At 40.1% G+C, this 72,089-nt stretch overlaps 2 protein-coding genes across 2 annotated transcripts; one reads left to right on the forward strand and one right to left on the reverse strand.

Annotated features, from left to right (window-relative positions):
* Positions 1-2,005: 2,005 nt before the first annotated feature.
* Positions 2,006-4,649, forward strand: LOC142168208 (uncharacterized). The gene is made up of 5 exons (XM_075228865.1): positions 2,006-2,583; positions 2,699-3,067; positions 3,118-3,314; positions 3,787-3,849; positions 3,955-4,649. Exons 1-5 carry the CDS (start codon positions 2,006-2,008, stop codon positions 4,647-4,649), a joined length of 1,902 nt encoding a protein of 633 aa, XP_075084966.1.
* A 27,025-nt stretch (positions 4,650-31,674) lies between these two features.
* LOC107765542 (glutamate dehydrogenase A) lies at positions 31,675-35,814 on the reverse strand. The gene is made up of 9 exons (XM_075228102.1): positions 35,455-35,814; positions 35,189-35,302; positions 33,811-34,032; positions 33,642-33,716; positions 33,404-33,520; positions 33,042-33,292; positions 32,619-32,694; positions 32,456-32,542; positions 31,675-31,997 (listed from the first exon to the last, which is right to left on the reverse strand). The coding sequence occupies exons 1-9, from the start codon at positions 35,560-35,562 to the stop codon at positions 31,812-31,814; spliced, it is 1,236 nt and encodes a 411-aa protein (XP_075084203.1). The 5' UTR covers positions 35,563-35,814; the 3' UTR covers positions 31,675-31,811.
* Between the last annotated feature and the right edge of the window lie 36,275 nt (positions 35,815-72,089).

The following is a 72,089-nucleotide window of genomic DNA, read 5'->3' on the forward strand; positions in this document are numbered from 1 at the left end:
TAATCTACCTGGGCATCCTTCTTCGTGAATGCAGCATGTGCATCGTGTTCACGACGAACAACTCAGCTCCAACTACAAAATCTTCTTTGCGATCGTGAGACTAGCCCCGCGAACGCGATGCTTTACCAGGATGCCCCTTAGCGAACACGACCATGCCTCCATGAACACGAAAGTTGAGTCCTCAGGCCCAACTTATCTTTCGCGAACACGACCGGACTATCGTGAACGTGGAGCACCGCTACCAAACCTTTGCGAATGCGACTAGCCAATCGCGAACGCAAAGAACAAATGACTTCCAGCTCAAATTCTTCTTCACAAACGCGTGCTTCTGATGGTAGGATAGAAACCCGTATTTTTGCCATAGTATTGCACTCTAATTACTGCATTTTACGTGTCTTTGAGCTTAAATGATAGTGAATTACACTTATTACGTGTTTTATGCCTTGCAGGAAGTGATTCGAGCTAAAAAGTTAATTTTTAATCGATCAATTTGGAGCTTTGAAGTCTGAGTAAAAGCCCAATAAAGTAAGCCGTGGTCGTATTCGGGGGTCGTGTACCAAGTTTGGATGTCAAAAGAGGATGACGCTATTTCACTCTGAGAAAATAACACTACAACACTGCATGGGGCGCCGCAAGGGGCGACACGACAGTGAAAATCTTGCCTGACAGGAAAAATACATGCCCGCTAATAATCTCCACAGACAAGCACCTGCGGCAGTTGAGAAGGGATAAAGGATCGAGTGGATTGTTTTTGGGTCAGCCTTCAACTCAAAATACAATGGTGAACAACGAAAAGATTATGGACCTAGCTGTGAGAGAGGCGGCTCAGCAACAGGAAGCACGGTTAGCAGTTGAAGCAGCCCGTAGAATTGTAGATAAAACAGTCGACGGGGAGCAAAAGTTCAATCCCAATCGAAACATTATCGAAGATGAATTTGAAAATGCAGCCCCTAGGCCTGGGAGGTCTCTAGGAGATTATGCCAGACCAATGTACAATCAGCAACAATCTAGTGTGAGGCCTCCACCCAATGATGCCAATAATTTTGAACTCAAACAGGGAGTCATCTAGACCATTCAGAACAATTGCATATTCAGAGGCAAACCCAATGAAGATCCCAACAACCATCTGATGGACTTCGACGAAATTATGAACACATTCTGCTACAATGGAGCATCACATGATGCTATCTACCTCAGAGCATTCCCTTTCTCACTTAAGGATAATACAAAGCAGTGGTTGAGAAGTCTATCCATAGGGTCAATCCGTACGTGGGAGGAAATGACTACCAAGTTCTTAGAAAACTATTTCTATGCTGCTAAGACTGGACGGATGAGGAAAGAGATTCACAATTTCAGCCAAGGTGAAGGGAATATAGTGTTCAAGGCATGGGAAAGATTTAAGAAGCTATTGCGGAGGTACCCTCATAACAGAATAGAGCAATGGATGCAACTCCAGGACTTCTGGGACGGGTTAAACCCGTCTTCAAGGAGATTGCTGAATAGTGCGATTGCAGGTCCTATGATGAAGAAAACTCCTGAAGAGATTGTCACACTTCTGAATGAACTATCTGAAGATGTAGAACAATGGTCCACTGACCAAGGGGATCGAAGAAAATCAACGGGAGTGCACCAAGTAGAATCGCTAGTAGCAATGCAGGCCCAAATTGCAGCTATGGCTAAGGACATCAAACAACTGACGATAGCTCAGGTGCAAAACCAACCACATGTGGGATGTGACATCTGTGGATTGGGACTTCCTATACATGAGTGTCAAGATACAGCTGAGGAAGTCAACATTGTGGGGAACTTTAATAGAGGAAACTACTAATGTGGGAATAACTATAATGCTATGGTTCAAAGAGATCCAGTTCTTTCGTAGAGTTCACCTAGTGGGAGTCTGAACTCATGGCAGCAAAATAATCCTAGACCCCAGGGTCAGGGACCACCAGGTTTTCAGAACCAGCAGAGGCAGCAATACCAGCCACAACAACCAAATCAGTCTAGTATGGAAGATCTCATGAAGGCATTCATCAACAAAACAGATGAAACATTCGAGACTCAGGGCACAACTATCCGAAATTTAGAAAGACAAATGGGACAAATTACAAATCTGTTATCTGAGAGGCCTCCTGGGACTCTTCCCTCTGACACTGAAAAGAACCCAAAGGAAATAATCAAAGTTGTATCTCTGAGAAGTGGCAAAACATTGGCTGACCCAGTGGTGAAAGCTAGACCCGAGGTGGTGAGCAAACAGACTGAGACACCAGTAGAGAAAAAGAGTGAAGAGAAAAAAGGCCAGAGTAGTGGGGTGCAAAAAGAGATTAAAGAAAGTAGACATATGGCAGCTCTACCATTCCCTCAAAATATGAGGCGGGAGAAACTTGACAAATATTTTACGCGATTCTTGGAGATGCTTAAGCAACTTTATGTGAACATTCCCTTCACAGAGGTACTCACTCAAATGCCTGCTTATGCAAAGTTCTTGAAGGAAATCTTGTCTAGCAAGAGAAAATTAGAGGAAACAACATTGGTCAAGCTAAATGCCCACTGCAGTGCCATATTACAAAATAAAATTCCCCCAAAGTGTGGGGGGGCCCAGGAAGCTTCACCATACTATGCTCGTTGGGAGTGAAAACTTCGACAAGGCCCTCTATGATTCTGGGGCGTCTATAAATCTAATGCCTTTGTCTGTATTCAGGAAACTGGAAGATGAGCTTGGAGTCATCAAATTAATACCAGTATCCCTACAACTGGCTGACCAAACCACCATTCTACCTGAGGGAATTATTGAATATATTCTAGTACGGGTGGACACGTATTTGTTCCCCGTAGACTTTATTGTGGTGGATATGGAGGTGAACAAAGAGGTGCCTTTAGTTCTAGGGAGGCCATTTTTATGTACAGGTAGAGCTATCCTTGATATTTGTGAGGGGCAGCTAATGCTCAGAGTGGGCAATAAAAAAGTGGTGTTCCAGATGAAGAGGATGATGAAATACCCCAGTGATAAGGTGTCCGCCTACTCGTGTTTCAAGCTTGATGTTGTTGGGGAATTGGCTGAAAAATACAAGTTTGACAAGATTGTGGGGATACTCTAGAGAGGTGTATTACTTAGTCTAGAACAGTGGAGGATGAAGATCCAGAAATAAAGAAAGAGGCTGAAGCTCTTGAAACTGAGGATCAAGTGCTTGATGAGGAGGAACTAAAAGAGGAGGCTTCTAAGCCTAATGTGAAATTAAAAGTCCTCCCCACTCACTTAAAATATGCTTTTCTTGAAACTAATAATTTTCCTATGATTATTTCTGCTGACTTGACAGGTACATAGGAGAAAAAACTGGTGGAGCTACTGAAAAAGCATAAGAAGGCCATTGGCTGGGGGCATAATTGATATTCAAGGAATCAGTCCAACCATCTGCATGCACAAAATTCTGTTGGAAGAAAATAGCAAGCCAGTGGTGCAGCCCCAACGCAAGTTGAACAAAACTTTGGAAGAGGTAGTGCAGAAGGAGATCATCAAATTGCTAGATGCGGGAGTGATTTTCCCCATCTCTGATAGCCAGTGGGTAAGTCCAGTGCAAGTTGTACCTAAGAAGGGAAGCATGACAGTGGTGAAAAATGAAGACAATGAGTTGATCACCACAAGAACAGTCACCGGGTGGAGAATGTGCATTGATTATAGACGGCTGAGTGATGCAACAAGGAAAGACCACTTCCCACTCACTTTTATTGATCAAATGCTCGAGAAAGTGTCTGGACATGGATGCAACTGCTTCTTGGATGGGTAATCAGGCTACAATCAGATACCCATTGCCCCTGAAGATGTTGAGAAGACCACATTCACTTGCCCGTCAGGTATTTTTTCTTACATGAGGATGTCATTTGGGTTGTGTAATGCACCTATCTTTTTTCAGAGGTGCATGCTGTCTATATTCTCTGATTTAAATGGGAAGTGTCTAGAGATGTTCATGTATGATTTCACCCTCTTTGGTGATGAATTTGAGGATTTCTTGATGAATTTGAAGCTCGTGCTTAAACATTGTAAAGCCGCTCACTTGGTTCTTAACTGGGAGAAGTGTCACTTCATGGTGAAGGAGGGAATTTTCCTATGCCACAAATTAACTACACATGGACTTAAAGTTGACAGAGCTAAGGTTGATGTAAAATCTAGGCTCCCTCCACCAACTTTTGTGAAGAGCATAAGAAGTTTCTTGGGACATGCTGGGTTCTATAGGAGGTTCATCAAAACATTTTCCAGCATTACCAAGCCGTTGACCGCATTGCTAGCAAAAGATATCAAGTTTGTTTTCAATATGGAGTGCTTAAGAGCATTCGAATTGATAAAGGAAAAGCTTGTGAGTGCTCCTATTATGGTGACACCAGATTGGAGCCAACCATTTGAGATAATTTGTGATGCTAGTGATGTAGTTGTGGGAGCAGTTCTGGGGCAAAGAAAAGATAAAATGTTTAGGCCCATCTACTATGCAAGCAGGACGCTGAATGATGATCAAGTGAGCTATGCCACTACTGAGAAAGAGTTCTTTGCTGTGGTCTTTACTTTTGACAAGTTTAGATCATACCTTGTGGGGAGTAAAGTGATTGTACACACTGATCACTCAGCCTTGAAATACCTGTTAAGTAAGAAAAAGTCCTAGCCGTGTCTGATGTGGTGGGTATTATTGCTCCAAGAGTTTTACTTGGAGATTAAAGATAAGAAGGGCACAGAAAATCAAGTCGTAGATCATCTATCTCAACTTGAGAAACCTCCGATTGAAACAGTTGAAATAAGGGAAGAGTTCCCTGATGAGAAAATTTTCTCCATAGCTGCAGTCTCCGAAAGGCCGCCTTGGTATGCTGATGTAGCCAACTATTTGGCTAGTGGATGGTTGCCTCGTGACCTCACTTGTGATCAAAGACGAAAGCTTCAAGGTGAGGTAAAAAGTTATTTTTGGAATGACCCTTTCTTGTTTAAACTGTGTGCAGATGGTGTGATTGAAAGATGTGTGCCTGAAGGAGAGATGGCAAGCGTTATGTCTCATTGCCATGATGAAGCAGCTAGAGGACACTATGGTGGAAATTGCACTACAACAAAGGTCATGGAAGCAAGTTTCTTTTGGCCTACTTTATACAAAGATGCAAGAGCGTATGTAGCTGCATGTGACAAGTGTCAGAGGGCAAGTAATATTAGCAAGAGAGACGAAATGCATCTCAACTCTATTCTGGTATGTGAAATTTTTGACGTTTGGGGTGACTTCATGGGTCTATTCCCAACGTCGCATTCTCATGAGTATATCCTAGTAGCCGTTGACTACGTCTCTAAATGGGTCGAAGCAATCCCTACTAGGACCAATGATGCTCGGGTGGTGTGTGAGTTCTTACGGAAGAACATCTTTACCCGCTTTGGGACACCTCGAGTGATTATCAGTGACAATGGGTCACACTTTGTGAACAAGCAGTTTGTTGCATTGATGTCCAAGTATGGGGTCACACACAAAATAGGAACCCCACACCATGCCCAAACTAGTGTGTAAGTTGAAGTGGCTAACCAGGAACTTAAACGAATTCTTGAAACGATGGTTAGTGCTTCTCATAAGGATTGGTCTGTAAAGTTGGATGAATCTCTATGGGCGTACAGAACTGCGTTCAACACAACTATAAGGACTTCACCATTCAAATTAGTGTATGTAAAATCATGTCATCTACTTGTTGAGATAGAACATAAAGCTTATTGGTCAATTAAGATGCTTAATCTTGATCTTAGTCTTGTAGGTGAACATAGGTTGGCGCAGATAAATAAATTGGACGAGTTTAGACTGGACGCGTATGAAAATGCACGAATTTTCAAGGAAAAGACAAAAAGGTGGCACGATCGTATGATTACGCCAAAGGAGTTTCATGACAATAGCAGACTTAAGTTGTTCCCAGGAAAATTCCAATCAAAATGGACAAGTCCGTATGTGGTAAAACATGTCTCACCGTACGTCGCCGTTGAAATTCTGGATGAAGAAGGGAATGAAATCTTTAATGTGAATGGGCACAGGTTGAAATCGTACCTTGTTGGAGGATTTGACAAGCAATCCACTAGAATCGTGATAAAATGAGCCTAAGTGATGGAGTCAAGCTGACGACTATAACTCAGAACTACTTCTAACCCTTTTTCTTGCTTTTTAGAATAGTTTAGATAATTGTAGTTTAGGATTATTAGAGTTTAGGAGTTGTGGTGCTTGTTTGGGTAGGTATAAGCATGAGTTGGACATAAAATAAGTACATAATAGAATCGGGGTGCAACCCGTGAGCTAAATATCAAAAACGAGGCAAACTCTGTGAAAATTGGCCTAGCGCACCACGTAAGGCACCCTGCCGTGCACCGCGCCATGCCAAATGGCTCTCTAACAAAAACAATCCTGCCTCTGATAAGATCCACTACTGCGCGGCGTGGGGCGCCGCACGCCGCGACGCGGTAGTTCAATTTTGTAGTTTTAATTTATATAAAAAAAATTGAAATTAAAAATAAAACGCCGAGACCCCCCTTTTTTCTCCTTCCACAGACCCCCCCCCCCCCAATTCTCTCTCACATATCTCTCCTCTCTAACTCTCCTCCAATTCCCCCATTGTTCTTCTTCTCAAATTACTTCCACACACACCTCCAATCCCTCCTATCCATCTTCAAGGTAAGTCTTCCTCTCATCTCATCTCTTTTCTTCTAGTAGTTGCTTGTAGTATTTAAGTAGTTTTATTTTATTTTAAACCAAACCCTAGGTAGATGTAGTTGTGTTAATGTTCTTTGCCTATTATGGCCGAAAATGATGCTTAACTTGTGGGGCTTTCATTGTTCTTATGATTGTGGAAGATTTTTGGTATGTCTTGGTGCTTATTGAATAAATATATGGTAAAGTATGGCGGATGTGCCTTTATGTCTGAAAATAGGAGGAAAGTTTGTGCAAATTTAGAGTACTTTGTGCCATTGTTGCATTGTGGTGGTGTTGTGCTTATTGTAGGGTGGTTGATTGGTATGTTGGGTAGTAATCTTAGATTAATGGAAGTTTAAATTATGAGGTAAATTTGGTGACTACCATATGCTTGATGAAATGCCTAAGTGACATAGAAGATGACATTGTAGCTTAACTGGATGCTAATTGTTATGAGATAATGTGATGTTATATGATAAGTGTGGGGTGGGAGGTCATGTTTTTATGTTGTGAAATCTTAACGTTTTAGCCCGAGTGCTAATCGATTGGCCACCCCATGTTAATGTATTGCTAGGTGCTAATTCGAATGTCCGATTTATGCGATATGCTTGTGTAGTGTTGTATTTTAACTTCTGCATTTTGTTTGTACTGAATTAGTATAACTTCTTATTTTTCTTTTCTTAGTTACTAGTTAGCTTCTTGATTTTGTATTTTACATTAGTATAGTCCGTGGTTATGTTGTTATAATATTATGTTGATGGTTAGGTGGGCTGTTGATTGCTTGTGGCATGCTTCCAATGGGGTAGTCTGAGTCCCCGATATATATTGTACTTGTGAACATTCCAATAACATAAGTGTGGGGTGGTTACCCCGTTTGGCCTTGTTTTGTTTTACGTGTTGTGGCTAATATTGTTCGTCTTGTGCAGGTACAATGTCTCACTTCCCTAACAAACGCTCTAGGAGGTAGGTGGGCGCCTCCCCCGCCCTAATGGAGGAGGAAGAGGAGCGCATTAATCCAGATGCGGATGTAGTACCATAGTGCAAATTTGGTATTCGGGTTATCCCAGCCCATGCTAGACATTGGTTCCAGATGTTTGTCCCTGCGGTGAACCCAGAGCCTGAGGTTGCTATTGGCGATAGGAAGTTGGCCCGAAAATATAATGAGATATACAACAACATTCGGGCTTTGGGTTTTGACTGTCTGTTCCGTCCAGGTGATGCGGTGAACGTGAACCTGGTAAAGGAATTTTATTCCAACTGGCAACCTGAGGCCAGCCTGGATGCTGTGTATGAAGTATGGGTATGAGGTAAAGTGATTCCATTCTCCTCCCAAGTGATCAATCGGACTATGGGTTTCACAGAGCATTCCCACAAGTTCTTTCAAAGGTTTCTCCGTCGGCCAGACTATCCGGATATCCGCCGATAGCTATGTGGCGGTGACTCTTCTGCTGCATGGACACAGGATATGAATGAATTCCACAAGGACATGAAGAAGGGAACATTCCATTGTCTGGCTAAGGTTATTTTGCGATTAATCAATGCCAAAATCATGCCCACCCAAAGTGAATCTGATGTCTTACGGCTGAAAGTGTATTTGATCTATGCCTGGTGAGAGTGCGAACACTAGGGGCCTGCCGCCTATTCTACCCGAGTATGATCAGTCAGTTGTTGCAGGCGCACCATATAGAGGAGGAGTTTCACTATGACCGGACCATCCCCGTGACATATCCTATCAAGGCCTTTGATATCACGGTAGTAATAGATCCTCCTGCTGCTGCTGCTAATGTCACTTCGGACCAGAGACTGGTCCGTGTTGGGGAAACACTGCAGCTGCTGTTTGCTAATTTGAGCCTTCGCTTTGCTCGGGGGGAGACTGATTTGGCGGAGCTGCAGCAGGACCACCCCCTTTCTGCTGTCACTCAGTAGTGGTTGGGATCTGTGGGGGGAGGACAGCTGCCACCAGATAAGGATATGAACTCCGTTCCCTCCTATTATGAGGAGTATTTGCGCACCTTTGAGGGTGCTGATGATTAGGCCAAGGGCCTCAGGGAGTCACCTTTTCACTCTTGTTTTACTATTTTTCATTGGGGACAATAAAATTTCATGAGTGTGGGCTGGGGTGCTCCTATTTGATTGTATTTGTTTTTGTATTTGTTTTCTATTTGCCAGTTGGTTTTGTTTGATTTGTTTCTTGCTTTAGTAGACAATATGGTGTGTAAATTATAATTCTGAATTCTATCGGCCTGTAATAGTTAGTAATTAATTATTTAGTTTCGACTCTTCCCGACGATGGATTTTGTCGACTGACTTCTTGAGGGATTTGAAGTCGAACGAGAAAAATACAAACAAAAAAAAAAATTGAAAATCCAAAAATATGTCTTTTATTTTATTCTATTCTATTTTACTTTCTTAGGTAGTGTAGTAATTCCCCCTTGGTTTTTCTTTGTGTCGCGGTTCTTTTTCAAGGGTTTTACTTAAACCGGGTGTAGTTAGTTTTTTTATTTTTGTTTTATAGGAATAAAGAATCTTGAGTCACACTGCTAATTTGAAGCAATTTTCCTTGACTGCATATGCCTTGAGAGTGGTAAGTTCCTTAGTCGTGACGCCTAGGCACAGTTCTTGACTCTTAGATAAGTGCCTTAAATTGCTTGATTGTAACTCTGCTTAACTGCTTTGACTAGAGAGTCGGGAAAGATCCGATCCTAAGTGAGTTATGTGCCAATGTATGGGTGAGGTTTTTGTTGATAATCTGTGCATGTCAGTTGATGTCTAGAACTTGCCTTGTGTGTTTGCAAAGAGAAATAACAGTTTTGTTCAGTTTAGGAAGTGATATAGGCATTTCTTTGTTGAGCCAGATATATGCTTTTGCCCACCTAATTAATGGTTATCTTAGTTAGCTCTTTTGAGCCTGTAATCCTATTTCTTTGGCAATCACACTATAAGCTTGACCCCTTTGTTTGAATTGTCTAGCTGTTTGAACCTTTTACCTCTTTTGAGTACTTGAATTTGGTATGAGCTTGTTAAAAACTACAAGGAGGTATAATTAGGTTTTGAGTGGAACTATAGAAAAGGCGAAAGGTGCACTGTTGTGAGAGCTACTTGTAGAGAATTGAGAAAACAAGAAGAGAAAATCAGAATCTAGAAAAAGAAAAATTGTTGATGTTTGTATATATTATAAAGAAAAATTATTCCTTACTAGTGGTAAATTTTGCTTTGTCTGTGCTTAAAGAAATTGTGAGCTTGATGTCAATATGATGTGAAGGTTGGGATTTGGTTCAATACAAGTGTGAGGTTTAAATTGTGAAATTGTAAGTATTAAAGTGCTCAGGGAGGTGTATCCACTATATCCATATGTATCCTACCCGCCCCGCAGCCTACATTACAACCAAAATAATGTCCTATTTGATCCTTGACTGAATGAGCTCAATTAGTAGAGTATTACACTACGGGCAAGCTTATGGTACATTCTCTATGGCACATGAATTTTATTTCTGAGAGTGAGTGAATTCTTTCTATCTTGAGTTCCTATTTGTTCTTGAATTTGACTATGTAGGGAACTACTCTCTATTGTTTGTGTGAGGGCACATAACTTATGAAGGTAAGATAAAGTCTTTGACCTCTGTGTTAGAGTAAGTGAACATGTTGTGAAAAACGCATGGTGCTTTTGAGTCGAGTCTTGAGGTTAGGATGTTATGACATGGTGTTTAGTCTATTTTAAATAATCTTGGCATGGTGTGTTAGGGAGGTTGTTTGATGGAAAGGTCGTCCCTATATGAAGTGTAGTTTGATTGCTCGAGGAAGAGCAATGGTCTAAGTGTGGGGTGGTAATAGTCTAAGGCTAGAAACTCGTGTTTTAGCCGTAGTATTGCACTCTAATTACTGCATTTTACGTGTGTTTGAGCTTAAATGATAGTGAATTATATTTATTACGTGTTTTATGCCTTGCGGGAAGTGATTCCGAGCTAACAAATTAATTTGGAGCTGAATCGATCAATTTGGAGCTTTGAAGTCTGAGTAAAAGCCCAATAAATTAAGCCGAGATCGTGTTCGGGGGTCGTGTACCAAGTCTGGATGTCAAAAGAGGATGAAACACTTTCAATCTGAGAAAATGACACTGCCGCGCTGCATGGGGCGCCGCAGTGCGCGATGTGGCAGTGAAAAACTTGCCTGACAAGAAAAATACATGCCCGCTGATAATCTCCATAGGCGCGGCACGGCGTGCAGCACGGGGCGTGGCGCGGCACAGATGTACAAAAATAGCGGAGTAGTTTCCAACTTCAGCTTGGAAAGAGTAGCTTCGTCCGTGTTTGTTTCTACATGGTATAAATACACCAAAAACATAATTTTTATGGGACTTTTGACCTACAAAAGATTGGAGAACCAACCAAGGCAAGAAGACTCTAGAATTCATCAATATTTTGACCTGCAATCGGTGCAATACGGGAGTTTGTATCGAATCATTAGAATTGATGTTTTATTTGTTTCTGAACCTTATTGAGATATCTTACTACATTGTTATGGAGTAAATTCCATTAGGGTGATGACAGATACGGTGTTTCGATAACTTGATTTAGGATTCGATTCTTGATAATCGTTAGAATTAATTGATGGAGCTTTAGTTTGTATTGTGGAGTTAATTATTATTTTTCTTAATCGAAAGAGGAGTTTGATATTGAATTTCTTCACATCTTATGCTCTATTTTAAATTCTTGATTCAATTAGGTAATCGAAAGAGCCTCTTGAATTGTTAATCGAACTAGAAAAGAGGGGAATATTCGTGAGAAGTGACCCTTTAGATCATAACCATCATTTTATTGTTGCAATTGTTTACCATGATTCCATTGGATAAATTACTGAAATTAACGTTTAATCAAAAGAGGAATATTAACTTCAAGTGTAATTTGATTATCGGTTGAATTCGTGAGAATCAACCGTATTATAGAGTGAATTAACTCAAGAATTGGATCCCGAGGCAGTTATCTGGTACCTATCTAATCAAATACCCTTATTCCCCTCATTGATATTTCTTCGTTGCTCATCTGCTATCTTTTGTGATCAATTGTTATTTGTTTAATTTTTAGTAGTTACTCGTAGTAACAGTCATCAAATCAAGTGTTAAATTTCCTTGATAGTAATCAACTAGAGATTATTTGAAAATTATTTAAATCCAATCCCTGTAGAGACGATAATTAATCTATACTATTTGTGACTAGCGAACAATAATTATGTGTTGTGTTTTGCGCTCGTCAGCTTCCTACTGCGTTCATGAAGGACAAAACCATAAACTAGCACCAGTAGTAGCAAAACACCCAAACCTGGTCTGAAACCATCCCGAAACACACCCGAGACCCCCGGGACCCCGTTCACTCATAGAACCCATTCCCAATACCTTATCCAAACTCTTCCAAAGGCTTGAAACTCCAAGGATAACATCAAAACCACGAATCGATGATCAAAACATTCTCCTAACTTTCAAACATTCAAACTTCGCCGAACACATCCGAACCGCACTTAGACATTCCGGATCGCGACCAAGCTTCACGCACCAGTTCCAATCAATAAAACGAACCTATCCAAGGTCCTGAAACACTGCCCGAAGTTCGATAACACCAAAGTACACTTTAAGTCAGACTTAGCAAATTTCAAAACCTTTAAAATGCAAACTTCTGATAATACCATCAGCATTTGGAACACGAATCCGACATTGAAGCCGCATAACACCATCATCTCCAATCACAACCTCTTTAGCACCACCCCGTTGCACCATGGCTTTCAACACCAACAAGTGAGGATCATTAAACTGGCGAGCCTTGATACGCTCCAACAACGAAAACTGTGCCACAACACAAGCAAGAACCCGACTAGGCTCTAAAACATCCAATCTCACAAATCGATTGGCTAAGGCCTGAACACCATAGCTAGGGGCCTCTCCACTACCGGTAAATATGCCAAACTACACATGCTCTCAGCCTTCCTACTCAATGTATCGGCCACTACATTGGCCTTCCCCAGATGAAATATGGTGATATCATAGTCTTTCAACAACTCTAACCATCTTTGCTGCCGCAAATTAAGGTCTTTCTACTTGAATGGATTCTGGAGACTCTGATAGTCGGTATAAACCTCACATAGAATGCCGTATAGATAGCGCCTCCAAATCTTTATGAACAATGCCTGCCAACTCTAAATCATACACAGGGTAATTCTTCTCATGAACCTTCAACTGCCGAGACGCATAGGCAATCACCCTACCGTCCTGCATCAATACCGCTCCAAGCCCAATACGTGATGCATTACAATACACGGTGTAAGATCTCGAACCTGTAGCCAATACCAATACTGGGGTTGTAGTTAATGCAGTCTTGAGCTTCTAAAAGCTCAACTCACACTCGGTGGACCACCTGAAAAGAGCACCCTTATGGGCAACTTGGTCAATAAGGCTGAGATATATGATAACCCCTCAACGAACCGCTAATAATAACCCGCCAAACCCAAGAAGCTCTGAATCTCTATAGCTGAAGTAGGTCTAGGCCAGTTCTGAACCGCTTCAATCTTTTTAGAATCCACCTTAATACCCTAGGAAGATACCACATGGCCCAAAAAGGCAACCAAGTGTAACCAGAACTCATACTTTGAAAACATGGCATATAATTGACGATCCCTCTGAGTTTTGAAATACGATCGAAGATGATGCTCATGCTCCTCTCGACTATGGGAGTAAACCAAAATATCATCAATGAAGACAATCACAAAAGAATCCATATAGGGCTTGAACACCCGGTTAATCAAATCCATAAAGGTTGCTGGGGAATTAGTCAAGCCAAATGACATCACTAAGAACTCATAGTGACTATACCGAGTCCGAAAAGTTGTCTTAGGGACATCTGATGCCCTAATATTCAACTGATGGTAGCTAGATATCCAGTTAATCTTCAAAAACACTTTCGCTCTGAAGCTGATCAAATAAGTCATCAATCCTTGGCAATAGATACTTGTTCTTGATGGTGGCTTTGTTCAACTGCCGATAGTCTATACACATCCTCATCGTCCCATCTTTATTCTTCACAAACAATACTGGTGCACCCCAAGGTGAGACACTAGGTCTAATGAATCCCTTATGAAGCAAATCCTACAACTACTCCTTTAATTCTTTCAATGCAACTGGGGCCATATGGTATGGTAGGGTAGAAATGGGCTGAGTGCCCGGAACCAAGTCAATGCAGAAATTGATATCTCTATTAGGTGGTATCCCTAAAAAATCTATAGGAAACACCTTTGGTAACTCGTGCACAACTGGTACTGCATCCATGGAAGGAACCACCACACTAGGATCATGGATATAGGCCAAATATGCAAGGCACCCATTCTGGACCATATGCCGAGCCTTCACGTATGAAATGACCATGCTAGTGAAATGGACAGGAGTCCCTTTCCACTCTAATCGAGGCAACCCCAGCATGGCTAATGTCACAGTCTTGGCGTGACAGTCCAAAATAGTATGATAAGGTGACAACCAATCCATGCGTAAGATCACATCAAAATCTACCATATTAAGAAGTAGAAGGTCTACACTAGTCTTATAGCTCCCGATAGTGACCAAACAAGCACGATATACCCGGTCTACCACAATACATTCTCTGACATGTGTAGACACATAAACAGGACCACTCAAAGAATCACGAGACATATCCAAATATGAAGCAAACTAGGATGACACGTATGAATAAGTGGAACCCAGATCAAATAGATCTGATGCATCTCTATGGAAAACTGGAATAATACTTGTGATGATCGCCTCCGGCGACTCTGCCTCAGGTCTAGTTAAGAATGCATAAAAACGGGGCTGAGCCTCACCACTCTGAACTTCGCCTCTCAGATGGCCTCTAATTTGCTGGCCTCTACCTCTAACAGTCTGACCACCACCTCTAACTGCTTAAAACCTGCCTCTAGCTGGCTGAGCGGGTGGTGGAGCAACTGGTGCCGGAATCATGGCACGAGTACCCTGCTGTGATTTACTGCTCCTCAATCTAGGATAGTATCTCCGGATATGACCAATGTTGCCACACTCAAAGCAACCTCGCGACTGGCCTAACTGCTAAGTCTGAAATGATCTCTGATGACTCGAATGACCACCGTAGTAACTCTGTAGCGGTGGTGCGCAAATAGGAGCTGAAGGTGTGCTGAATATTGACTGCTCAGGATGGGATCCGTAAGAACCATGACTGCCCGAAGCACTGTGTGCTACCTGAAGCGCTGACTGAATCGGCCTGTGAGGATGACCTCTACCAAACGAACCCTTTCCTCCAAATGGGGCACCACTAAAACCACTAAAATGATGAGTCCTCTTCTCAGATGCCGTGTCTCTACCCTGGCCACAAACCCTCTTGATCCGTCTAGCAATCCTTTCAACTCGATTAAAGGAAATATCATCCTTACTCTCTCTGGCCATCTTTAGTCTGATACCGAAAGTAAGGCCATCTTTGAATCTCCTCACCCTCTCCCTCTCAGTAGGGATCAATATAACTGCATGACGAGATAGGTCCACAAATCTGGTCTCGTACTGGGTAACAATTATGCTACCCTACTGGAGGCACTCAAACTAGTTGCGGTACTCCTTTCTTAGAGTAAAAAGAATAAACTTCTCCAAAAATATATGTGAGAACTGATCCCAAGTGAGTGGAGGTGAACCTACTGGTCTGCCTCGAACATAATCCCGCCAACATCTCTTGGCAGAACCGGTCATCTGAAACACTACGAAGTCAACACCATTGGACTTCACAATACCCATATTATGCAACACCCCGTGGAAATGGTCCAAGTAATCATGTGGGTCCTTATAAGGTTTACCATCAAAATGAATAGGAAAGAGCTTGGTGAACTTGTCCATCTTCTTTAGCCCCTTAGAAGACATCGCGGGATTCTCCCCGGACTGTGTAGCAATAATAGGCTGAACTACTGCAACTGGCGGAACTGCCGGAGTCTGATATATGGGATCCATCTTCTCCGAAGTGTGAGTAGCGGGAGTCTGGGCTCCTCCCCCAGCCTGAGAGACGGATGGTGCTACAGGAAATACACCGGCCTGGGTGTAATGACCCAACTGGTCATTTTGACTTTTAGAACCCCGTTCCCCTAAATAAAACTCCCCGTATGTACTTTTATTAATTTATGACTTACGGGGATGGTTGGTTCGGGATTTGGAAGTGTTCGGGTTGAAATCGGAACACTTGGTTCCTTAAGTTGGCCTTAAAATGCTAAGTTTGACTTCGATCAACATTTGAGAAAATGAACTCGGAATATAATTTTAATGATTCCAACAGCTCCGTATGGTGATTTTGGACTTAGGAGCGTGTCCGAAATTTTATTTGAAAGTCCGTAGTTAAATAAGGCTTGAAATTGCTAAAATAGGAATTTAAGCTTGGAAGTTTGACCGGGGAGTTGACTTTTTTGATATCCGGGTCGGAATCCAGTTCTGAAATTTTTTATATCTCTGTTAGGTCATTTATGACTTGCGTGAAAAATTTGAGGTGAATCGGACTTGATTTGATAGGTTCCGACGTCGTTTGTAGAAATTAAAAGTTTTAAAGTTTATTAGGCTTGAATTTATGTGTGATTCGTGTTTTTAGTGTTGTTGGATGTGATTTGAAGACTCGACTAAGTCCGTATGATGTTTTAGGACTTGTTAGTATATTTGGTTGAGGTCCTGAGGGGCTCGGGTGAGATTCGGATGCTTAACGGATCATTTTTGGACTTGGCTTGATAGCTGAAGTTCTGGTTTCGGCAGGTTCTGGTTTCCTTCTACGCGATCGCGTGAGAAGGTATGCGATCGCATAGGGTTAATTGGGCAGCTGAAATTTTGTGCTATGCGATCGCATGTGCGAGTTCAAGATCATATAGGTTTAGCAAACTGTGATATGCGAACAAATGGCTAAGACCGCGTTCGCGAAGAGGAAACGAAGCATAACCTGGTCCACACGCTTAACCCTTCGCGATCACATGGATGAGTATGCGATCACGTAGGTCTAGGAATGCTGTGTTTCGCGATCATGTGGAGTTAACCGCGATCGCATAAGCTTAATTCTGGGCAACCTTATTTTGTTCTTCGGGATCGTGTGCCTTTGGCCGCGATCGCATAGAAGAAATCACTGGATAGAATATTTAAGTTCTGAAAATGGGACTTCGTCCCATTTTCCGTTTTAACGAATTGGAGCTAGGATTGAGGCTATATTTGGGAGATTTTTAGAAAAAATATCGGGGTAAGTGTTCTTAACTAAATCTTGGTTAGATTACCTAAATCCATCACTGTTTTTATCAGTTAATTGGTGAATTAAGTTGAAAAATTTTGAAAACCCTCTTGGATAAATTTGAGGATTTGCGTGGTTGAATGAGCGTTCATATTTCGTAACTTTTGCCGGATTCCGATACGTGGGCCTTGCGGGCAATTTTTGAGTTAATTTTAGATTTTATTGAAAAATATAGTATTTTCTTATGGAATTGATTCTATAATTTTTGTTGACTGTATCGAATTAATTAAGACTAGATACGAGTCGATCGGAGTCGGAAAGTCGAGGAAAAGGCATACTACTTAGTTAAATTGGAGCAAGTCGAGGTAAGTGACTTGTCTAACCTTATGTGGTGGAAGTTTCCCCTAGGATTGGTATTAATGTGATAATTGTAATATGATGAAAGTCGTGTACACGAGGTGACGGGTGTGTACACAGGCTAAATGTGAAAGATTATGTCTTTAAATTGTGTAGATCGCTGTTGCATATCAATTAAATAATTTTACCTTGTTATATTCTTCATCATTGATTTAAATGTTTATACTTTAAATTTGCTTGACCTTTTCCTGCTAATTGTTTTACATGTTTAATTGAAACTTGGTTTCTTTTATTCTGTGCATTATTTGAACGTTGATTTTCTTTAAATTAAATATTATTAATATGAATTATTGGATATTTTAAATTTGGTATTGAAGCAACGTATTAAAATTTTGAAATATTATTTTGTTGCGTTATTTATTCCCGAATATTTTTGGTGAGATTTTCGTACTCATTGTGATGGAGTTGTGAGCTATTTATTGTGGAAAAATATTATTATTGAATTATTTTGGCATGAGGCGTGAGCTCTTAATTATGGAAAAATATTGTTGTTGATTTATTTTGGCAAATTAAAATATTTGGGCACTTGAGGTGCAAATTGTGATATATTGTGATATTGATACGCATGCGGTGGTATAAGGATTGGGTGTTGAAATGCATGCGGTGAGATAAGAGTGTCTTGATACGCGTGGCTAGTAGGAAAAACTACTAGAAGTCATGCGGTGTGATAAGGATGGCTAAAACGCAGAACGCTATTTTGGAAAAAATATTTTCTTTAAAATAAATTGTGAAGGCTCCCGCAGTGATATAAGGGAATGAGATATAATGAATTTATTTATGATTTGGGACTACGAGTCGGTACCTCGGGAGTGCCCTTGTTGATATTGATTTATGGCCGCAGTTGCCTTTGATTATTGTTGTGATTTTCTTAAGGTTGAAAAGAATTCTATTTCTTTTCCATGAGGTATTAATTGCCATTATTTGGTGTAATTAAATGGTGACATGCTACTTGATTTATTTCCATTGTCATTTTATCTTATTATATTGTTAAATATTTTACCATGCTATTATTTATTTTCCAGTAGGGCCTGACCTGACCTCGTCACTACTCTACCGAGGTTAGGCTTGGCTCTTACTGGGTACCGCTGTGGTGTACTCATACTATGCTTCTGCACATCTTTTGTGCAGATCCAGGTACATCTTATCAGACCAGGCGTCAGTAAACTAGCTGTACGAGGAGACTTCGAGGTATATCTGCCAGCGTCCGCAGACTCCGGAGTCCCCTTCAATCTTACTATGTTGTCTTCCTTATTTGCTTTAGACTCTGATGTATAGAGACATGGAGAATAAATTCTTAGAAGCTTGTGACTTATTTCTACTGGGTTTTGGGAGTTGTAATTATTTGAATTGTAGTTTATTTATTTAGATATCTATTATTATTCCGCATTGATAGGCTTACCTAGTATTAGAGACTAGGTGCCATCACGACCTCCTACAGAGGGAATTTGGGGTCGTGACACTGGGCCACACTCTCCTTAAGGCCCACTAAGCGGGCTAGGAGTCCTGAAGTACGGGAGTAGTTTATTTATTTCAGATATCTATTATTATTCCGCATTGATAGACTTACCTAGTCTTAGAGACTAGGTGCCATCACGACCTCCTATGGAGGGAATTTGGGTTCGTGACAAGTTGGTATCAGAGCTCTAGGTTCATAAGTGTTATGAGTCACAAACAAGTTTAGTAGAGTCTTGCGGATCGGTACAGAGACATCTGTACTTATCATCAAGAGGCTATGGAACTGTTTGGAAAATATTCACTTCTTTGATTCCTTGTCGTGCGTAATTGTTGAATTCAAAGTTCTAAACCATTATCTTTCTATTCTCTCACAGATGGTGAGGACACACACAACTGGATCCGATGATCAGACACCCGTGCCCTCTGTTGGAGCCGCAAGAGGCCGGGGTTGGGGCAGAGGCCAAGCCAGAGGTCGAGGAAGACCATGTGTTGCAGCCAGAGCACCTGCAAGAGCTGCTGTACCAGAGCCACCAGTAGTTCCAGTTGGAGAACAGGCACCTGAGATGCCCGTTACTACTCCTGCACTTCAGGAGACTCTTGCCCAGTTTTTGAGCATGTTTGGCACTCTAGCTCAAGCAGGGTTAATTCCACTTGCTCCTGCCACATCTCAGGCCGGGGGAGAGCACAGACTCCCGCCGCCCGTACTCCAGAGCCACGGGCCCAAGTTGACCATGCCCCATAGGTTATACCAGTGCAGCCAGTTGTCCTAATTCGGCCTGAGATTAGGACAGCAGTTTCAGAAGGGGAGCAGCTCAGGCCCGAGAGGTACAAAAAGTACCACCCTCCCATAAGTACCACCCTCCCACTTTCAGCGGTTTAGCTTCAGAGGATGCTCAGGGTTTTCTGGAGGAATGTCACTGTATCCTTCGTTCTATGGGTATTGTGGATTCCAGTGGAGTTTCTTTTACGGAATTCCAGTTTAGAGGAGAAGCCTACCAGTGGTGGCGGGCATATGAGTTGGATAGTCTCGCTGAGGCATCTTCACTCACTTGGGCTCAATTTTCAGATATGTTCTTAAGGGAGTATGTTCCTCAGAGTCTTAGAGATGCATGGCGCATAGAGTTTGAGCAGCTGCGCCAGGGTTCTATGATCGTGTCAGAGTATGCGGTCCGATTTAGTGAGTTGGCTAGGCATGCACCAACCTTAGTTGCTACTATTCGAGAGTGGGTTCGCAGATTTATTGAGGGTCTCCACCCTAGTATCAGATTCAGTATGGCTCGAGAGCTAGAGATGGACATCACATACCAACATGTGGTGTCAATTGCTAGGAGATTGGAAGGTATGCGGACTAGGGAGAGGGAAGAGAGGGAAGCTAAGAGACCCTGAGATTCTGGCACATATAATAATTCTCGTACCCCAGTTGCAGCCCGTTATGGTAGAGGTTATGTGAGCCGTCCTATTCATTCAGCACTTCAAGCTTCCAGTGGTATTCCGGCTACTCCCAGACCTCAGGTTCCATATTATGCACCGCCAGTGTCTACTATACCTCCTGTACGGGGTGCTTTCAGTGGGCAGTCTAATCGATCAGGCCCGATCAAGTCCCAGTAGCCATGTCCTCCGAGGGCTTATTTTGAATGTGGTGACACTCGTCATATTATGAGAGATTGCCCCAGATTTAGGAGGGGTGCACCTCCGCATATTTCTCAGGCCCCACCTATTCCACAGGGTCCTTAGGCTTTTCAAGCCATGATTACTGCACCAGTTTCCACTCCACCTGCACAGCTAGCTAGAGGTGGAGGTTGGACAGGTAGAGGTCATCCTAGAGGGGGAGACCAGGCCAAATATTATGCCCTTCCTGCTAGGACAGAGGCCGTTGTATCCGATTCTACTATCACAGGTATTATTCCAGTCTGTCATAGAGATGCATCAGTCTTATTTGATTCGGGCTCCACTTATTCTTATGTGTCATCTTATTTTGCCCCGTATTTGGGCGTATCATGTGATTCCTTGAGCTCTTCTGTATATGTATCTACACCCGTGGGTGAATCTATTATTGTGGACCACGTGTATCGGTCGTGTTTAATTAGTATCAGTGGTTTTGAGACCAGAGCTGATTTATTATTGCTCAGTATGGTGGATTTCGATATTATTTTGGGCATGGACTGGTTGTCGCCCTATCACGCTATTCTTGATTGTTACGCCAACACGGTGACGTTGGCTATACCAGGTCTACCATGGCTAGTGTGGAGAGGTACCTCGGATCATATTCCTAGAAGGGTTGTTTCATTTCTTAAAGCTCAACGAATGGTTGAGAAGGGGTGTGAAGCGTATCTGGACTATGTGAGAGATGTTAGTATTGATACTCCTACTGTGGAGTCAGTTCCTATAGTAAGGGATTTTTCCGATGTATTTCCAGTAGATCTTCCGGGTATGCCACCCGACAGGGATATTGATTTTGGCATTGATTTGTTATCGGGCACTCAGCCCATTTCTATTCCACCATATTATATGGCCCCAGCATAGTTGAAAGAATTAAAAGAACAATTACAAGAATTGCTTGATAAGGGCTTTATTCGGCCCAGTGTATTACCTTGGGGTGCTCCTGTCTTATTTGAAAAGGAAAAGGATGGTTCTATGTGGATGTGTATTGATTACCACCAGTTGAACAAGGTTACAGTGAAGAACATGTATCCATTGCCATGTATTGATGACCTATTTGATCAGCTTCAGGGTGCCAGAGTGTTCTCTAAGATCGACTTACGTTCAGGTTATCATCAGTTGAAGATTCGGGAGCCAGATATCCTGAAGACTGCTATTAGGACTCGGTACGGTCATTACGAGTTCCTTGTGATGTATTTTGGGGTGACCAACGCCCCAACAACATTTATGCACTTAATGAATAGTGTATTTCAGCCATATCTTGATTCTTTTGTTATTGTGTTTGTTGACGACATTCTGGTGTATTCTCGGAGTCGGGAAGATCATGAACAACACCTGAGGACTGTGCTTTAGACTTTGAGAGAAAATAAGTTATATGCAAAATTTTCAAAGTGTGAATCCTGGCTTGATTCAGTGGGATTTTTGGGTCATTTAGTTTCGTGCGAGGGGATCAAGGTAGATCCAAAGAAGATTGAGGCAGTGCAAAGTTGGTCCAGACCAATCTCAGCTACGGAGATCCGGAGTTTCCTTGGTTTGGCAGGGTATTATCATCGATTTGTAGAGGGTTTCTCTTCTATTGCTGCACCTATGACCAAATTGACCCAGAAGGGTACTCCGTTCAGGTGGATAGAGGAATGTGAGGAAAGCTTCCAAAAGCTCAAGACAGCTTTGACTACAGCCCCAGTATTGGTATTACCTACAGGTTCAGGGTCTTATACTGTGTATTGTGATGCATCGCGTATTGGTCTTGGCACAGTGTTGATGCAAGATGGTAGGGTGATTTCCTACGCATCCAGACAGTTAAAGGTACATGAGAAGAATTATCCGGTCCATGACCTTGAGTTAGCAGCGATTATTCATGCCTTGAAAATTTGGCGGCATTATTTATACAGTGTCTATTGTGAGGTCTACACCGATCACCGGAGTCTACAACATCTGTTTAAACAGAAGGATCTTAATTTGCGGGAGCAGAGATGGTTGGAGATGCTTAAGGATTATGATATCACCATTCTCTATCATCTCGGGAAGGCCAATGTAGTGGCTGATGCCTTGAGTCATAAGGCAGAGAGTTTAGGCAGCTTAGCATATTTACCGGTAGCAGAGAGGCCTTTAGCCTTGGATGTTCAAGCTTTGGCCAACCAGTTTTTCAGGTTGGATATTTCCGAGCCGAGCCGAGTTTTGGCTTGTGTGATTTCTCAGTCTTCTCTTTACAATCGTATCAGAGAGCGTCAATACGATGACCCACATCTACTTGTCCTTAAGGATACAGTTCAACATGGTGATGCCAAGGACTTTACTGTTGGAGCTGACGATGTATTACGGATGCAGGGCAGGCTATGTGTGCCTAATGTAGATGGTTTGCGGGAGTTGATTCTCCAGGAGGCTCACAGTTCGCGGTACTCCATTCATCCGGGTGCTACAAATATGTATCAGGACTTGAGACAGCACTATTGGTGGAGGCAGATGAAGAAAGACATAGTGGAGTATGTAGCTCGGTGTCTAAATTATCAACATGTGAAATATGAGCATCAGCAACTGGGTGGATTGCTTCAGAAGTTAGAGATTCCAGAATGGAAATGGGAGCGGATCACTATGGATTTCGTTGTTGGGCTCCCACGGACTCAGAGAAAGTTTGATGCAGTTTGGGTTATTGTGGATAGGTTGACCAAGTCAGCTCATTTCGTTCCTGTGATGACTACCTACTCTTCCGAGCAGTTGGCTCGAATCTATATTCGCGAGATTGCCAGACTTCACGGCATACCGGTATCTATCATCTCTGACCGGGGTACACAGTTTACCTCACAGTTTTGGAGGGCTGTACAGCGATAGTTGGGTACTCCTGTAGAGTTGAGTACATCATTTCACCCTCAGACATACGGGCAGTCCGAACGCACTATTCAGATATTGAAGGATATGCTTCGTGCGTGTGTGATAGATTTTGGGAGTGTTTGGGATCAGTTCTTACCACTTGCGGAGTTTGCTTACAACAACAGTTATCAGTCGAGCATTCAGATGGCTCCGTATGAGGCCTTGCATGGTAGGCGGTGCCGTCTCCAGTGGGTTGGTTCGAACCAGGCTAGGCTAGGCTATTGGTTACAGACTTGGTTCAGGATGCCTTGGAAAAGGCTAAATTGATTCAGGATCGACTTCGTACCGCCCAATCTAGACAGAAGAGTTATGCGGATCGGAAGGTTCGTGATGTTGCATTCATGGTTGGTAAAAGGGTCTTGCTCCGGGCTTCGCCTATGAAGGGTGTGATGAGGTTCGAGAAGAAGGGCAAGTTGAGCCCTAGGTATATTGGGCCTTTTGAGATTCTTGAAAGAGTTGGAGAGGTGGCTTACAGACTTGCACTACCACCTAGTCTCTCTGCAGTTCATCCGGTATTCCATGTTTCTATGCTCCGGAAATATCACGGCGATATGTCTCATGTGTTAGACTTCAGTTCAGTTCAGTTAGACAAGGATCTATCTTATATTGAGGAACCAGTGGCTATTTTGGACAAGCAGGTTCGAAAGTTGAGGTCAAAGAACATTGCTTCCATGAAGGTTCAGTAGAGGGGTCATCCGGTCGAGGAGGCGACTTGGGAGACCGAACATGATATGCGCAGCTGTTATCCTCATCTTTTCACCACTCTAGGTATAATTCTAAACCAGTTCGAGGACGAACGTTTGTTTAAGAGGGGGAGAATATAATGACCCAATCGGTCATTTTGACTTTTAGAACCCCGTTCCCCTAAATAAAACTCCAGGGGAATGTGTGTTTATTAATTTATGACTTGCGGGGATGCTTGGTTCGGGATTTGGAAGTGTTCGGGTTGAAATCGAAATACTTGGTTCCTTAAGTTGGCCTTAAAATGCTAAGTTTGACTTCGGTCAATATTTTGAGAAAACGACTCCACAATAGAATTTTGATGATTCCAACAGCTCTGTATAGTGATTTTGGACATGGGAGCGTGTTCGGAATTTTATTTGGAAGTCTGTAGTTAAATTAGGTTTGAAATGGCTAAAATAGGAATTTAAGCTTGGAAGTTTGACCGGGGAGTTGACTTTTTGATATCGGGGTCGGAATCCAGTTCTGAAAATTTTCATAGCTCCGTTAGGTCATTTATGACTTGTATGCAAAATTTGAGGTTAGTCAGACTTGATTTGATAGATTCCGGCATCGTTTGTAGAAATTGAAAGTTTTAAATTTTATTAGGCTTGAATCTATGTGTGATTCGTATTTTTAGTGTTGTTGGATGTGATTTGAAGACTCGACTAAGTCCGTATGATGTTTTAGGACTTGTTGGTATATTTGGTTGAGGTCCCGAGGGACTCGGGTGAGTTTTGGATGCTTAACGGATCATTTTTGGACTTGGCTTGATAGCTGAAGTTCTGGTTTTCTTCTACCCGATCGCGTGAGAAGGTATGCGATCGTGTAGGGTTAATTGGGCAGCTGAAATTTTGTGCTATGCGATCGCGTGGGCGAGTCCGCGATCGCGTAGGTTTGATATACCTTGTTATGCGAACGCGTGGCTAAGACCGCGTTCTCGAAGAGGAAATGAAGAATAACCTGGTCCACGCGCTTACCCTTCGCGATCGCGTGGATGAGTATGCGATCGTGTAGGTCTAGGAATGTTGTGTTTCGCGATTGCGTGGAGTTATCCGCGATCACATAAGCTTAATTCTGGGCAACCTTATTTTGTTCTTCGCGATCGCATGCCTTTGGCCGCGATCGCATAGAAGAAATCACTGGACAGAATGTTTAAGTTCTGCCCATTTTCTATTTTTAAATAATTGGAGCTCGGATTGAGGCAATTTTTGGGAGATTTTCAGACAAAACATCGGGGTAAGTGTTCTTAACTAAATCTTGGCTAGATTACCCGAATCCATCACTGTTTTTATCAGTTAATTAGTGAATTAAATTGAAAACTTTTGAAAACCCTCTTGGATAGATTTGAGGATTTGAGGTTCGAATTATTATTGGAATTTAGTTATTTTGGTATGGTTAGACTCGTGGTTTAATGGACGTTCATATTTCGTAAATTTCGCCAGATTCCGAGACGTGGGCCCCGCGGGTAATTTTTGAGTTAATTTCAGATTTTATTGAAAAATATAGTATTTTCTTATGGAATTAATTCTATAATTTTTGTTGACTGTATCAAATTAATTATGACTAGATACGAGTCGATCGGAGTCGAAAAGTCGAGGAAAAGGCATACTACTTAGTTAAATTGGAGCAAGTCGAGGTAAGTGACTTGTCTAACCTTGTGTGTGGGAATTTTCCCCTAGGATTGGTATTAATGTGATAATTGTAATGTGATGAAAGTCGTGTACACGAGGTGAAGAGTGTGTACACGGGCTAAATGTGAAATATTATGTCTTTAAATTGTGTGGATCGATGTTGCATATCAGTTAAATAATTTTACCTTGTTATATTCTTCATCATTGATTTAAATGTTTATACTTTAAATTTGCTTGACCTTTTCCTGCTAATTGTTTTACCTGTTTAATTGAAACTTGGTTTCTTTTATTCTGTGCATTATTTGAAGGTTGATTTTCTTTAAATTAAATATTATTAATATGAATTATTGGATATTTTAAATTTGGTATTGAAGCAACGTATTAAAATTTTGAAATATTATTTTGTTGAGTTATTTATTCCCGAATATTTTTGGTGAGATTTTTGTACTCATTGTGATGGAGCCGTGAGCTATTTATTGTGGAAGAATATTATTGTTGAAATATTTTGGCATGAGCCATGAGCTCTTTATTATGGAAAAATATTATTGTTGATTTATTTTGGCAAAATAAAATATTTGGGTACTTGAGGTACAAATTGTAATATATTGTGATATTGAGTCGCATGTGGTGGTATAAGGATCGGGTGTTGAAACGCATGCGGTGAGATATGGGTGGCTTGATATGCGTGGCTAGTAGGGAAAACTACTAGAAATCATGCGGTGTGATAAGGATGGCTAAAACGCATGATGCTATTTCGGAAAAAATATTTTCTTTAAAATAAATTGTGAAGGCTCCCGCGGTGATATAAGGGAATGAGATATTGTGAATTTATTTATGATTTGGGACTACGAGGCGGTACCTCGGGAGTGCGCTTGTTGATATTGATTTATGACCGCAGTTGCCTTTGATTATTGTTGTGATTTTCTTAAAGTTGAAAAGAATTCTATTTTGTTTCCACGAGGTATTAAAAGCCATTATTTGGTGTAATTAAATGGTGACATACTACTTGATTCATTTCCATTGTCATTTTATCTTATTATATTGTTAAACATTTTACCATGCCATTATTTATTTTCTAGTAGGGCCTGATATGACCTCGTCACTACTCTACCGAGGTTAGGCTTGGCACTTACTGGGTACCTCTGTGGTGTACTCATACTACGCTTCTGCACATCTTTTGTGCAGATCCAGGTATATCTTATCAGACGGGGCATCAGTAAACTAGCTATACGAGGAGACTTCGAGGTGTATCTGCCAGCGTGCGCAGACTCAGGAGTCCCCTTCTATCTTACTATGTTGTCTTCCTTATTTGCTTTAGACTCTGATGTATAGAGACATAGAGAATAAATTCTTAGAAACTTGTGACTTATTTCTACCGGTTTTTGGGAGTTGTAATTATTTGAATTGTAGTTTATTTATTTCAGATATCTATTATTATTCCGCATTTATAGGCTTACCTAGTCTTAGAGACTAGGTGCCATCACGACCTCCTACGAAGGGAATTTGGGGTCGTGACACTGGGCCACACTCTCCCTAAGGCCCACTAAGCGGACTAGGAGTCCTGAAGTACGGGAGTGGCTATGAACCCCTCCGGGACCTGTTCTAGTCCAACTGGCATGATTTGAACAAGGATCTCCTCCTCCTGCTCGATCTAAGGCTCTTCAATAGGTGCTGCTGCACGTTCTCTAGGGTGAGCTCTGCCTCTGCCTCGGCCCCTACCCCTAATAGTGGCTGCAACATGGGGCTCCGGCTCTTGCCCGCTGTGGATAGTATATGTGTCCTCACCATCTGTGAGAGAACAAGAATAGAATTATTCAAACTTAATGAAATAAAATCCCACGATAGAGAAGGAAAGAAGCGGAATTTTCCTAAAGCTCTATAGCCTCTAGAAGATAAGTAAAGACAGTCTTTGTACCAATCCTCCAGACTCTACTAAGCTTGCTCATGACTCGTGAGGCCTAGGCAACCTAGTACCCCGAGACCAACTTGACACAATCCAAATCCCAATTGTGGGGTCGTGATGGCGCCTAACATCCACTTGCTAGGAAAGCCAACATTAGCTAGTTAATTAACCATTTTCAGCAATTTAAAAACATAACCTTAACTATACGAAACTGAAATAATCTGAAATAGAGGTTACAAATACAATAGTGTAGTCTAAACATATCCCAGAAATCTGGAGTCACGAATACATGAGCAACTAAAATACTACAAATATGGTATGAAATAAAGTACAACTGTCTAAAATTAGATAAACAGTAAAACATGATAGAAGGGGACTTCAGGGACTGCGAATATTGAGCAGCTCTACCTCAAGTCTCCTGTAGCAGTTGGATCCGAGCAGTTTCCGCTACGTGCCTCTAGGACCAACACCGGGATCCGCACAAGAAGTGCAGAAGTGTAGCATGAGTACAACCGACTCTATGTACTCTGTAAGTGCCGAGCCTAACCTATACGAAGTAGTGACGAGGCTATGACAAGGCATTCACAATAAACTTGTACGAATAATAATAACAGAATACGAAAATATAGATAAAGCAGAAAACTCATATAAACGAACCCGATGATCAACTACCAGAAGGCCCCAAAATAACATGATCTCAAATCTCATATCATAATGCCGAGATAAAACTTTACAACTGCAACAACACATCAACTCTGTTGGGGCGTTCAACCTGATCATAACACTTAAAAAAATAACTGTTGCAGCGTGCAATCCGATCCCAACACTTAATACAATAACTGTTGCGACGTACAACCCGATCCCAATATCATATCATATCATTATCTGTTATAGCATGCAACCCGATCCCAATATCAACTCATTAACATAAACAACTCAACACAACTAGTAACGGATATCTCAACACAAAAAGAGAATAAAGCGTACAGAACATCAAAGAACAACCAGTACAACAAAGGATAGCCAATACCTCGTATTTATAATTTTTTACTAATAACCAATACAAGAATAGCTAAAGAACTCACAGAAATCGGAATAACATAGTAAAGTGCAACAAGTGATGTAAAATCAACGAAAGCAAGTTAAACATGAAGCAATGGAGTTATACAATTAATACAAGTAGGAACATATAGCAGGTAATCAGATATTAAGCGAGGAATGAATAAATCTAAATAAGTAACAAGTAAATAACAGGTAGCAAGTAAAGCATGGATAGTAAGATCATGTAGTAATAAAAGCATATAAAAAGATATAACATGGAATAAGTGATGATATAAAGGTAAATAACCCAATACCCCATTCTTTAACACATGACGGCGCACATACACTCGTCACCTCGTATATACGCCATTTTCCCACATAATTCACATAACAAATAGACCAATAAGTCCTAATTCCCTCAAGTTAGACACGACACTTACCTCTTTGCGCAACCAACTCAACAACCAATCACGGATTTTCCTTTCGAACAAGCTACCAAACTAATTAAATCTAGAAAAATATCGTTCAAACAAAAGCTTTAGAAACTAACCACGAATAAAAAGGTTCAATCTTTGATGAAATTAAAAAAGTCAACAAAATTCAACCCCGGGCTCGCTTGGTCAAAATACGAGATTCTGACCAAAATTCAATTACCCATTCACCACCGAGCCCGGTTATGTGATTCATTTCGAAATCTGACCTCAATTTGAGGTCTAAATTTTAATTTTACAAAATCCCTAAATTCTACCCAAATCCCTAATTTGTACCATGAAAATCCTAGATTTGATGTTAAAAACTCATGAAAAGTAATGGGGAATTGAAAGAAAGTGGATTAGAGTTTCTTACCAATGATTTTAGGAAGAAAAAGTCTCAAGAAAATCACCTCTAGAGTGTTTGGGGTTGAGAAATGGTGTAAAATGGCTAAGTCTCATTTTTTCCCTATTTTACCCAGCTGCAGACATCGCATTTGCGAAGTCTTATTCGCAAATGCGATGTCCGCAAATGCGAGACTCTGATCGTATTTGTGATCACTGTCACTGTGCATGAAATGTCGCAAATGCTACTAAATGTTCGCATATGCAAACTACTAATCCATCGCAAATGTGGCCCCTCCTTCGCATTTGCGAAGACCTCTAGTCCAGGACCTGAATCGCAAAAGCGACAAAATTGTCGCAAAATGAAAACTCAGGATCGCATTTACGACATGTTCTTCGCATTTGCGAAGAGCACCACCCCCAGCAAATAATCGCATTTGCGAGTCCAACTTCGTAAAAGCGGGACGTAATTGCGAACAGGTCCTTGCAATTGTCAGACCTGCAATCAGACACTAGCAATTGTTGGACACTAGCAGTTCCAAATCATTCTGCAACGCATCCGAAAATCACCTGAGCCCCTGGGTCTCCAAATCAAACATGCATACAAGTGTAATAACATCCTACAAACTTGCTCACTACCTCAAATCTACATCAGATAACATGAATCGATCATCAAAACTCATGATTTTTAACTTGAAAACTCATTTTCATAATTTTTCATATAACGCACCGAAATACGCTCAGGTCACCACGAACCCCAACCAAAAGTGCGTACAAGTCCAATAATATCATACGAACCTACCGGAATTGTCAAAACACCGATCTGAGGTCGTTTACCAAGAATGTTGGCCGTGGTCAACTCAAGTCCCATTTTAAGCCTAAAATCACTTTTCTTCAAATTTTTACGTAAAAACTTTCCGGAAAACAACACGGACAAAGCACGTAAATCAAGAAACATGAAATAGTGCTAATAGAAGGCTCGGAATACCAAATTCAAGGCTAGTACTCAAAACGACCTATTGGGTCGTCACAGTGAGACTGCACACCATGGTATCATAGAACTTCTAAAGCGCATTGCTGCTTCTGATGACGATTAAAATATCCAAAACAAGAAAATACAATCTTTCTCTAAAAACAAAGTATCTATTGTACTTTCTTTAGTGGCAAGTGGCAACTATAAATCCCATTTTTCACAAACATATGATCTTCATTCTCTGTCGCCTATCCATCAGCGATTCAGAGTAGAGAACTTATTTCAGTTACATTTAATTACCAATCTTTTAAATCGTTAAAATTCTCTGATTTGGTCCCAAAGAGCCTCCGTACTTGGCATCTTGATGACATGTTTGGAGCTCCAAGCTTTGCGAATCAAGGAAGTAATGCCAACAGAAGCCCGATTGCAAGTAATTTCTAATTCTCGCCTTAAGGAGATGTTGATTGAATAATAACAGCAAGAAGCCTACGTCTTGAAATAAAATAAGCTCATGTTCTTTACCAACTACTACAATGTAACTACAGGTTATATAGGGCAGACCATATACTTTGGGACCACTTTTCACAGCTTTTGGTGAGAAAAAGTAAGCGATAAACTGCTGCAACAGGCTGCTAAACTTTCAATTTCTTGTCATGTTCGAGCCCCGAGGGCATCAAATTCCAGTAGTTTGGGAAAAAAGCTGCTTTTTCTAGCACAGCTATATGTTTATACAATCATGGCAAATTTAATTGAGCTAGATAGGATAAGATTTAAAGACTGATTCATCTTCTTTATCTTATTAGACCTGGATAAAGAGGAACCTTTTATGCAATATTGTGTTGTTAAATATGCACTCAGAAGTTTGTAGCATAACCTAATAGACATCTACCATGCTGGAAAATGACAGAGTACTATACACTTGGGTTCATCACAGTGGCAACAAGGATCAGATGTCCACTTCACCACGAGCACAACATCGAATTTTTTTCCGATGGATCTTGACCCTTCATTTCCCTAAATCATTAACAATGGCAAGGATCTACATCCTAAACCATCTGCATCGCATTGCATGCGTAAGATGGAAGCAGGGTGGTTGTCATACAGTAGAACAACTCCCACTTCCATTCGCTACCACTCTGCTACTACTAGAGTTAATATACATACATCCATAAGTATATTATCTATCTTCCCTTCAATATCTAGCACATGCTTCTCGATGTTATAGAAAAAAATATGAGAAGAGAGATTACTGAATGCCAGGACAATTGATGAAGCAAGGCTGTTTTATTTGTTGATGAATGTCCCACATGTTTAAAATGGCTCAGTTTATGCAGCAGAAAAAGACCATAAATTTTTATCTGTAGAAAGGGAGTATGTAGTGCCACAAAAGAGGCGAATATAGTTACGCCTCCCAACCTCTTAATGTTGTCGCACGTGCAACACGATTCACGCCAAGTGTGAAGGCACCCATCCGAAGATTGCAATTGTGCAACTGACACATGTTTTTCAGGTTATGGAAGGCTTTTGTCATGTATTTTCTAAGCTCCCTGTTAACCTTCTCCTCATCCCACATAAAACCTTGAATATTCTGCACATGAAAAAAGAATATATTCAGAACAATTAAAATGCACAGTTGAACTAAATTGATATTGAGATTTCAATTTTCTTCTCAACTTTCAGACACAAGAAAAGAGTTGCCAAAGTACATTTTTAATAGCTATTAAGATAGGACTGAGTTTAAGAAAATTGCATGCGCCTTCTGGAGGCAGTGTAGAAGAACTTGTGAAGACATTGACCAGAAAATTTCAACCTAGATACTTACAATAATCCAATCTACACGAATTCGAGGTTTGTCTTATGTCTTCAGAAACTGATTTCAGAGGAAAACTATATGGCATGATAAAGGCTGAAGAACTCAAAAACTTATTTATTCTTCAGAAAATTGCACTTAACTTAAAACGATGGTCAGAATAAAACCTTTATGATCTTTCCAATGTAATGAAAATAGATATATGGGGTGTCAATGTCAAAGATATATGATATTACCTGAACCCACTCAAAATAACTGACTGTCACACCTCCAGCATTGGCATATATGTCGGGAAGTATTACAATTCCCTTTTTAGACAAAATCTGCAGAAGACAGTTATCTGTCAAAAAACGGTAATCCTAGTAGTCAAATGGCTAGAAAACCTGGAAAAGTGGTTACCTCATCAGCTTCTGGATCAGTAGGATGATTTGCTGCTTCTATGATGAACTTAGCCTTGACATTATCAGCATTTTCTCTTCAGAGAAAGAAACAGATTCACACAGGACAAAATTAGACGTATGTATAATAAATAGCTATATATGGTTTAGTAATAAAGACAGAATATAGGAAAAAATTCACACAGTAAAGACTTTCTTCTCCACATAATCTCATAACAGAAAATAAGAGAAGGTTTATTATTGGTGCTCAAGTGTATCATGTAAATTGAACATAGGAAAAAATTAATCATCTTTTCCATAGTAACAAAAAGTTAAAAAATAAAACCTATTAAGGGCTTATACAATCAATTACTTTTGTGAACTTTACTTTATATTCGCAGCATATAAGGACCAAAAATTTCAAATGTAATTTAAGGGTCTAAACCTGTTCAAAACTCCTCCCAAAGCGCAAGGTATGAGAACATCACATTCATGTGTAAGCACTTCATCTGAATTCATCACATCCCCACCACAAAAGTCGATCAGCTTCCCTGTTGCTTCTTTGTGATTAAGCAAAGCGGGTATATCAAGCCCATTGGGATTCTTGACTGCTCCAGTTATATCACTCACTGCAATTACCTTGCCACCTCTCTCATGAATAAGCTTTGCTGCCCATGCTCCCACGTTTCCAAAACCCTAAGAAATACAAATATAAGATTATAACAGTCATTTTGAGTGAATTTTGTGAAATAGCGAGCAGACGAACACAATGGAGTGTGCTGGAATTGAACAAGTCCGAAATTTTACCTGAATTGCAAAAGTCAAATCCTTAATATTCTTTCCATATTCAGCAAGTAAAGCTTCTGTAGCATAAACGACACCACGCCCAGTTGCAGCTTCCCTACCCAATGAACCGCCAAGATCCTATGACAGAAGATGAAACAGGGTACTTCAGTGAATTGAACGAAAACTCATAATTTTAACCAAATTGGATAAGTCCAAAATGTAGCAGATAGGACTTTAAAAATATGTTGCAAGAACTTACAATCGGTTTTCCAGTCACAATTGCAGGTGAGTGACCATGAAACTTTGAATACTCATCCAAAATCCAGGCCATAGTCTGTATATACAAAGTACCAATAAGCCTATTTGTTCGCAACTACTCTGTAGTTCCACAGAGAAGAATATTTGAGATAATGACCTATATTACTAACCTGGGCATTAGTGCCCATATCAGGTGCAGGGACATCCGTATTAATTCCAATTAGATCATGAATTTTCTGGGTGAAAACACGCGTAAGGCGCTCCAACTCACTCTTGCTTAGATCTTTTGGTTTGCAGCCAATTCCACCCTTAGCTCCTCCATATGGAATATCTGCTACAGCAGTCTTCCAAGTCATTAGTTGAGCAAGGGCATTTACTTCGTCAAGGTCAACCTTGCAAAAGAAATTAACAATATATCTCAGTACCAAGTCCAGTGCCAGAAGCAGCAAACACTTGAATATACAGTACCAGCAAATTTAGGAGAATTGAATAATTAAGACCATGTTATGAAATTTTAGCATTGAGATACAAGAATTGGATAGAAAAAGACTAGTGAAGATCTAGTCATATAACAATGGAAAACTTGACCGTGATCTAGCAGATCGTACACATAAAGTAATTCCTTGAGCAGAAAAATTTGTCCATAGATGTTAAACAAATACATGAAAGCTAAATAAGGTAGGTATACAAACCTACTCGTGTTCGTCAATAGTTAAATAACCCAGATGCTATAAAATCTAAAAGGATGAGTTGAAACCTCCAAACAATAAGTTTCTATCTAAATATATAAGGCCAATGCTTTCTTCTTTTTCTATCTTTATTATGGACAAAGCCAATATTTCATGCTTGAAACACCTGAAGGATTTGACCTGACACATTATGTAAAAAGTTTCGTGGAATTACAGATCTCTTATGCTATGATCATGGATAACATGCACATGAATGGTCGATGCATCATAATATTCTTTCAAACGACACATATACATTTGTGGTGAGGCTTAACAGAACAGATTTTGGTTAAAAGATAAGTACTAATTGGAATTAATTTGATCGGAATCTGGTACTCATTTAATACCACCGTTCTAGCTATCCCGATCTTGGCTAATTTGTACTGTATGGTAGGCGCCAAAAGAAGTCTACTCACCCTTGTTAAATTACATATAAGCGCGGGAACCTAACGTCATTGACTTTCCAGTCCCCCCAAAAAGACAATCCAACAGTTTTATAAACTGAATTAAGACTCCCTAAAACACGGAACGGCTCTTTAATGCACAACCAAAGAAATAATACAATCTTATACCACTAGTCTATGTTACATAACTGATGATTACAGTGGAACATCTATTCGTCTTAGCATGCATTGAAACCTCTAGGTTGGCATCTGATATCTTTCTCAGAATACCAGTCTTTACCAAGCAAAAGCAAAGAGTTTATACAACCTCAGTTTTGACATAACTGAAAGCTTTTAAAAGTGAAATTATTGAATTGCTATCTACACGAAGACATAAATTACAAAAAGACCAAATATCAAAAGCAAATAAAAATAACCTCAGGATGGTATCTGATTCCCCCTTTCATAGGACCCCGAGCATTATCATGTTGCACTCTGAATCCAACATAGGACACTAATGTTCCATCATCCTTGGGAATTGTGCATTCCACCTGATCAAACACACACAAAATAATAATAATCAACCTCTCATGAAAATTCAGAGAGAAAAAAAAAAATTGCTAGCCGTCTTAAAAAGAATCAATAGTAACATGAAATCGATCGCACAAGAAAGATAGAAAATTTATAAATAATGATCAGTAACCTTAATTTCTCTGAAAGGGATTAAAAGACTCTTCTCAAGTTTGGAGTCCAATCCAAGAATGCGAGCTGCCTGGCGAAAGTTACGGTTGGTGGCTGCAAGAGCATTCATGGCCAACACCCAGAAAGCAAAAAGTAGTACTCCAATAGATCAAGATAATAATAGTCTAAACAGAAACGAAAACAAAAATGGGAACTACTACTTGATTGAGAATTGAGATACTATATAATAATGTCACGGTGGGTTAGAAGTGAAGATTTTGACTAGGACGTGACGATCTATAAACGATCATTTTGACGATCTATATATGAGTCAGTGACAGCTGATTTGGCAATTCGGGAAAGCTGGGATTCCCTTCTATTGTATTATTTTCCTTATTTTAAGTCATAAGTTTACGAGGGAGTATAATATACCAAAATTATACTCCATAAAATAGGAAATAATTTCAGAGACCTTTATTCAAATTTGTTTTGTAACACTTGGTTTCCTTATAGTTTGAGATATTATATTTAACTCACTTATTTTAATATTTTTTTATAATCAAACAAGTCTTAAATTCAACTCAGCTACTGCATTTGAGGGGAAATTTGGTTAAAGATTTACAATATTTCGTAATGAATGTCACTAAAGAGAAACTTTGGAATGTTACAAGAAAAGCAAAAGATGGGAGGTGAAATGCAATATCTCTAACTACCGGGCAAATTACCGTTATAAAGACAAAAATGAAGGGAGGTGCTTGAAACTATTATTTCCTACTAGAGTAGTTCAAAAGGTTAGCAAATTAGGAGTGTGACCAAAAGAAAAAGAGAGAAAAATTAAGATTGCCAGAATATTACTTGCTAGAGCATTTTTTTAAAAGTTTATAGTGTATTTGTCGGAGACGAAAAGAAATCTTAAAGAAGTAAGATAATAAAAATGCATAAAAACCCCAATTCAACTTGTCGGGGAAAATTATTTACACACCTAAATTTTACTGGTGTCCTAACACCCCACTATTATTAAAATAATTATATTTATTTACTCCCTCCTAAGCTCCGGCCCAACTATTAATTTGAGTGGGAAACACACGCTTTATTAGTAAGCCACATAATAAAAATATCTAATAAATAAAAATAATAGTCTCTAAACGAGCCTTATTCACCCCATCAGTTAAAAATTCTCAAATTGAAGAACCCTAATGCCCAAACATTGAAAATTCTTCTTGCCACACCAAAATCGATTTGCCTGAACAAAATCGAAGTGACCGGTTGCAAAATCCTTCGATTTCATTGTTATTTAAAGTTCCTGACGAGTTGGAGGAAGACCCGTTCGAAGCCGAAGTTCTTTGAAGATTCAAGCTCAAACATTGAAGTTGAATTATCTGTGGAAACATTACTACGTTTGAAGGTAAATCCATCAACCTTATCCTTTTCTCTCATCAACACGAAACTTGTATCTCTATTTTTGTTTGTTTAATATCGTCCGTAACTAGGATTTTGAACTTGCTTCAAATTTCTTCACTGTAACTTTTGCATTGTAAAATCCAGTAACAGAAATACAATTTTAAGGCATAATAATAACCAAATTCAGTTTTTTCTTGTTGCATGTGTTCTCACTTGTTATGTCGGGGTCTAATATTAACTGTTAATCCTTAATTAGTTTATTTTATTCTATATTCAGGTATTTCAATGTCTTTTGTACTTGTTACACTAAGGTTTTTTCATGGTGAAAAAATCTCCATGGATAAGTTACATTCCTTTTCAATGGAGGATTATGTTGGTGGGATGATTATTGATTGTGTTGATGTCGATGTTGATATGTTCTCGTATTTTGAGTTTCTAGGTTATATGAAAGAGTTTGGTTACAATAGTTCTTCTGCTGTTATTTATGTCAGAGCAACTAATTGTCCTGGTTTAGTAGTAATTAAGGTTGATAGGGACCTTACGGGTATTTGTGAAGAGTTAAAAGTGGGGATATTTTGGAGGTATATGTAGATCACATGGTTGATGATATTGTAGTGGTCCCCCTCCCCTCCCCCTCCCCCCCTCTATTAGAATATGTCAACCAAGTGGGGGTGATAGTAATGTTACTTTTGAGAAGTAATCTGGTCAAGATTTGGGGGGCTGTGAGGGTTTGGGAACTTCTTAAAAGGCATCCAATGTTGCTGAAAATAGTGCCAATAACAGTGTGCCTACAACTGTTACTACTGATATAGTTCAAACTCCTCATCTGAATCTAGCAGCAATACTGATAATAGCTCAGATTCAGAGTATGAGGAATTATTTGAAGAAGGAGAAGTTAATTATGGCAGTGATACACATGAGGAGTATAGGGCATTTAGGGAAGAAAAAAGGATTGTAAAGAGAAGGAAGAGGGAAAAAAATGCTCCTGAACAAGAACATGTTAAACTAGGTAAGAGATGGCCAAATGTGGGGTATGATGAATATGAATCTAGGAAAAAGAAGAGTTTAGAAGGTAAGATAGGTGGTGATGAGCCTTATTACCATTCAGATGAAGCTGTTAGCTTTGAGACAGATCCAGATGATGTTGATGATGAAGGTGAAGGGGATGCTCAATAGAAAGTTAAATCTAGAAGAAGAAAGACTAAAAGAAGAGTAATCTTTGACAAGACTGGCAAGAAAATAGTTTGGAAAACTGGACTTACATTTGTAAGTGGGAGAGATTTCAGAGAAGCTGTAACTAAATATGCTGTTCAACAAAAGGTTTCTATATAAAAATATGTAAATGAGCCTACAAGGGTGAGGGTTAAGTGCAAGAAGGCATCCTGTCTTTGGTTTCTAGTTGCTAGTTATGATTCTAGGACTAAGGATTTTATAGTCAAGAACTACAATCCAGTTCATAAATGTGACCCTACTAGCAGAAACAAGCTATGTAATTCAAAGTTCTTAGCCAAAAGGTTCAATGAGAGGATAAAATAATAACCTAACATTAGAATTTTCAAGTTTCAGGAGTTGATTAGAAAATAACTTGGGATTGTATGTTGGGAGGACTATTTGTAGGAGGGAAAAAAATAGTATATTGAATGAGATAATGGGTGATCATAAACTGGAGTATGGCAGAATATTAGATTATAGGGATGAGTTTCTTAGATCTATTCTAGGGAGTACATGTGTAGTGAAGCTTAGTGATAAAACTTTTGAAGGTGGGAAGAAAATATTTGTTGGGTTCTATATTTGTTTTGATGCAATGAAGAAGTCATACTTGGCTGGTTGTAGGCCATGCATTGGGTTGGATGGATATTTTTTAAAAGGGGTATGTAGAGGCCAACTACTTGTAGCAGTTTGCAAAGATGAAAATAATCAGATGCTTCCACTTGCTTTGGATGTTGTTGAGACTGAAAATATGCACACTTGGAGGTGATTTTTCAACCTTTTAAAGGACGTTCTTCAACTTGGAGATGGTACAAATCTGTCCATTATAACAGACATGCAAAAGGTAAGTACTTGTAGTTTATTGTTATTTTTCTACTGCTATTTAACTTAAAACTAACTATCATTGTTCATTTTGCAGGGGCATGAGAATGCTATAATATATCTACTTCTAAATTCTGAGTATATGATGTGTGCAAAGCACATCCTAGCTAACTGGTCTAAGAAATTTAAGGGCATAGAGAGAAGGAACTACTTCTGGAGGTGTGCAAGGTCTACCTATGAGTGGGAGTTAAAGAAAAATCTGGATAAAATGAAGAAATTAGGTAATAAGATAGTTGATGAACTGTTGTACTACCATAGAAAGATGGAGCAAGGTGTATTTCAACACATTCTGCAAGTGTGACAGTGTTGACAATAATATGACAGTATATTTCAATGCTTGGATTTTGGCAGTAAGGCAGAAGACTATAGTGACAATGCTTGAAGAAATAAGGGTGAAGATGATGAACAAAATAGGTCAACTTAGACAGTTTGAAAATACTTGGATTACTGATTTTTCACCAATGGCCATGAAAGTCTTGGAAGAGAACACAGAAAGATCAATGAAATGTAACATTTTATGGAATAGTGAGTTTGGATTTGAAGTGAAGCAAGGATCAGGTGCAAGTGAAGTGAAGTGAAGTAAAGCATCTGGTGGACATCAAAATGCAATCATACACCTACAGAGCTTGGATGTTAAAAGGCATACCATGTGCTCATGCAGTTGCTTCCCTGCATTATAAATATTTGGAGCCTTTGAACTATATTTCTTACTGGTACAGTAATGCCACTTACACGAAAATATACAGTTACTTTCTTCAGCCTATTTTGGGTATGAATATGTGGCCAGAGTCACAAAACCCAACTATTATACCACCTCATGTCAAGAAGATGCCAGGCAGGCCAAAGAAGGTTAGAAGAAAAGAGCTAGGTGAAAATAAGACAGGAAAATTGTCCAAAAGTGGAGTGGAAATGACATGTATCAATTGTCATAACAAGGGTCATAACAAGAGGGGATGCCATAAAGCCGCTGAAAGTAATACTGTTGCTACTTCAGCAAGTTTTGTACCTGCATGTATTGATAGTTCAAAACCACCAAAGCAAAGTACTAGAAGAGAAAGGGGTATGCCAAAATGTTCTAAAGAAAAAGGTGAATTTCTTCCCTTTAATGTCATCTTTCTCTTTTTTAAATCATTAACAGATTCTTACTTTTAATTAGTTGATGTAGAATGTTGGTACTAGCAGTGATGTAAGAATACAATATAACATGCCAAGGATGGTTGGGATGGGAGTTTTACACACTCAAAGTGGCTTTAAAATTCAAAATGTAAGTTTTAACACTACCTCTCATATTTAGGCGAATCCATTCTCTGATTTTCTGTTGGATTTTGGCAGCCTAGAATGCCATCTACAAACTTTAAGAATGTGAGGTCTTCAGCAAAAGTAACTGAAGATCTATGCCATCAACCAACAATGGGTGTTAAATGGAAAGGCAAAGAAGCTGTAAGATCAAGGCAACTTCAACAATTGAGAGGCAAGAAACTCATTCAAATAAGGGCTTGGGCTGCTAAGTTTAGCCAGGAAAGCACCACTGCAAAACCACCCAATTGATCAAGATACTGTTTTATGGATGACTGCAATAGACTGCATTATGATAAAATCTTAGGAAGCTATAGACTGAAATTTTGTATTATGATAAGGATTTTTAGGCAGCTATAGACTGCATTTCTCATTTTGTTATCTTATGGTATCTGTTTTGCTATTGTTACAATGAGAACAAATAGATGTTTTGTTATCTCATTTTGTGACTGTTTATTAGGTCTGTTTCTTTTAGGTCAATGAGATCAAATATGTATTTTTATACAGTTTATGGAGTTGCCGTATTAAGTCTCTTGTCTGTCTATTATTGTGATTAAACACTAAAAAAAGATGTATGAAGATACACGCTTGATTGATTGCCAAGTTCTGGGCATACAAAGAAACAACAAGAACACACCTACAATACTTCAAAATGTAAAAACAACACTTCATAAGAAACAACACTTGATTACATTCCGTTGAAAAGTTCATTACATTCAAATGAACGGTCCCTACAAGCAACAACTACATACGTATTGAGATGACAAAATTAGATTCAAAATGGCAACCTTATTGCATCTTCTTTCAATGACATTCCTGGATACCTACAAGCAACAAGTATAATACACATCCCCAATATAATGAACCAAAGTATATTTTTCCTAGCCTTGGACCTAGCCAATTTGCTCTTCCACTTCTTTTCCTTCTCTTTCATCTTCTCCATATCAACTTGTAATTTTACCAATTGAGCCTCAATCTTCTTCATCTTTTCCCCTTCTATGGTGTTTTCAACCTTTAAAGCTGACCTCGGCTTGGCAAGATTTTCAAAACCTTCTAATGTAGTCTCAAATTCACCCATTTTGTCAAGCAGTTTTGGAATAACAAATTTGGACCTGGGATCAATTTCGGAATCCTTTCAAACCCAAAAATCACAAGATCGTGGACCCTAAGATGAATAATAAAAGAAAATTAATCAATGATAAATTCTCACAACTCAATTATCAAAAGAATTTTTACTATTATTTACCCTATAGTATGGACAAACCCAATATCTTCTTCCTGGGTTCCGAGGGATCCAAGTTGTTAACAAATGCAGCACATAGCCATGGTTGGATCAAATTTCTCCACTTGACTCATTTTCTTCCTCTTCCGTACAAAGCCTTGTCAAATTCAAGCCTTTTGAAGGCATTGCAACAACTACAACACAAGCAGACGATACCAAAGTCAGATAATTTGCCGACGAAAAAATTAGAAACATCAGCCACATTACAATGTTTACGAAAGAAATTGGATTTTAGGAGAAAGACATAACAATAATAAAAGAAAGAAATTTGTCTTGGAATATATTTTTACTCCTCTGCATATATTTATATATATTAGAGTTATCATTTTTAAAAAAAATTAAAATCTGTAAAAAAAAAAAAATATTTTTAACACAATATTTATTTTAAAATCTGTTGAAAAAAGGAGCAAAATTCTTCTTAAAATTTTTAAATTTAGTTTAAAGTTACAATTATCTCAATTATTCAACTAATATTTCTCATATTTGATTCAATGTTAGTTGAATAATGTGGATGCACTTCAAAACAAAAATGATAATAATAGTAGGCCAAGAAAGTACTCTAAGTAATAGAGTTACTTGAGAATAGTGACATCCTTTCATATAAAAAAAAAAGTGATGAAGATGGGACGTTGGTTTAGGGCTTAAGCTATAGATGCCGGAAGCCGTGGAGGAGGGCCAACGGAATGTTGAATGTGTTATATCATTTTTCCTTTTTTATCTCCACATTAATTGAAAACCCACTAAAAGACAAGTATAATTCCAACAAAAAGAGGCCTATTTATTTGCACTTAATGGAGGTCTGAATCTTAATCATTCAGATCTCACACATTAAGTGCATTTATTTTTAAAGTCTGAATTTTAATCATTCAGATCTTAATCATTAAGTGTGTTAGTTTTTTTTACTTCACAACCACTTAATGGGTCTGAATAGGTCCGTATAATTAAGATCTATAATAAAGACTTAATTTCATTAAGATGCTATCATCCACATTCATTACTAACTGCTGCAACCGTCTACCATTATCAACTACAACCACCACCATCCTCAATCATAGCCGCCACCACTACCACTACCCATCACCCCCACCACCCCACCATCATCCACAACCACAACCATACACTTACCCACCTCAACTACCACAACCATCAATAACCATAGCTGGCACTGTCCACCATTATAAACTATCACTACTACTATCACCTTCCTCAATCACAACCACAACTACAACTACCATCACCACCCACCACCACCATCCTCAACCATAATCGCTATCGCTACCAATCACCATTAGCTACTACCCAGAACCACCACCATCAACCAAAATCACCACCAACCACCGCCTCTGGTCAACACTCACAAACACCTCTGTTAGCCATCAAATGCAATTATCTCTCTCTCTCTCTCTCTCTCTCTCTCTCTCTCTCTCTCTCTCTCTCTCTCTCTCACACACACACACACACACACAAAAACATATATATATATATATATATATATATATATATATATATATATTATTTTGTTGGTTATTGATAGAATACTAGATTAATTAGTATTTTATTTGAATTTATATTTATTAATTTTTAAATAAAAATAAATTCTATATATTCAGATATGTGTGTGTGTGTGTGTGTGTGTGTATATATATATATATATATATATATATATATATATATATATATATATATATATATATATTATGTTTATTAATTTTTAAATAAAGATAAATTCTATATATTCAGATGTTTAAAAAACAAACAGTCTTAATCATTTAGTATTCAGATCTTAAAACATATCTTAATATTCAGATGTGTATTCATATTCAGATGTCTTAATCTTAATACACATCTTGATATTCAGATGCTTAATACATATCTTGATATTCAGATGTGTATTCAGATTCAGATGTCTTAATCTTAAAAAAAATAAATGAGGTAGTCTCTTGAGTAAAAAGTATTTTTCTCACATTATTGGAAATTAAGTTCCAAATACTATTACTCCTTTGGATCCATTTTATTTGTCGTAGTTATTAAAGATTATATAGGGTAAAATCGGTTCATATTAAATACTCGAGTAATAGAGCGATACGTTGAACCGGAGACAGACGAAAAATGAGATAAGTGAAAACCAAGACCGGGAACAACAGATTCAGTTGGCACTGGGCAGACCCCGAAAGGAATAATGCTAACGAGGACAAACGAATATTTGCCACCCGATGACATTCAATGAAGAATATTCCTCAGTATTAAATACACAATCCGTTACAGAGAATTTTGGCATTCATAGCCTGTCGTTACACATTCATCAATGGCCTCCATAACTGTTATTTAAGAGGGGTTTGATCCGAGGACCTTGTTCCCTAGATGTAGCTATAAATAGTGACTTCAACAGCCATTGTAAGACAGGAAATTTTTGACAAACTTATGCTACACATATTTCTAAGCTCAATAATACTTTATTTTCAGCCTATTGATATTTTTATTGTTGTCTTCGGAAGCCTTGCTCCCGGAACCAAGCTGTTTGCTATCTTATCTCGATTTCAACGTTAAGTCTTATATTTTATTTAATTTATTTATTATTTTGGGATCAAATCGATTCGCTTGTCTATAAACCACGTTATAAATTCAACTGTACTGTTTTACGGGTAAACAGTTTGGCGCCCACCGTAGGGATTATATAGTTGCGTAATTGAGTTGATCCTTGCATCTATTACTAATCTGTTTAATTCTTTGTTTCTTAGCAAAAAAATCGTAAAAGATGGCAGATAACGATGTCAACATCGCACACAATATTGAGGCACAAGGAAATCTGCCTCAAGATGAAGATTTGATCAGTGACACCCGATACGAGGAGGACATAGACACACCGGTCCTGGCGGGTAATATCCATGACACATACGTTAGGCGACTCCTAATGATATCGAAGACGAGCATATTGCATAAACAATAAGGATCTTAATAGAACAACAAAATGCCATCACGGGCCATCTCTCACGGCAAGACCAAGTTATGACAGAATTGAGGCAATCATTGTCGGGTGCCTGCAACAATGCGAATGGAAGAGGTCCAGTTCCTACTGGCGCTCCTGCAAATCAAATAACACAAAGGGTTGATAACAGCAACCCGAGGGGTGAAGTCGGCTTCGACGAGGCTAGAGGAAACGACAGCGGATCTGGTAACAACAACGGGAATGATCCCTTTAAAATCGAGCTCATGCGGTTTATGAGGTAAATAAATGCCTGAATGGACCAAATTTCGGGCGCACTGCCAGTGTTGAAAGGACCGAACTCAAAGAAATACACCTAGTTGCCGTTTAAACAGAGCGCGACACCAGAGTTAATCACAAAGTGGATCAAAATGCCAGATGTACCAAAATATGATGGGACTTCGGATCCTTAGGAGCACATCACCACCTACACAACGGTGGTGAAAGGAAACGACCTAGCTCGGCACGAGATTAAGTCAGTCCTGCTGAAGAAGTTCTGGGAAACCCTCATGAAGGGGGACCTAACATGGTATTCACTTATACCTGAGCACTCAATAGATTCCTTTGAGATGCTCGCGAATTATTTCATCAAGGCCCATGCCGAGCCAGGAAAGTACAGGCCTGAAATGGAAATATCTTCAAAATTGCGCAAGGAGAGTCTGAATTGCTACGAGAGTTCATGACCAGGTTTCATAAGGAAAGGATACTGCTACCTGCAGTTCCAGATGAATGGGCAGCTGAGGAATTTACTAAGGGGCTGAACCCAAGGAGCTCTGACGCTTCCCGAAAATTGAAAGAAAGCTTGCTCGAGTACCAGGCAACTACATGAGTAGATGTCCACAATCACTATGAATTAAATATAATAATAGAAGACGACCAGCTTGGTTTCCCTGCATCAACCAAAGGTCGGGATAGAGAAAAGAATAAGGAGAAGTCGAAGGATGATTACGACAAAAATCGACGATCTTCTAAGGGCTGATTTTTGCCCTACGAAAGGGCCGAAGAACGTGGAAGAGGTTTCCAGTCAGCGGACAGGTTTACTACCGACAAGAGAGCTAACTGTGGTCATAATAATAGATCATTGCAAGACAAAGAGATATCAAGATCTCGGGATTCCACCTACCAAGACTATCCGACTATAATTTCAATATCAGCATGGTGGAGCTGGTATCGACAATTAGGAATATTAAGGAAGCACAATTTTTGAGGCCGATGAGATCCGATCCCAGTTAGAGGGATCCTAATCTATTGTGTGAGTATTATGGAACTAACGGCCACCGGACTGAGAACTGCTGACATCTGCATGAGGAGGTGGCAACATTGCTAAAAAACGACCATCTTAGAGAATTCTTAAGTGACGGGGCTAAAAATAACTATGGCCGCAACCGGGATAACGCAGAACCCTCAAATATAGGACAAGATCCTCCTCGACTAACGATCAACATAATTTTTGGGGGGAATGAGATTAATGGTGTAACTTTTTCAGCAGCAAAAAAGACAAAGGTACCGGTGACTCATAGAAAAAGACTCCGGGAAGTCATCGAGGATGATATCACCTTCACAGAGGAGGACGCCAATGGACTCCTAGTACCACACAATGATGCCCTGTTAATTTCTCTTAATATTTTAGATTTTAATATTAAACGTGTTTTGGTGGACCCAGGAAGTTCAGCCAATATCATTCAATGGAGAGTGTTAGAGCAAGCCAAGCTAACCGGAAGCATCATTTTGGCCAAAAGGCTCCTCACCGGGTTCAACTTAGCAACTGTGACAACCCGAGGGGAGATCATGCTGCCCACAAATGCCGAAGGAGTCATGAAGACTGTTACAACCCATGTTTTCGTACGTACGAGTACGTCGTAAGTCAATTGATGTAAGCTCAGAAATGAAATCATATTTTAAAATTATATAAAGTAAGATAATCATGTTACCTCTGAGGTTACAAATATTTAATATCATGAACAACAAGTACAAAGAGGGTTGGACGGTTCAGAAGCTAAAGCAATTGAAGAAAATAATGTTTCGTCGAAAGTTGACAAGTTGGGAATGTTATAACATGTACCTTTGGGGTGAGACTAGGGTGATTAACATGATAAGGAGATTATGTTATGATTTATATATGTCGTATGACATCCGTGTGTTATATTTTGAAGTCAAGCGAGTTGTGGAACAAAAGTTGATGAAAGTCATCACAAGTTACATTCATAAGTTTTACTGAAACTTTGGGTCCAATATAACTCAAATTTTCTCCCAATATACTTAGCTTTATGGGGTGTTCTACCCATCAAATTAAAGATCTATGAGTCTATTTTCCAACGCATTAAACCGTTTGTCAATACGACATCGGAGTAGAGAGATATGGTTATTGTTGCGATACTGCGCAAGCTGCTAGGTGACAAGTAGTTGTGTCACCTACTTGCTTAAATGAGAGCCCAAAAATGGGCCATTTCGGGTCGTCCAAAGAGGACTTTTAAAGGACTATTTTCTTCATATATTAGACTTAAAATAGAGCATAATAACCAGACATAAGATCTGCAAAATTCCTCCCAAAACTTTCCCACAAACCCTAATTGATTTTCTCTCCATTTCAAGTTCTAATTGGAGGTAAAACCTAGAGTTTGAAGAACCAAGATAGGAGCTGAGTTATCCAACAAATAAGGTGAGTTTACTGCTCTCTTTCATCCATTTTTTCTGCTTTAAATTCATGGTAAGTCGTTCTATACTTGTAAGAACTCACGGGACGGTGATCGGAAGCCGTGAGTTCGAGTTATTCACTTGTAGCAGACTGTTTTGTGAACTGTTTTGTGTTGCTGTTGGGCTGCGTGTTTTACTACTATTTTGTGGAGTTTTTGGAGGAGTAAGGGGGTGTAGAAACACCATATAAATTTAGGGTGTTATGTTGTTCGTTCGTCATAATATTTTCGGGTCGTTTGACACTACTACGGTGGTCGTTTTGTGTATGAAGAGATTGGGGTGTGTTGGGCTGTTTTGTAGTATTTGATGGAGTATATAGGGCTGGAAAATGATGTATATATGCTGTTATTGTTCTGTTTTTGGTGTTGTGGTGTTATCTTGAATTTGGAGGAAGTAAGGATTATAGGGGAGATGCTGTCCGTTTTAATTCAAAATAAGCTTGTCGTTCGTTGTGCGATAGTTGTACCTTTCGTAACTTAACGATAGCATTATTATCATTCTTGTAGATTAAGGTGCAAAGAGGTGAGTTCAACTTGGTGATTGGAAAGATTGTGATAAGGTATGTTAAGGCTAAACCTTTCTTCATTTTGGCATGATCTCGTAACTACATGAGTTTGATAACGAAGCATAAAGAGAAGTTTGTATTCCTGAATTTATTCACATTATCCTAGTCTCAGAAGTTATAGTATTCTCCCTTATCGGGACTTCATATTCAGTTTAGTATTGGCTTATTTCAGCCAATAGATCATAGAGTGTATATATATACAGTGTTACAATATTTTTACCACCATCGAGCTATAATCGGTGGGCAGGCCCCTATTGGGCAATCTCTGATCAGATGGTAAGTTATATACAGAGCCTACTGTGGCCGAGCGCCTATGAGCGAGCCCAGAATGGCCGAGATACAGAGCCTAGTATGGCCGAGCACCTATGAGCGAGCCTACTACTGCAGGGCAGTTACACATACCGAGCCTTATAGGGCCGGACAACTATTTTACATACTATATGGAGAGAGTTGAGTCAGTATCAACAGGTAAGCATATCTTCATACTATTTTTGACTCCCAGTAACATTCAGTTATTATATCATCAGTTCAGTTTTAGCTTTCAGTTATTCTGTTGCCTTACATACTCAGTACATTATTTGTACTGACGTCCCTTTGCTGGGGACGCTGCATTTCATGCCTGCAGGTCCTGATAGACAGCTGGATAGACCTTCCTAGTAGACAGAGCTAAATGACAGCTTGGTTGGTAAGCTCCACTTCCCCGAAGTTACCAGGTCTAGACCTTGGAGTCTGTTTTATATATACAGGTTTGATGGGTAGGTCGAGGCCCTGTCCCGACCATGATACAATTCAACTATCTCTAGAGGCTTGTAGACAAGTCCTGTATAGTTTGTATATCAGTAGATATTCATGGCGGCCTCGTCAGCCTGCACATTTATATATAGATATATATATATATATATATATTTAAATATATATGAGTTTTTGGGTATGTTTACCCCTCAGATGAGAGAGACGATATTTTCAGTTGATTCAGAATATGGCCTTATCGACCTAGGTTGAGGGTTACCCCTCTAGAGTTCATAGTTACAGAGTGGTACGCTCGGGTCGAGTATGGTACCGGGTGCCGGCCACGTCTCTTCAGGTTTGGGGCGTGACAAAGACTACCTTGTTTGAAGTAGTAGACAGCGACATGGGCTATAACATTATTCTTGGCAGACCATGGCTACACGAGATGAAGGCTGCGCCATCAACATACCATCAACTCCTGAAATTCCCAACTCTCGAGGGAATTAAACAAATAAGAGGAGATCAACCGGCGGCAAGGTAGATGAATGCGATCTCGGTTTCCAGAAGCAAAGGGAAGGAACATACAGCATAGTAATTATAGGAACCGGCGCCTGCTCCCAAATCAAACAAAGTCGACAAAAGGGAGGAGCCGTGTGAATCCTATCAGGTACCAAGGCATTTTTAGGTACCGAAATATATGGACGCAACCAAATCCACGACGGAAGAACTCAAACAAGTTGCATTGTTCAAGAAGTTCTTAGAGAGAAAGTTTCACTTGGGGACAGGATTAAACCTCGAGCTCAGGTCAGGATTTATAGAGTTTCTTAAAATTAATGTTGATTATTTTATGTCGCATACGAATATGACAGGTATTCTGCTAGAGGTGGTCGTGTACAAGTTAAGCCTGGACCCTAACATCCCTCCGGTAAGGCAGAAGAAGAGCCTGATTGCCGAGATCAGAATTAAGTTTGTCAAAGAATAGGTAACTCGATTGCTTGATATCGGTTCAATTTGGGAGGTAAAGTATCCCGAATGATTGTCTAACGTAGTGGTAGTTCCAAAAAAGAATAATAAGTTTCGCATGTGCGTATACTATAAGGATCTGAATAAGGCGTGCCCAAAAGACTCGTTGCCATTGCCAAACATTAATCAAATGATTGATACAACGACCAGGCACGAGTTGATGAGTTTCCTCGATGCCTATTCTGGGTACAACCAAATCAAAATGAACCCGGAGGATCAGGAAAAGACTTCGTTCATAACGAACTTTGGCACATATTTCTACAATGTGATGTCTTTCGGGCTTAAAAATGCCGGAGGCACTTATCAGAGGCTCGTGAACAAAATGTTCGAAAAGCAAATAGGGAAAACAATGGAAGTTTACACAGATTATATGTTGGTTAAGTATTTGAATGCAGGTGACCATTTGAAACACATTCAAGAAATATTTGACATCCTAAGGAAGCATAACATGAAGCTTAACCCCGAAAAGTGTGCATTCAGAGTCAACTGTGGTAAACTTTTGGGTTTCCAGGTGTCACAAAGGGGGATCGAAGTCAATCCCGATAAAATTAAAACCATCAAGGACATTCCTGACCAGCTGACAAATGTGAAAGAAGTCCAAAGGTTAACTGGAAGACTGGCCACTCTAAGTAGGTTCATTTTCGGGTCTTCGAAAAAATACCATCAATTCTTCTCACTTATGAAGAAAAAGAACAACTTTGAATGGACTCCAAAATGCCATCAGGCCCTAAAAGACTTGAAAAGGTATTTATCAAGCCGTCCGTTACTATCGATACTAGTGAACAATTGCTAATTTACTTAGTAGTCTCGGAGGTAGCGGTAAGTGTCGTTCTAGTCCGAGAAGATGAAGGTGGGAAATATCCTACCTATTACGTTAGCAAAATTTTAACGGGAGCTGAAACTCGCTACCCGCACCTCAAAAAATTAGCCTTAGCTCTCATAGTCGCCGCTTGAAAGCTTATGCCTTATTTTCAATGCCACCCGATAGCCGTGGTGACAACATTTCCCTTGCAGAATATCCTTCACAAACCTGAATTGTCAGGTTGACTGACCAAGTGGGCAGTCAAAATGAGTGAATTTGACATCAAGTATAAACCCAGGACTGTGATCAAATCACAAGTTTTGGCCGACTTCGTGGACGATTTCAGTCTCAGACTGCTGCCTTTGGTCACGAAAGAAGCGGTGATAGTGTCGGAAATGACATAAGGAGTTTGAACCTTGTTCACGGATGGGGCTTCCAACGTGAAAGGGTCCGGGCTCGGGGTAATATTAATTACGCCCTCGGGATAAACCCTGAGGCAGGCCATAAAAATTGTTCCCTTGACTAATAATGAAGCCGGGTATGAGGCTTTGATTTCATGACTCGAACCGGCCCGGGGACTAGACTCTGAGGTCATTGAAATCAGATGTGATTCCCAACTGGTAGTAAATTAGGTATACGGGATCTTTGACACCAAAGAGGAATGCATGCAATGATATGTGGTTAAAGTCCAGACTTTGCTCGCACGGTTCAGGGAATGGTCAATCACCCACATCCCGAGAGATGAAAATGCAGAAGCAGATGCACTGGCCAATCTGGGCTCATCCACAAAAATGAAGGGATCAGATTCTGGTACGGTCGTACAACTTATGCATTCGATATTGAATGTTGACCGTTATTATGAAGTAAATGTGACCAACTTAGTCTGGGACTGGAGAAATGAAATCATGACTACCTTGAGCACGTTAAATTGCCCGAAGACCCGGAGGCATTCTGGGCACTCTGCGCCAAAGCAGCTCGCTATAGCTTCTGGGGAGGCCAGTTGTATAGAAAGTCATTCCAAGGCCCGTTGGCCCGATGCTTAGAAGCCCCCAAGGCCAATTACATCATGAGAGAAGTTCAGGAAGTAATCTGTGGATATCACTCAGGTGTGGACTCGTTAGCATTAAAATTAGTTAGGGCAGGTTACTACTGGCCCCGGATGGAACAAGACACTAAGGCGTTTGTTCAAAAATTTGACAAGTGTCAACGCCATGCGTCGTTAGTACACCAACCGGCAAAACTACTGCACTCGATATTAACCCCATGGCCATTCATGAAATGGGGGATGGATATAGTCGGTCCGCTGCCATCGGCTCCCGACAAGGTAAGGTTCATTTTGATTTTAACTGATTACTTCTCTAAGTGGGTTGAAGCAGGTCCTTATCAGAAGATCCGCGAGTGCGAAGTAGTCGATTTCTCATGGGAGAACATAATTTGTAGATTCGGAAAACCAAAGGAGATAGTCTGTGATACCGGGCCATAGGTCATAGGTGCAAAGGTCACAAAATTCCTTGAGGATTTAAAAATCAAAATAATCACATCTTCACCATACTATCCGAGCGCGAATGGACATGCGGAGTCGACAAACAAGGTGATCATTCAAAACCTCAAAAAGAGATTGAAAGCATCCAAAGGCAAATGGCCAGAAGAGCTACCAGGAGTTCTATGGGCATACCGGACAACGGCCAAGTCAAGCACGGGAAAGACACCTTTCTCTTTTGTATACGGAGCAGAAGCTCTGATCCCAATGGAAGTGGGAGAACCTACCATGAGATACTTCCGGGCGGACAAAGAAACAAACAACAAAGCATTGCTAGTCAAATTGGAGCTGCTTAACAAACACATGGACTTGGCGGACATAAGGATGGTGGCCCAGAAACAAAGAATGGAAAGATACTATAATCGAAGAGACAATCTCTATTATTTCACAGTGGGAGACTTGGTATTAAGAAAAGTGACTCAAAACACCTGAGAGCTCAATGTAGGGAAGCTGGGTCCGACGTGGGAAGGCCCCTACCGGGTTTCAGCTGTCATTAGGAAAGGATCATATGAATTGGAAAATTGAGACGGAGTAAAATTGCCGAGCAACTGGAATGTGGCACAACTCAAAAGGTATTATTGCTGATGAGCACCGCTTATACTGAAAGTATGTGCTGCACTCTTTTTTCCTTCATTCAGTTTTGTCCCAATTGGATTTTTCTAGCAAGGGTTTTAACAAGGCTGCAACGGTAAGCATACTACGAAGGAAATGCCATTAGCAGAAATAAGACCTTTAAATAACAAGGCATGGAAACAACAAACCACTACGGGATGGTTAGATAGTCTTTGGCTCGATAGCAAAGTTCCTAACGGGAAACAAAGCTTGCTATCGGACCAAAAGCTATTCGACCGTTCATGAGTGACCCTTCACTACAAGCCACTGGGGGTGGTTAGATAATCTTTGGCTCGGTAGAAAAGTTCCTAACGGGAAACGAAGCTTGCTATTGGACCAAAGATTATCCAACCATTCTCTAGTGGAATCTTCAAAGGAGCAACACTTCCATTGTTCCAATTTGCATTATTTGCATTCGAACACTAGGGGGGGGGGTGATATGAGAATACGGCAACCTGGTTGCCATAGAAACCGAGACTACAAAATTCGGGAACAAAAATGTATCATCGAGAATAGGGACTGTGCCGCTAGCCCCATAGAATCAAGTTGTACAAATTAGCCACAAGTAATAAAAATTTCTTTTCAGCAAAATGAAAGCTTATGTACTTTTTAAGATAGAAGGAATAAAATAAAGTTCTTTTTTTATCTTGTTTCTTGTCCAAACGATGAATTAATTTTATCATTTGAAAGTTAATCTAGTACTTCAAATGTTAGTTCCAAAATGAACAGGAGGTGTCCTCTTTAAGAGCACCATAAACATAAGAGGGCCCTCTCTTATGAAACCCTCACGGTAAAAGGTTGGTTCCGTAAGAGTTTATCCTCGGAACCCAAATGCTATCGGGGAAAAATATACCTGGAGCCTTGCATAATTCGACGCAAAAAAGTAAACTTTGCATAATGCTTAAACGAAAATCACTTTTATATAAAAACATGCCAAGCAACATAAGTACAAAAATATGAGAAGAAAACAACAAAGGGAAAAGAAAGCAAAAAATTAAACTACTGCATCCCCAGAACTCAGGGGAAGAGAAGTATCTCCCCCCAAGAGAAGTAAGCAGATTTGCCACCGGCTCGGGATCTTGGCCTTTATCATTATCCTATTCAAATTCCTCCTCAGTACCTGAGAACTTAGAACCAGAACTAGAAGAGTCAGTTACATCGGGCCGAGCCAGGAGGCACCTTCGGGCGATTGATTCCAGCTCTCGGGCCTTGGCGATTTTGGCATCAAAATCTTTGATGCCTGCTTTGGCCTCTTCTAAGGTTTTTCTCCTCATGCTATACATAGTATGTGTTTTCTCAATAATGAGGGAATCTGCTCGGCACTGGAGTTCTGATTTAAGTTGATCAACCTCGGTCGAAAGTCTATCCCGCTCGGATCTGGTAGCCCTAAAGCTGAGATCAAGGTCACGAATAGTAGAGATATAAACCTTATTGTGTTCCATGACCCTTTTATACTTCTCTATCTAGGCTAGCTTCTCCTCAGCAACAACATCTTCTTCATCGTTAAAGTTCAAGGCTACCTCCATGTTATTCAATCTCTCAGTAGAGGTAACATCGTGCACGGCAGCAGCAAGAACAACATTTTGGACATCATATCATTTAGCCTTGGCTTCTTGAAATTGTACACTTAACTGGGAGGCTTCTTGGCTAAGGGCCATCATTTACTGGTCGCTCTGCTGCAACCGAGCCTCCAACTCACCGGCTTCAGCAGCTTGTGCTTCCAGTGCCGGGAGGCGAGCAACAACTTGGTCCCTCTCAGCCAATAGTTGATCCCGCTTGGACGTAAGCTTTTCTTTATCAAGGTTCAAATTTTGAAGACCCTCAGAAGCAAGGAAGTTGTCCTGCAAAGCAAAAACCCAAGTTAAAAATCCTGTCACAACAAATCAAGAGAAACGGACATAAAATAGAACGAGTACCATACCGCTACTGTGTGCATGTCATTATTTATCATACACTCCCCTGAAATTGAGTATATTTTCTTCTTGTCTTTCTCTGAATCCTGCGGCTTTAGGTAATTGGCGAGTTCCACCAGCCAGGACAGTAGATGTCACTCGGTAGAGACTGAGAGGGAGGCACTCCTCTTCCTCTGGGGATCTGCAAAGGGGGGCGAATAGTTGTGCCCAAAATTCCCATGATCTGGGGATAAAGGACATCATTCTCTCTAGTGTCCGCGGCCGGAGGGGGTGATGTAGCAGTTGCTGGTGACGAAGGTATGACCGGCGTGGAAGGAGATGAAGCTGATAGTATTATGGGTTGAGAAGTAGCTGCGGCAAAGGCAGTGCTGGTTGTAGGTTGTTTATCAACCTTAGACGGAAGAGGCCCGGTACTCAACCTCATAGTACCGAGAGTAGCAACTAGGACTGGAAAGGGAGAATTGATTTTCTCCACTAAGTCATGCTCTCCCCAGAGTGTTTGGGCATCATCCTCGGTTGGGGTTATAAGATTTTTAGATTGAGCATTCTGTTGAGCTGATGAAGGCCGTTGTCTCCTTTGTAGGGAAGCCCCTTCATAACTGGCTTCCCCATCATCATCAATCACCATAGTGATAGTGGTTGGCTCGGGTACGTCTTTCTTCCCCTTCTTATTTTTTACCTCGACCGAGGAAGAGTGCGGCCTTTTTGGTTGCTTGCTCTCCGGTCGGGGACTCCGAGAAGAAGCACTTGCACCGGAAGCGGATCAGGTGGCGCCTGTTCGGGTGAAGGCCTCCTTCAGCAACCTTGCAGCCTTTGCGGGATCAGCCAAAACATACTCATCAGGGATGGTAACAGAGACCTGCGGGAGACCTAAATTCAATGGAAAAAGAAGTTAACCAATTCTCTTATACACAAAAATGAGATAAATACAAGATTGGTTTCGCGAGTTAACTTACCATGATTTTTGGCCTCCCACTTGTATTTAGGGCCAGTTCTTTCCACCGACGGGTCTCAGACGTGGTAATTTCAAGAATTTTTAGAACCCACTGGTCCAAACCTTCATATCTTAGTGGTATCCACCGAGTTGCTGAAATAATGAAAAGAGAAGGATCAGTAACAACATGAAACAACCTTTTTTCAAGAGAAAAGACAGGCTTTAAACTTACGTTTACAAGTCTATGACTCAGGGAAAAATGGAGTTATGGCCGAGATGATATCTGATATTTGGCATATTTTCATATGCTTAGATATTAATTTATTCTCATTTTTACCATTGTTTTGGTTATATTTGATATTTATTATACCCAGTTTAATTTGATTATTGAATTTTACACTTATTTGAGTGTTAATGATTAATGTAGGTACTTTGGATAAGAAAATTGGAGCAAATATGTAACGACCCAGCCAGTCGTATCGAGAGTTATAGCCTCGTTTTCCCCATTTCTACTTATTTTTGTGTTATTCAGCTATATTATGTTATATCGGGTTAGTTGGTTCGGGACCAGAGTGGTTTCAGAGTGAATTGAGATACTTAGTCTCTTAAGTAGAAACTTAAGTTGGAAAGGTCAACCGAATGTTGACATATGTGTAAACGATCTCAGATTTGAATTCTGATGGATATGTTAGCTCCGTTAGGCGATTTTAGACTTGGGAGTCCACCCGGAAGGTGATTTGGAGGTCCGTGATAGAATTAGGCTTGAATTGGCGAAATTAGAAATTTGGCGATTTCGGTCGGTAGTGGAAAATTTGATATCGGGGTCGGAATGGAATTATGGAAGTTGGAGTAGGTTCGTAGTGTCATTTGTGATATATGTGCATAATTTGAGGTCATTCGGACGTGGTTTGGTTGGTTTCGGCATCGGTTGCCGAATTTGAAAATTTAGAAGTTCTTAGGCTTGAATCCGAGGGTAATTTGATGAATTGATGTTGTTTTGAGTGATTCGAAGGTTCGACTAAGTTGGTATGTTGATATATGACTTATTGGTATTTTTGGCTGAGGTCCCAAGGGCCTCGGGGTGATTCCGGGTGGTTAACGGATTTGTCGAAGTTGGAATTTGCAGCTAGAGCTGCTGCTTCTACTATTTCCGCACCTGCAGAAGGAAGAGTCGCAGGTGCGAGGCCGCTGGTGCACGTGGGGAGTGCGCAGGTGCGGGCAACGCTGGGCTAGGAAAGATGCGCAGGTGCGATTTGGAGGTCGCATCTGCGAGCCCGCAGGTGCAAAACCTGAAGCGCAGATGCGGAAAAGGGCAATACTGGGCAGGCTTCGCAGAAGCGGAAGAAATATGCAGGTGCGACGGGTTTGCCGCAGATGCGGAGTCTGGGTGCGTAAGTGAGTTGCGCAGGTGCGGCTCCTTGGACCACAGGTGCGGTCGCGCGGGTGCGAGAAAATGGCCGCAGGTGCGAGAAGCCTAGGTAGAGGGTACATATTGCACAATTCGCGAATTTTGGTGCATTCTTCACCTTTTTTATTCGGTTTTGGAGCTTTTAGGAGAGATTTGAAGAGGGAATCAAGGCGGTTTCATTGAGGTAAATTACTTGAGCCCTAATACTTGTATATATGCTGATTCTTCGTTGTTTAATTATTGTAATTTGTGAAAATGAGGGGTTAGGGCTTGGAATTGTTGGAGAGTAATTTAAGGATTTGAAGGACCAAACGATGTCGGATTTTGATGAATTTGGTATGGTTAGACTCGTGAGTGAATGATCTTTCCAGTTTTGTGAATTTTGTTGGATTTTGAGACATGGGCCCGGGGGCCGGGTTTGAGCCAATTTCGGGTTTTGGTCTAATTTTGTAGCTTTTCTTGTGGAATTCATTCCATTATTGCGTATTGATGGTGTTGTACTAATTGTGAATAGATTTGGAGCATCTGGAGTCCAAGTCGAGAGGCAAGAGCATTATGGGTTAGAGATTTGACCAGTCTGAGGTAAGTAACGATTGTAAATCTAGTCCTGAGGGTATGAAACCCCGAATTTTGTATCATTCTACTATTTTTAGTGACGCACATGCTAGGTGACAGGCGTGTTGGGGATTGTGACTTGGTCCATCCCGTAGCAACTGTAAAGTTACATACTTTGTTGAAACTATATGATACTTATATGTTTTAGAAAGAGTTTCTGTAAATTGGGCTGAATGCCATGTTTGGGCCTTGCACTAGTGCTGTTTGGACCCTTAGGGGCTTTTTCTTACTATCCTCTCATTGTTTTCGATTGAAAATCTATACTCAGTCATGTTTATACTTGTTTACCGCATAACTCAATTTTATGACTCTATTTTGATGCATATAAATATTTTGGGCCGAATGCCATGTTTTACTGAAATGCCCGAGTGGCTTGAGAGGTTTATGACTGAGTGAGGCCGAGGGCCTGATTTGTGAGGATATTTATGGGATCGGGTTGCACGCTGCAGCATGTTGATATCGGTCGAGGGCCTGATTGTAAGGATGAGTGTGGATCGGGGCTGCCCGCCTGCAGCATACTTTATTATTATAGCACGTGAGTTGTCCGTGCAACACGTAAGTTGTCCGTGTAGATTATAGCACTTGGGTTGAGAGAGCCCCTCCGGAGTCTGTACACACCCCCAGTGAGCGCAGGTACCTACTGAGTGCAAGTGCCGAGTGCCAAGTGCCAAGTGTTGAGTGACTGGGAGGCATGAGTGATTGTAAGGTATGCCCGAGTGGCAAGAGTAATTGTGAGGTATGCCCGAGTGGCAAGAGTGATTGTGAGGTATGCCCGAGTGGCACGAGTGACTGTGAGGTTTGCCCGAGGGGCTGTATATGAGTGATGTTTTACCCGAGGGGCTGTTTATGATTTCATCATTTTGCTCACCTTTGCATTTTGTTTCCTCTGTTTGAAAACTGTTGAAAAATATCTTTAAATGATTTTTATTGGAACTGGGTTAAACGAGATGTTTTGATTCAAATCCTGATTTTAAAAGCATGTGGTATTTTACTGAGATTTCCCGATATGAATGTTATATGCTTTATTGCTCGTCACTACTGCTCAGTCTTTATTTATTGTTGTTACTTACTGAGTTGGCGTACTCACGTTACTCCCTGCACCTTGTGTGCAGATTCAGGTGTAGCTGGACACAATAGCGGTTATTGATTGTTCTGGTTGCAGATTTTCTTGGAGATAACAAGGTAACTGTTTGGCGATCGCAGCCCCTGCTCTTCTCCCTCTTATCTTCCTCTAGTTATATTTAGCTATTTTCCAGGCTGAGTTAGCCTCGATATTGTTAGACAAATTATAGTACATGATCATGACTAGTGACACCCCGATGTCGGGCTTTTCTTTCTGCACTTTTATTTTGATTTGAACTCATTTACGAAGGTTTTTATGTTAAATGACATTGAAATTATCTTTGAAATGAAAATATCGGTTTGTTTTGGAAATGAGTCGGCTTGCCTAGTTCCACGATAGGTGCCATCACGACAGGGGTTAGTTTGGGTCGTGACAAAATATGATAAGTTGGAATCGAAAGCTATGCATCACGTCCACTGCAATGCTGAACTTAGGTAATCATGACAAGCATTGATATTTGTTAAGAATACAAAGTAGAATGAAGACAAATACATGAGAGGACAAAAGGAAAATAATCCATGAATTTAAAAGGTGAAGACATTACCTTAAGTGAAGATTGGAACAGAGGACACCTGGAAGGAATTAAAGACTATTGAAGTAAATGTTAGGTAGAATTCACTTAAGCCTAAAGAGCTAAGAGAGTGACGACAAGAATTGAAAAACGCTAATGCCTCCAGCGCCAGGGCCAGCGTGTCGTGCTGCTCTGGACGCTGGCTAACGGGGTACTTTCCTACTTCGCTAGGGATAAGGTTATTTCGGCCTTACACAGTTTCAGGTCGTATAAAAGGGGTCTTAAACCTAATTTGGAGGATATCTAACATACTTTCAAGGAGAATTCACGTGGGGGAACACACACCACATGTGGAGGAGGCTTCTAACTAGTTTTTCTTCTCTTCTCTTCCTTTAATCTCATAGTTTATTAGTTATAGAGTTTTGGGTTCTACATGAACGTTGTAGTTTGAAGCTTGAATTGTTCTTATTATTTTATCATATTGGTTTATTTATTCAATCTTGCACTTAATTAGTTGATTGCTTGTTCATCAATTGAATACTATCTACAAATATAAGATTGAACCCGGGAGAGGGAATTCTAGATTGCATATAAGATAGAGTAGAGCAAGATCTTGAACTCGAGCATCGGGAATGGATTTGCGGTTAGGATAGGGATATACCTAATCGCCTTGCTTGGATATTATACGAGAATTATTAATGCGTTATTGTTAATCGTAATTCCATAGGAATATAGGCGTTAGGTTAGCTTGAATAGGCGAGTAGTACTTCGGGAGAAGGATACGAGCAATATTAACCCTGTCAATCAATAAACCAGATAAATTAATTAGACTATTTAAGTGGAAAACTCAACTGGATTGTTAGCTAACCCATAGCTCCGGAATATTTTCTCCCATTGAATTCATCTCTAAGATTGCAGACTTGTTTCCTTTAATTTCATAGTTTACAATTCTAGATTAGTTTTAGTTAAATATTCATACTTTAGAAAACTTGCTTGAATAGATTAATTGTCTTAGTTTAATATAGTTGATAGTTAATCACAAGTCCCTGTGGGCACAATATCTGGACTTACAATCCTATATTACTTGTCGACCACGTATACTTGTGTATGCATTTAGGAGCAACAATATCCCTGGCAACAACAACGAACCATTCCATCCATCCACGGTCGTTGTCGTCATCCATGCTGGTGACCAAAGCATGGTGTCCACGTTTGCTAAAGTTTATTACTCCCCTACGAAAAATCTTAGGGGAGTAGAGGTTCATCATGCGAGCCAAGGTGAGCTCTTCATTCGTCTCCTGGCACATCCGCCATAGACATGCTACCGTTCGCCACACCGAAGGGCCCACTTGTACCAAACAAATCTGGTATTTGTGGCATAGCTCCAAAATCACGGGGTCAATTCCCCCGCTCAAAGAAAATGCACCCATAGTAAATGGGTACGTATAAACGTATATAAAGCCTTTCTCAGGGAAGGTTACTCGCTCCACCAGTTCGGAGCGATGATGTTCATATCATGGCAATCACAATCCTCCTTCACAACAGGAATGCTAGAAGGACGGATGAAAGAAGGGTACACGCCAACAACCCATGTACGAGAATTTGTAGAAGGAAACTTCTCTTCGAATTCCTTGGTTGTGTTGAGTCTTCTGGGAATGATAGTGCTCACTGTGGGGGGGGGGTATCATCATTGGTGTTTCTTTGTTTTTAAGAGAACTTGAGTTCTTGGAGGAGGAAGCCATGGTTAGCAGAAGGTAATAAGAGTTATTTGAAGAAGAAGATTAAAGAAGAGTGAAAGCAAGAAAGAGTTGAATGCTAAGAAGTTGAGAGAGTTTGAAGAACTGTGAAGTGTTAAAGAAAAAGAATGAGGCGTATAAGTAAAGAAATAGGCGGCTAAAATCACGGCCATAATTACTGATAAGTGGGGATTTTGACAGCTTATTAGCACCTTTTAGCTCCCGTTTTAGTCCAAAAATATTGAATTGTGTTCCCGAAACTAATGAAATTATGTAAAATTGTATGAATGCTGGAAGTTTGGTCTCCTGAGATGAAATCCGACTCAAAAAGGAGTGTTTCGAAGTACAAGGCAATAAAGGGCGGAGAAGCACAAATGTGCGATCCGTAGAAGGATTTTTTCGACCATAGAAGAAATTGCGGACCGTAGAATTCCATCTGCGGACGCAAACCAAGAAGAAATATTTAGCAGAACTTTGCGCAAAATGCAGATCGCGATTGAATTGTGCGGCTGGAAAATAAGGCTAAGAGTCGAAGATCAAAAAGTATGCAAAAATACCAAGTCCAGGAGCCTCTTTGAATTGCGGACCATACAAGAATTGTGCGGCCGCAGAACAGTTTCAATGCGGCCGTAGTCCAAAAATGTGCAGTCACAGAAGATTGCCACGCGGACGCAGTTCAGAAATGTACGGCCGCAGAACTCCACTCCCTGCCAGATGAAGAAATCTGCGGATCGCACATGGAATTGTGCGGCCGCAGAACCTCCCGAGGGGCATTTTTGTCCGAGATTTTTAGCCTTGTATAAATAGACGAGTTTCACAAAATTAGGTCAAGTTTGAACATTTGAAGTTGCTGTAGCCGGTTTTCTTTACTACTTTAGAAAGTTTCACATTATTTTGGTGTATTTACATTAGATTAAATCATTTTAAGCTTCCATTATGAGTTTAATTAGTTTTTCTTCATTATTTTCTTCAAATCCCATTATGAGTAGCTAGACTTGTTTATGATTGAGTGTTGATTATTTAGCTTAGTTCATGATTTAATCATAGAATTAATGGTTGCAAACATTATTTCATGCCTATTTGACTTAGTCTATACTTGAGAAAGAGGTATCTAATCTAGGATAGCTTAGCTAATAAGGAATTGGGTCAATTGAGAGATTGATTACCCCAATTAAAAGGTTCAACCTAGAGATAATTATAACCCGACTTGAGCTCTTATTAACTGTTTTGGGTGATATCCATTTTGGTCTTGAGAAAGCCAAATTGGGCAAAACCACTCTCTGACCAAGAGGTATTGAGTGGGTAATGTAGAGTTCAACTATAATACACTGTAATCAACAAAACAAGTATTAACGTCTTTATCCCATTAGGCAAACAGCTAGGTTATGGTCACAGCCCTAGGCTTTTTACCCATTTGGAAAAAAACTTAAAATAATTATCTCTAGTCTTCTTTCTTTATCTTGCAATCATTAGATTAACAGTAGAAATAGAAAACAAATCCTTGTTGTGGAAGTGCAATCTAGATAATCCAATTGCTCATTTGAAATATATACCCCTAACTCCTATCCTAGCTCCCAGTGGATTTGACTCCGACTCCTAGTTGGGTATTTATTATTGCATATGACCGTTTCATATCTCTATTGAGGTGTGCTTTGGACGTGATCAAATTTTGGCGCCGTTACCGGGGAGTTAAAAATAGTGTTAGCTATATATTTGGGTATGTTTTTGGAATATCTTCTTTTCCTTCCATGTTACTAACTTGTCTGAGGAATCGTAGGTATGACCATGGCAAACAATGAGCTCGAAAATTTGCCTTTGGACAATGTAGACGTCGAGGATGAGCAAGTTGATGAGGTTCCTCTTGAACCTCAAGACAATAGAAGAGGTCGAGTGCCTCCTGGAAATGTCCCCACTCCACCCCCACTCCACCACGAGCGGCTCCACACCGGGTGTTACAAAATGAAGGATATGCTAGTGCAATAGTCCCTCCCCGTATTAGGGCGATCAACTTTCAAATCACCAATGTGATGCTCACTTTGCTAGAGCAACGAGGTTTCTTCGTTGGTGCTCCAAGACAAAATGCTTATAAACATTTGATGGGGTTTGTGGACACTTGTTGGGGGAGAAAACAAACAAATGTATCCGAGGATGCATTGCGGCTAAGGCTTTTTCCCTTCTCTCTATGAGGGAAAGCTTTAGATTGGTTGGAATGTTTGCTGAACCATTCCATTCATACTTGGGATGAGTTGGCGGAAAGGTTTATCTCTAAGTTCTTCTCTCCGGGGCACAAGGCTACACTTCGGGATGAGATTTTGGCATTCAAGCAAAAGTCAAATGAACCACTACACAAGATATGGGAACGTTATAGAACAATAGTAAAAGAATGTCCCAACAACGATATGACGGAGAATATGATTCAACAAACTTTCTATCGTGGGATTAACACAACCAACCAATGTGTAGTGAATCAACTTGCCAGTGGGAACTTCATGACTACGCCTTATGCAGAGGCATGTGAGATTTTGGATGAAATGGCAGAAACATCATCGGCGTGGCAATCCCGGGCTAATGTTCCATAAGGTGATCTGAACGTGATCCACCTTCACAAAGAGTTGCATGACCATGGGCAATCCATTGCCGAATTAACTACCACCATGAATCAATTAGAAAAGGCTCAACTTCAACAAGTGCAAAATCCTAAGGAAGTCAATGCCATGGACGGAGTGAACATGATTGTGAACAAAAGAAGGGCCAAGGGTCCACAAGTGCAACATCGAGTGGAGAATTATGTGCAATAGGATAGTGGTTTTGATCAAGGTGATTCTTACAATGAACAAGAAGAGGAGGTGCAATATGTGAACAACTTTCAAGTGCAATGAAACAATTTCCAAGGCCCAAACTAATAATAATGGCGACCTCAAAACAATCAAGGTAATTGAAATTCTAACAACTAAGGAAATTGGAGTGGTGGCAACAATAAAGGTAATTGGCATAACAACAACAATCAAGGAAATTAGAATGGTAATAATCAAGAAAATTGGGGAGGTAATAATCAAGGCGGATGGAACAATAATCAAGGAAATCGGGGATCGGGTTTTCAAAGGCCCCCGATGTATCAACAATCGAGCAACACACCTCCTTATCCTTCCCATGGTCCAAGTTCTTCAAACAATGAGATGGGGCGTATTGATAACATGTTCAAGCAAATGATGGAAAAGAATGCCGATTCAGATGCCCAACTTGCCTCACACAATATATCGATCTGCAACTTAGAAGTTCAAATGGGGCAAATCTCTTACGCTCTAAATTCTCATCCTAAGGGGGAACTACCAAGTGGCACGGTGGTAAACCCAAAGGGTGGAAACAACACGGGGCATGCCATGTCTGTTACTACAAGAAGTGGAAGAGGTAGGAATGCACCTATCTCAAGTCAAAAGCAACTTGTGGATGATGAGCAGGTATTACAAGTAGAAGAGGTCTCGAACAATATGGTGTAATCAAATGATGAAGTTCAGATTGAAATTGATGATAGTGTGGAAGAGACTCAAGAGGAGGTGAACCCGTCTAGGGATCACATTATTGACATATCAGATCCGGTAGTGCAAAAGGCTAAGTCACAATTGCCTAAGCCTCCACCTCCATACCCTCAAAGACTTTCCAAGCAAAATGATGAGAATCAATTGAAGAAGTTCATTCAAATGATGAAGAGTCTCTTAATCAATATTCCATTAGTTGAAGCTTTGGAACAAATGCTCGGTTATGCAAAGTTTATGAAGGATCTCATGACAAAGAAGCGGTCAATGAAATTTGAAACTATCAAAGTCACTCATCAAGTGAGTGCAATTGTGCATTCAATGGCTCCTAAGTTAGAGGATCCCGGTGCTTTCACGATTCCTTGTACAAGTAGAAGTGTCGAGTTTGCTAAAGCTCTTTGTGATCTTGGGACAAGTATCAATTTGATGCCCTATTCGGTTTTCAAGACCTTGGGAATTGGGCAACCAAGACCCACCTCTATGAGATTGCAAATTACAGATCGTACTATGAAGAGACCTTTGGGAGTGATTGAAGATGTCTTGATTCGTGTTGATAAATTCATTCTTCCGTCGGATTTTGTCATTCTAGAATGTGAAGTTGATTATGATGTGCCGATTATTTTTGGAAGACCTTTCCTTGCTATGGGGAAGGCTTTTTATGATGTTGAAGCAGGAGAACTCACCTTCCGAGTGGGTGATGAACAAGTGGTTTTTCATGTGTGTAAGTCCATGCGGCAAACAAATAGCAATGAGGTGTGCTCTTTTGTCAACTTGGTGATCGATGTTATTGTTGATGACATAAGTGCTATGATCAATGTTGGTTATATGTTGGAGGCTGTCTTGCTCAACTTTGATGATGATGATATGGATGGATTCATAGAATGCGTGAACTCTTTGCAAGGAATGGGATCGTATAATTATGCACCCCGGAAATTATCTTTGGATCTTGAAAATAGGACAACTCCTCCTACAAAGCCTTCCATTGAAGAGCCTCCTACCTTGGAGTTGATGCCATTGACTCCACATCTTTGGTATGAATTTCTTGGCCCTTGTTCTACTCTACCAGTTATTCTTTCCTCTTGTTTGACTAATGTGCAGGTAGATTCCACATTTGCGGTGCTACAAAAGAGGAAGAAGGCTATTGGGTGGACATTGGCGGATATTCAGGGAATAAGCCCTGCATTTTGCATGCATAAGATCAAATTGGAGGATGGCGCCAAACTATCTATTGAACATCAAAGGAGACTCAATGAGGCTATGCAAGAAGTTGTCAAAAAGGAGATTATCAAGTGGTTGGATGACGGGGTTGTCTACCCCATATCCGATAGTTCGTGGACTTCTACGGTTCAATGTGTCCCAAAGAAAGGGGGCATGACGGTGGTCATCAATGACAAGAACGAGGTGATTCCTACAAGAACGGTGACCGGATGGAGGGTGTGTATGGACTATCGCAAGTTCAACAAAGTCACAAGGAAGGATCATTTTTCACTTCCTTTCTTAGATAAAATGCTTGACAGATTGGCCGTACATGCTTTCTATTGCTTTCTTGATGGGTATTTGGGCTACAACCAAATTCTTATTGCTCCGGAGGATCAAACAGCCTTTACATGTCCCTATGGTACTTTCACCTTCAAGGGATGCCATTTGGTTTGTGCAACGCACCAGCGACATTTCAAAGGTGTATGATGGCAATCTTCACGGACATGGTGGAGGACTACCTTGAAGCTTTCATGAATGACTTCTCGGTGGTTGGAGATTGTTTTGATGATTGTCAATGGCTAACCTGAGTCCTAAGATATAGGCACATGATTGTTCAGGAATTGCTGGTGATGGGAGATTTTGACCTTTTGGTACATCAAGTTTTAGGAGAATGGGCTACAAAGAATACCAAAATATTTCCATATTTGTATTGTGTACAAGAGCTTCTCAAGAGGTTCACGAAGATAGAATTCAAACATGTTCCGAGGGTCCAGAATGAGTTCACAGATGCATTGGCCACTTTATCTTCCATTATACAACACCCAGACAAGAATTTCATCGATCCTATCCCAATAGGAATGCATAAGAAGCCAGCTTATTATTCTCATGTTGAAGAAGAAAGTGATGGAAATCCATGGTTCCATGACATAAAAGAATACTTGGAAAAAGGAGAGTACCCGGAGCACGCAAATCACACTCAAAAACGCACACTCCGAAGGTTAACCAACCATTTCTTTCAAAGCGGAGGAATTCTGTATAGAAGGACTCCAAGCCTAGGGTTGTTGCGATGTGTCGATGCCAAGGAAGCATCCATATTGCTCAAGGAAATACATGCCGGAACTTGCATACCACACATGAACGACTTTGTATTAGCCAAGAAAATACTAAGAGCAGATTGCGTGAAGTATGTCCAGATGTGTCACCAATGCCAGATACATGCTGATATGATACGAGTGCCACCCAATGAACTCAATGCAACAAGTGCACCCTGGCCTTTCTCCGCTTGGGGGATGGATGTCATCAGTCCAATCGAACCCGCTGCTTCAAATGGGCATAAGTTCATTCTAGTGGCCATAGACTATTTCACAAAATGGGTTGAAGCCGTATCTTACAAGGCTGTAACTAAAAAGGTGGTTGCAGATTTTGTTCTGGATCACATTGTTTGTCGATTCGGGGTACCAGAATCTATCATCAACGACAATGCCTCCAACCTTAACAGTGATCTGATGAAGGCCATGTGTGAGACCTTCAAGATCAAGCATAAGAATTCCACAACATACAGGCCGCAAATGAATGGAGTTGTAGAAGCCTCCAATAAGAACATCAAGAAGATATTGAGTAAAATGGTAGATAATTACAAACAATGGCACGAGAGGCTACCATTTGCTTTGCTTGGATATCGTACCACGATTCGCACATCAATAGGGGAAACTCCTTACCTGCTCGTCTATGGTACTGAAGCTGTTATTCCCGCCGAAGTGGAAATTCCTTCTTTGAGAATCATACAAGAAGTTGAGCTTAGTGATGCAGAATGGGTACAAAACCGCTATGAACAACTGGCCCTCATTGATGGAAAGAGGATGAACACAGTATGTCACGGTCAACTCTACCAGAACAGAATGGCAAGAGCTTTTAACAAAAAGGTCAAACCAAGGCAATTCACACTGGGGCAGTTGGTGCTAAAGCGAATTTTCCCGCATCAAGATGAAGCTAAAGGAAAATTTTCACCCAATTGGCAAGGTCCTTACATGGTTCATCGAGTATTAACAGGAGGAGCACTTATACTTGCAGAAATGGACAGAGAGATTTGGCCAAAACCTATCAACTCAGACGCATTCAAGAGATACTATGTTTAGGATTGTTTACATTTCTTCATTTGATGTAACTGAATTACGATTGACCTGATTCCCATTTAAGAGGGGATACGTAGACAGCCTTGTGGGTTCGATCACATCTTAATAAAATCTTCATTTTCACCATGATCAGAAACTGGGGCAGAATTTTGAGAAAGGCCCTCAAAAGTCTAAAGCAAGTCCAGCAAACTTCGTCATACGCGGAACCGTCAAAGGGTTGCATTTAAACTGGGGCAGAATTTTGAGGGGGACCCTCAAAGTTCTAAAGCAAGGAGGTTGCAATGTCTCTAAAATATGTCACACTGATCGGTTCATCTAAATTACTTGATATTGCATAATACTATATTTCATATAACTAAATTCATCAAATGCATGCATATGTTTTTGAAAACTTTATTTCTATAACAGCCAGATGTTACCCAAGGTAACTCAAACAGGATCTCAAGGTAGGAGCAAAGATAGAACAAGAAAACAAAAGCGCGAACCAACCTTTCCCCACAGAACTCATGATTTTTCTTTGGATGCAGGCATAATAAGACAACGATATCCACAGACACATCAAGTCACTACCTTCAAGACAACAAATTATCTAGCGCAAGCATCTCAAGCTAAGAAATACTTTACTTCCTCACTATCACTCATCGTTTTCTTGCATGAGGCTAAGCACTGTCTCCCTTCTTGCATAAGGCTAAGCACTGCCTCCCTTCTTGCATAAAGCTAAGCACTGCCTTTCCCACATGAGACTAAGCATTGTCTATTTCTTTGCATGAGGCTAAGCACTGCCTCCATTCTTGCATAAGGCTAAGCACTGCCTTTCCCACATGAGACTAAGCATTGTCTATTTCTTTGCATGAGGCTAAGCACTGCCTCCATTCTTGCATAAGGCTAAGCACTGCCTTTCCCTGATGAGACTAAGCATTGTCTCTTTCTTTGCATGAGGCTAAGCACTGCCCTTCCCTACATGAGACTAATCATTGTCTCCCTCTTTGCATGAGGCTAAGTACTGCTTCCCTTCTTGCATAAGGCTAAGCACTGCCTTTCCCTGCATGAGCCTAAGCATTGTCTCCCTCTTTGTATGAGGCTAAGCAATGCCTCCCTAATTGCATAAGGCTAAGCATTGTATTTCCCGCACGAGACTAAGGATTGTCTCTTTCTTTGCATGAGGCTAAGCACTACCTCCCTTCTTGCATAAGGCTAAGCACTGCATTTTACTCAAGATTAAATACTATCTCCACTATGCTACCTAAGACCTAGCACTATCCCTCTCTTTGCCTAGGGCTAAGCACTGCCCTCATCTTACACAAGACTAAGCCTTGTTTTGTCTCACCTTCGCATGTGACCAAGCGTCATATTTTTGCATTTCATGGGCTGAAACATTGCCATTTTGTCCAAAGGCGTCATAGTCCGAAGGCATCATCCTCATAGCCGGAAGACACCATTCCATGGCCTGAGGATCTCAAAGTGCACATCATCATTCAAAGGCGTCATAGTCCAAAGGCACCATCCTCATGGCCCGAGGATATCATTTCATGGCCTGTGAATCCCTTGTTACACGATTCATGGCCCAGGACGTTATAGTCTAAGGACATCATCCTCATCGAACAAAGACAACTTTCATTGTCCAAAGGGAATTTGCATCATGCTTAAATTCTCACAATAATCTATATATACTTTCATGCATCGTGTTTTAAGTTTTGCAAGTAATCCGGAAAGTAACCATTCTTCAAACGGGAGAAATCTTCGCTCCGGTTTCCGTCCATAACGTTCATATCCTGCAATTGTTTCAAACACAACCGACCACCATCAATTACTGCCTTTTACTCTATGACCGTTCGGATATTTGCTTTGTGATACATCCATAACGTTTCAAAATCACATTCATGACTCCGCATAAATGCATCTCACACTGTCCTACCCAAAAGAACCCTTTCTAAAACATACGACCATTCCTGTAACAATTTCATTGGTTTCGTTCACCGTTAGATCTAGAACTACACACTGCCTGATTCCCGTAACACCAGGGATACGTAGACAACTCAGGAACCAGGGTTCGAACCCCATTTTTTCAAATCACATCATTCCTCATTTAATTCGGCCAAAATTGGTCATCATTTTCTTTACCCGTCAACTCTTTCATCATTCCCGGGTAAAGAGGGGCAGCTGTTGATACCCAATTTTGCCCTCATATTTTTCAAATAAGTGTATATATTTTCAAAAATATCTTTTTGCATGATTATTTAATGTACAAGATTTATGCAAGCATTTTCTACAATTTTGCATAATTTTAAAGCTTTAAAATCAATTTTCTTGCATTTAAATTGTTCAAATATTTATTAATTACACTTTAAATTATTTTGTGATGACTCAATCATCCAATTTATTATTTTGCACCCATATATATGCTTAATGATATTTTACTTTGTTTTATATAATAATATTTTATATTTTTAGGCTATTTACATAATTTTACAATAATAGCCTATGCGCTATGCACAATTACATTTAATACATTATTTGGGCTAAAATCACATTTTTTTATATTTTCATAATGTTAAGTTATTAATTTTTAATCATTTTATTACACAAGTATTATTTTATTATCTATTAATTATTTTTATAAATTATTTTTGTTAAATAAGTTTTCGTGTATTTAATTTATAGCCCAGTGTAAGGCCAATTCCGGACCAATTCAATGGCCCAAACACCCAAATATCTGGCCCAACCCCCCTAAGCCCAATCCAAATGACCCTTTATCCCTGACCCAGTCCAATAACCTGCCCCAGCCTTTTTTTTATCTTGGCCGTTGATCTTAAGAGATCAACGGCCCGCAATAAACCCCTCCTTTTAATTACCCTAAACCTGAAACCCTAACCCCATTATCCCCGAGACGCCGCCTTTGAATCCTCTCTTCTCCTCTCCTCAGGAACCCTAGTCGACCTCTCAATTTTCTCCAAATCTGTCTCAATCATGGATTCTTTCCATGATTTCCTCATCTTTTATTTGTTATCTCGGTACTACTTGCAAAGCTATGGTATCACTTAGTACTTGCCTAAATATGGCAAGTACTATCTCTCAGAATTTGGCCATTCAACTTCAATCGCTTGAATCTGGACAGTATTTAGTCTATATACATCATGACCAGGCTATATGGGTCCGATTAGCCAAGATTTCCGGCCAATTTCCGATTTCTATCAACTAGGGTTTACCTATTTTTTCCCTAATCCATTTTTTATTGATTCTGCATGTTATTACTTCCTTATTTATGTTTGATTTTATAGTGTTTCCTTATTTACTTGTTTGATTTATTTCACTATATAAACCCTTCCCCATTCCCCTTGGAGAGAGACTAGAATCACTATTGTTTTCCACTAAAAATTGGAGCTTTGTTATGCTATTCCCTCATTCTCTTGTTCTGTATTCTGTTTTTGGCCGGCTGAAAGCCAAGGCCACTAAGATTCTGTTATTCAACCTTATCTTGGTGAGAGCATTGCCCGGGGTTCCTTTGAAGCTCTTGGGAACTTTGACGCATTAAGATTCTGGGTTTTTGCGGAATTTTGTTCTTTAATATTGTCCGTTTAATTGGTAAGTCACTTGACCTTTCGCAATTTTGTTTTTATGTGTCTGTGATTTGCATATGTTCTCATTTCTGAAATTCATAGGCTAATGTGTTTCTGGGCTACTCTTGTGTGCAACTCTGCTAGCTTACAGTAGTTTTAAGTCTATTTAGCATAATGTTGCTAGCTCTGAAACATTCTTATGCCTAATTTGAGTAATTTAGATTCTCTTAAGTCCGTTTAGCCAATGTGTTCTAAGCTACTTCTGTGTGTGACCTTTACACTTGTTTGAACCTCTTTAGTATTTAAGTCTACCTAAAACTGTCAATTCTGTTATTTGAATGTGCTTCATCTGAATAATTTGGACTTTCTTTAGTTAATTAGTCTATTGTGTCAATGCCTGAATGCCTACATTTACTATCTGACATGAATCTCTGTAATGGTAATCTTGCATATGTAGTGTGTTCTAATCTGTGTTAAGACCATTTTCTATCAACCATGATTGTCTCCCTTGTTAATATGTCCAGCAGCATGTTTTTGGCTCATTTGATTCACTATCCCTTCAGTAGTAATTGTCCTAATTTGTGCTTCCCTGCCATGTCTGATGATGTTTCTGAATATGAGTTAACATGGCTATCTTGTAACATTAGGATGTATGCTTGGTATAATTTCCAACCATGTTTCAACTTGTTTGGTATCATGCACCTGTGTATGATAATCTTTTGTAATCCTACAATCTTGTTTCTCCCTTAACTCTTTCAATATGATTCTGCCTATGTATTTTTTTCTAAGTGATGAACCTGTTTCTAAACCTTGTTGGCCTTTTGATTAACTGTTCTGTGTTTTAAAATTTGCTATGTATGCTTCCTAAAACTAAGTACATTTTTGTCCCTTAACCATTGTACACTCTCCCTCACTTGTTACCTATGCTATCTTGAACTTCTCATTCTTAGCCGACTGAAATCCAAGGCTACCAAGGC

This window comes from Nicotiana tabacum, chromosome 13, assembly GCF_000715075.1.
Source record: "Nicotiana tabacum cultivar K326 chromosome 13, ASM71507v2, whole genome shotgun sequence".
Classification (NCBI taxonomy): domain Eukaryota; kingdom Viridiplantae; phylum Streptophyta; class Magnoliopsida; order Solanales; family Solanaceae; genus Nicotiana; species Nicotiana tabacum.

Excerpts from the sequence above, each read along its gene's own strand:
- LOC142168208 (XM_075228865.1), top strand. The coding sequence starts at position 2,006 with ATGGAAGATCTCATGAAGGCATTCATCAACAAAACAGATGAAACATTC. Across the intron at positions 3,315-3,786 it reads TATTTCTGCTGACTTGACAG|GCTACAATCAGATACCCATT; the intron begins GTACATAGGAGA and ends ATGGGTAATCAG. Across the intron at positions 3,850-3,954 it reads CACATTCACTTGCCCGTCAG|AGATGTTCATGTATGATTTC; the intron begins GTATTTTTTCTT and ends GGAAGTGTCTAG.
- LOC107765542 (XM_075228102.1), bottom strand. The coding sequence starts at position 35,562 with ATGAATGCTCTTGCAGCCACCAACCGTAACTTTCGCCAGGCAGCTCGC. Across the intron at positions 33,293-33,403 it reads ATTTGACTTTTGCAATTCAG|GGTTTTGGAAACGTGGGAGC; the intron begins GTAAAATTTCGG and ends TGTATTTCTTAG. Across the intron at positions 32,543-32,618 it reads CTGATCCAGAAGCTGATGAG|ATTTTGTCTAAAAAGGGAAT; the intron begins GTAACCACTTTT and ends TGTCTTCTGCAG.